Source organism: Cololabis saira, chromosome 21 (genome assembly GCF_033807715.1).
Source record: "Cololabis saira isolate AMF1-May2022 chromosome 21, fColSai1.1, whole genome shotgun sequence".
Taxonomy (NCBI): Eukaryota; Metazoa; Chordata; class Actinopteri; order Beloniformes; family Belonidae; genus Cololabis; species Cololabis saira.
The window spans coordinates 8,938,439-9,007,706 of NC_084607.1; the positions used below are offsets into that span (position 1 = coordinate 8,938,439).

Genomic DNA, 69,268 nt, shown 5'->3' on the forward strand with positions numbered 1-69,268 from the left:
TTATGTTTTTTTGATACATTTCTCTTTGGTTTACCCTGTACTTTGTTTTTCTCACCTTCCTTTTGTGTCACCAATGTATAAAATACACACAAAAAATAATTGCAAGGACATAAAAATATTTCTGAAAAATGTCTCTTTTAATATGAGAGCAACATTTTTTAACATTTTTCCTTTAACAACCTGTCGGAGTAGTAGTATGATTAAATGTTGAATAATGATATAATAATACATTTTTAAGTTTTTATCCTGATAAATAACTTAGTATTTTAAAATGACCAAAATATATTTCTAAGTGGGTTTATACAGACTTGGATTACAGTATTCCATTAGGTGTGTTATTATGATTTTTTTTTTAACATGTTTCTTTATTGGGTAATCCATGTAAATTATATTACACAGTAAACATTTCTTTTAAAGGGTTCGACAGAATACCCCGTTTTATATTTTACCATACACACTCAAAAAAATAAATAAATAACTAAATAACTAAATAGAATTAAAAATAAATAAATAAATAAATAAGGACACAAGACTTAACATAACAAACACCCCAAAACACACACACTGCAAAATACGTAATTATAAACAGGTCCCAAAGTAAGTACCGATTACCAATCAGACTCTGACTGAAGACAATAATAATAGGACAAATAAAGTAATAAACTAAAATACACGACCCACGCAAAACAGCAGCAACAAAAAAAAATTAAAAAATAAAAATAAATTAAAAAAACAAAATAAGATAAATAAATAAAAATTTAAATAAACTGACGTAAGAGGAACCTTAAAAAAAAAAAAAAGAGACATGGTTAGCAATATCATACTTCTCTGTAATTAAGTTAAATCAGATTAAATTAATCTTCAAAGGATGCCAAAGAATTAACAAAAGAAAGAATAGGTTCCCAAATATAAGAGAACTTATCATGATTTTTTATTTATTTAACATGTGTAAATATAATTTTTACAACTGCATATCCTGAAAGCAGACAAAGTTTTGCGCCCCCCCCAGAGATCTCTGGCGCCCCCCCAGGGGGGGGCCGGACCCCAGGTTGGGAGACACTGTGCTAAATGACAGTAGTAGTAGTAGTAATAGTACAAGTAGTAGGAATAGTAGTGGCAGTAATAGTCGTAGTAGTAGTAATAGTAGTAGTAGTAGTAGGAGTAATAGTAAAAGTAGTAGGAATAGTAGTAGCAGTAGTAGTAGGAGTAATAGTAAAAGTAGTAGGAATAGTAGTAGCAGTAATAGTCGTAGTAGTAGTAATAGTAGTAGTAGTCTAAAAAAAAATTGGGTATCTGAAATTGTATAAGTTTGCTTGCTTTTTTAAAAGGGAAACAGTTTTTTGAGTTCTTGAAGTTTGACATCAATCCAAAAAGTTAAATTTCTCTTTTCAACTGTTTGTATGTTGTTAGACAGCAGGCGGCTTCGGCGGGCAGAGACAGCCGCCCACGTTCTGTATGGCGTGCTTCTTTTGAAATTTCTGTTTCAGTTTTGTGATCCTCACAAGAGAGGTGAATCAAACGCTGCATGACGTGGAACCGGACACAGATGAAAAGTGGAAGCCCACTTAAGTGTGTTGTTATCTGCAGACGAGATGGCATATCTGAATGGCTCCCTGTTAACATTTCAGACATGCAAAAATATTATCTGAATCAAAAGAAAAGCTCATTTTTCACAATAAACCTCATTTAAGTTCTGACAGTATGTTTATAATCCCCGTTATCAAAAGTATCACAGCTTGGTTTGGACTCCAACTAAGACTTCTTGAGGGGATTTGCACAACAAACATCAGAGAAAAGGTTGCCATGACATTATAAACTCAATAAACACGTGAACCACAGTCAAGTGCCAAGGAATGAAGAGGGGCCTCCGCTTTACGAGGCAGCGACCGGACAGGACTTCTGAAGCTGGCACTGACAACCTTACACCCAGTCCAGCAACACGCACTCACAATCAACGGCTGTCTCTCTCTCCTGGCACGCCGGCGGCATGAAGGTGAGTGGGTGGGAAAGGATGTTGTGGAGGGTAAGAACTCAACTCAGTTGGCACACCTTTTTTATTTGCAAATCAGTTTACCCACACTGCAGGATGATTTCACTCCCTCGTTCTGAAGATGTCAGATGTGAACAAACGGAGTTTAACCTTACAAACGTCGTACCATCGGTGTATGTGATCTTCACTCACATTTTTAAGCATAAATTAAAAATATTAAAAATACAAACAACTACTGAATTGATTCATCTCTACACGGGTGTCAATCATCCTCCAACAATGAAACCTCTGTGATAAAAAAAAAAACATCACAGACCGTCGTGAGCAGAGCTGGTAGAGTAGCCAAAAATTGAACTCAAGTAAAAGTACTGTTACTTCAGAATAATATGACTCAAGTAGAAGTAAAAAGTAGTCATCCAAATAATTACTTGAGTAAAAGTAAAAAAGTACTTGGTGAAAAGACTACTCAAGTACTGAGTAACGTCGGATTAATTTTTTTAACACAACCATTCAAACAGACAAAAGTACAAAATAATCATCTTCAGGCAAATTAATTCAATAAAATAATAAAATAAAATAATTAAAATTAATAAAAAATAATCTTAATAATCTTAAAGTAAATTCAAGTACTTTAATAAATAATAAAATAAATAAAATAATAACAGAATAAAAAAATAAATTAAGCACAAGTAGCACAAAATTTCAAGCCTTTGTACTTTTCTTTTTTAACCAGGCAGAACTAGAACAGGCCCATGAACTCATATAAATATAATGTGTATGTTTGAGTCTGTGTATAGGTGACAAAACATGCAAAAACAAACATTTTTCCCAAAGAATCCCTCAGTGATGTCATGAGATTGACGCGTACGCGGATAAAAGGGATAAAAGAAAAGTAACAGCTCAACGTGGCCTAATGTAGCGGAGTAAGAGAAACAGTTTCTTCTTCACAAATCTACTCAAGTAAAAGTAAAAAGTATAGTGATTCAAAACTACTCCTAAAAGTACAACATTTCCCAAAACTTACTCAAGTAAATGTAACGGAGTAAATGTAACTCGTTACTACCCACCTCTGGTCGTGAGAAACACTGTATGTGAGACTCAATGGATTATTTTTCTTTCCTGCTTGAGTTTTAACTTGACCGTGACATTTAGAGGAAAAGTTAAGTAATCAAACGACTATAATGCATCTTATGAGGAACAAAAGGGCAAATCATGAAACAAAAGAAAATCAAACCAAGGAAACCGTCTCAATTGCTCTAGACAATAGGCTTCACCTTTTAGAGAATCTGAATTTATTCACTAAATTATATATATATTCATTTAAATGCTTGCTGAGAGAGGTAAGCCAGCTGAGGGCATTGGTATTCCTCTCTATTTGTCAGTGCATAAGTCTTCAAACTAAGATGAAGCGCCACCTCTGCCCACAAAAACACAAGTGCTTTTGTGGGCAGAGGTGCCCACAAACACAGACGGGCTGCTTGCATGACTGACTGACATCACCGCTGGCCCGCACTTCTGTTTGCACTGCTGTCTGAAGTCGTCCAGGCGAGACAACAAAGTCCTCTGTGAAAATGGACAAATTGAAACTCAAGAGAAGGGGAGAAGCCAGAGAAACCAAGTCAGAAATCATATTTTTTTTGAAGATCTTCTCTTATTTTCACATTTGAAAGTATATAGGACTATGTGCTCACGAACTCTGCCACAATCCAAACATATGGCATCACTTTTTAGACTTAGACTCAACTGTTGACCCCAAAGGGATCAATAAAGTGCTTTAGTCTTCGTCCTGTACTTGGGAAGGAGAAGTCTCACTGAACAGGCTCCTCTGGTTGCTGATGACGGTGGTAGTCGATAATATCCAACAGTTTTTTCAGAGTCACCAGAGGATCCCCTTCATGCCGATCACAGAGCCTGATCAGTTTATCCAGTCTGGATGTGTCTTTCTTGGATGTGTTATTTGTTACGAGTCCATAGCCTCCACCTCAGCTCCGTCTAGTCAGGGGCGCAGCTTGTGAACAGGCAAGGCAGGGGGGGCCCATGAGGCCCCCCCCCCAAAAAAAAAAAAAAAAAAAAAAATGTTTTTTTTTAATTATTACCATAAACAAAGGTGTTTCCTGTCAGGGGTATTGAGGACTAAAAAAGTATTTTGAAGGCTGTTTTTACTCCACAGATCTCAAAATGTGGTAACCGCAATGACCACACCTCCCTCCTTAAACAAACATAGGGCATTTATCAATGACATCTCAGTAGCCAGTAAGAAACCTCCCTCAAGGGCCCCCATGTCGTCATTCCCATGATCACGGATCATCCACCTGTACAGTGTCAAAAAAAAAAAAAACTACACACAGTGTCGTGTGCACAGAATTTAACGTTCATTCTGGAAGTTTTAAATGGAGCCGATTCAGCTCAGCCGAAGGTAAAGAAAAACATTTGGAATAAAAAACAAAATTTCATAAAGTTTTCGTTGGTGTCAGTTTATTATAACATAACGGTGATGAATGCTGGTTTGAGGGGCCCCCTAGAAATTTTTGCCTAGGGCCCCAACAGACCCTAGAATCGCCTCTGCGTCTAGTACAGGGGTCGGCAACCCGCGTCTCCAGAGCCGCATGCGGCTCCTTAGTGCCGCCCTAGTGGCTCCTGGAGCTTTTTAAAAAATGTTTGACCTTTTTTTTTCTTTTTCCTTTTTTTCTTCTTTTTTTTCTTTTTTTTCTACTTTTTTTCCTTTTTTCCTCTTTTCCTCTTTTTTCCTTTCCTTTTTAATCTCGATATTTTGACTTTTTTTTCTCGAAATTTTGACTTTTTTCTCAAAATTTTCTCGAAATTTTGACTTTTTTCTCAACATTTCGACTTTTTTCTCGAACTTTTGACTTTTTTCTCGAAATTTTGACTTTTTTCTCGAAATTTTCTCGAAATTTTGACTTTTTTCTCAACATTTTGACTTTTTTCTCAACATTTTGACTTTTTTCTCGAACTTTTGACTTTTTTCTCGACATTTCGACTTTTTTCTCGACATTTTGACTTTTGTCTCAAGATTGTACTTCAACATTAATCTTGACATTTCGACTTTTTTCTCGAAATTTCAACTTTTTCTGGACATTTTGACTTTTTTCGAAGTGCATAATGAAAAAAAAATCTTCCCCCTGTTATAACTAATACAAATACATGCAGCATGTGTTGTCTTCATTCTAAGGCTTATACAAGACTTTTCATGTTTTGCAGCTCCAGACATATTTGTTTTTTGTGTTTTCGGTCCAATATGGCTCTTTCAACATTTTGGGTTGCCGACCTCTGGTCTAGTAGGACTGAGCTTCGGTCTGGACCTCCAGGATTCTACGACCAGCTCCTTTGTCTTGAGGTGTTTTGAACGGCACCAAACAGCAAAATCCCCCACCAGACTCCGATACTTCCCCTCTCCGTTTTCCCTGGTGCATCCAGCGACGGCGGTGTCATCGGCGTACTTCTGTATGTGACCCAGATCTGAGTTGTAGCAGAAGTCTGAGATGTGCAGGGTGAAGAGAAGAGGGTCCAGCAATGTGCCCTGGGGGGCCCCAGTGCTGCTGATCTCAGAGCCATGACATGTAGCTGGAGATCTTTTGCTTAAATACAAACGGATGCTGCAGTAATACAAAAGACTTCATCTTGAAGGATGGAGCTGCTCAAATGAGCAGAAATTAAGCAGAAATAATCCAATACTGTACAACTCAATGGACAAAAACCAGGACTTATTTGAGTCCTATTTGAGAACGATCTTCATTATTGTGTCACTACCCCACCTGGTGGACAGTTTGTCTCCTTCCTCGAGCTTTCGAATATCACTGCTGCCACACAACTGTGGAAATTATTACCAGTCCTCATATTTTACAAGGTTTCTCTCCCTGTTTCTAAATGTATTTATTTTTCCACCAAAGCAGGAGATCCATTCAGAGATTGCTGCTCTGAGGCAGAAGTGGTTAAATGTTTTTTGATGGAGCCATGTTGCCGTAGTTACATTGGTCAAAGTATCACACATCATAAACAGAAATAGAGAGAGAGCGAGAGAGACTGGATATTGAGTTTGAACACCTAAACCTTCTCCTCATGAGAATTGAGAATACTATGTACTATAATTTCAGCATGTATGGTGAAAATTTTGCTTGGGTTGTCTTTGAATCGTTTCCTGTGTGAAAAAAAAGTTGCATTCTGAGTCATGCCTCTTTTTTTAAGCATTAAAAAAGAAAACAAAATAAAACTAGAGGGCCTTGATTCCTGCAATATTTGATTATTGAAATAATTACCAAAAAATAATTAATATTTTCTCAAAAATAAGTAGCTATTTATTTATCCACACACATTCTTCTATGAACTTACTGTGGGGAGGGGCATTTCACTTACCATAAACTTTTAAAACATTACATTCAATTCAATTAAACCTCTAGATCAGTATTCTTTCATTTTTACCTGATCCAACACACCTTGTTTAAATGAACAGCTCGCTATCAGTTTGTCATTAAGGTCTGCACGGCATGAAAACAGTTACAAATGTCCTGTCACTCAAACACATTGGAGGCGTTATGGAAACAAAGCAAAACACAGGAAGATAAGGGCCGCGCATGCGCTTTAGAGCACAGCCGTTGGCACAGGGATTTTGCTGCCATCTTGCGTTTGAAAAATGATATGATCACCTGTTGTATTGGATGAAATCCAATATTAAAAATAAAAATAAATCTTTAAAAAAAAAAAAAAAGTGAAAATATATCAAACATTTTGAAATATAGTTATAAAGAGTAGCAAATAATACATGAGTTTACACCTAAGTGTCACTGAGACACTGCAGGCCTCTGGTGCAGGCTGACCTTCCTGTGCACCTCCTCCCTCGTCCTCTCTATCAGCCCGCCTGTGCACTTGACCAAATATAAACTACATTTCTTGGCCGAGGTACAGATTTCCTTGGGGAGGAGTCTGACACAGAGAGTTCAACGTAGGACGGACTGAAGGACAAACAAGCAGAACTATCGTGATTACTAACCTTTGACTGCAGGAAAAGGTAAGTTTTATCAGATTTTCTGCTGTACTCTTAACAATAACATAACAACTCTACCCTGCAACAACCAAATCTATTATTCCAGTCTGGTTTGTTGAGGGGCAACTTGAAAAGAACCAACTGAAATCTCATTTAACATGAAACTACATCAAAAGAATGAACTCTAACCATTTTACATTTTATATTGGACATCTCATTCAACCGCAGTGAAACTTTCATATCAGAAATCTACATGTATAAGCTATATTTTGGATCCTGATTAAGCAGTCATTTCTTGCACACCTGTCTGCAGATGTCTTCCGCCACCTTGGCTGCTGGTCGGGTGCTTGCTGCTGCGTCACATGCAAGCCACGAGGGATCAAGTAAGTTTGTCTCAAACCAATACAACTATATTAAAGGATGATTCCTGGTCTAAAAAGGATACTTTGTCATCGTAAAGAGTGTGAATAAACATCCTAGTTTGCAAAAGCGATGGGATTTGAAGCAGTTTTGAGTGAATCTAACTATGGCAAAATAAATAAATGCAATTTTAAGCCTCTAAAAAGACTTAAACAAAGCATTACACTTAAGTGATGGATTAGGTGGATTCGTTCCCAAAAGATGAACTTGAGTCATTTTAACTTTGTGTGCAGAAAATGTACTTTCAAAAGGAAAGGAATGCTTGTGAGTGCATGTACTTCAAATCAGTGCTGGAGTTTTTACGAAAAAATAGGTAGTTGTTAAGGGCTGGAGCTGAGGCACAAGCTTCTGAAACAGCAGAAAAGTGGGAATAACAACTTTAAACATGTGACTACATGACAGGAAAGGTTCTGCCAGAACGCCACTAAAACTCAGAGCTTGAGTATACAGTTATACAGCTGCCGCAGTACTCGAGCTGTAAAAAAAAATCAGGGGGGATGGTGGATTTTATCATATGGGGACAGATAATTTGTGCTAATTACAAATAATATAATATATTACAAATAATAGCAGTGACCAAAACACCTGCAGAAATACTGCAGGAATGACATAGCAGCAGTTAAATGCAGCCTTCTGTAAGCTTTAAATATCCACTGGGCTTACATCAAATACATCAAAACACAACAATAAAAAACAGTTTTCTGAACTTATCAATATGACTCTGTCCTTCACAGGATAAGTAAAATGGATCACTGCAAAAACTCAAAATCTTAACAAGAATATTTGTCTTATTTCTAGTTAAAGTGTCTCATTTTAGTAAAAAAAAATCTCATTACACTTAAAACAAGACTCATCACTGGAAAAAACAACAATTTTCACCTGTTTCAAGTAGATTTTCACTAGAAAAATCTGCCAGTGGATCAAGATTTTTTTGCTTGTAATAAGAAGATAAATCCCACTGGCAAGTGAAAATTTACTTGAAACCGGTGAAAATTGTCAAATAAGTTATTTTTCTGGTGATGAGTCTAAATGTTGAAATAGCAGTAAAACCACATTCATTGATGAAATGACATAAGGGATGGAAAGGGGGGATGAGAGTTTTACAGGGGGGATGATTTGGACCGTTTTTATTTCAGGGGGGATGCCATCCCCCTTCATCCCCCCTCAACTCCAGTACTGAGCTGCCGTGTGAGCAGACCAGGGATTCCCGCCTGCATGCCCACAACCTGATGAATAATCCGGAAATGAGGGGGGATTTTTATTCAACCAGTACTTTGTCTTTCACAGCCAAAACCTGGAAGATTCTGACCTTCGTCCTAGCCCTCCCAGGTGTTGGCGTCTGTATTGCCAACGCCTACATGAAAGCGCAAGCCCATTCGCACGAGCAGCCTGACTTTGTGCCATACACTCACCTACGCATCCGCACCAAGGTGAGTCTCGGAGTAACTTCTTAACATTCATCCAGAAACTGTCTGAAAACAAAACTGTGTTGTGCATCTTTCCAGAAATTCCCCTGGGGTGATGGGAACCACTCACTGTTCCACAACGGTCACGTCAATGCTCTCCCCGACGGCTTCGAGCACTCTGGACACTGAGACGAGCATTCAGTCCTCACAAATACGTCCTGCTCGTTTCAGACGCCACTCTCCGGTGCACCTGCTTTACTAACAATCTCTGGAATAAAATCACTTATGCTGTATTACAGGGACAGCCATATTCTTGTGTGTCTGTGTGTGTGGTATCTTCTTTATATAGACCCACAGGGGTCACTAAAATGGAAAAATCCTGTATTTGTGATCTTTGAAACATTGACAGAAGGCTGGCATCATTCTCTAATTCAGAAGCTTCATCTGTAAAGGTAGACGAGTATCTCCCCATCAAAGCTGAGGCTCTTTGTAACTGAGGAAACTGTAAACATTCCCACTTTTGCAAATACCAGCGTGCAAGTTGGCCATGAATCCAGGAGGATCCGGCTGCAGACCAGGAAGAGAGAGGTGGTTCGTTTCCTCCACTCCCAAGGAAAGACCGGAGGTCAGGCGGTTCTCGTCTAGCACGAGACTTCTCCAGTCTGCAGACGCTTCTCCCTTTTACACATTTGGTGGTAATGAAAAGCTAATTTAGGTATAAGCAGTACTCGAGTTGTAAAAAAAAAATCAGGGGGGATGGTGGATTTTATCATATGGGGACAGATAATTTGTACTGATTACAAATAATATAATATATTACAAATAATAGCACTGACCAAAACAGCTGCAGAAATACTGCAGGAATGACATAGCAGCAGTTAAATGCAGCCTTCTGTAAGCTTCAAATATCCACTGGGCTTATATCTAATACATCAAAACACAACAATAAAAAACAGTTTTCTGAACTTATCAATATGACTCTGTCCTTCACAGGATAAGTAAAATGGAACACTGCAAAAACTCAAAATCTTAACAAGAATATTTGTCTTATTTCTAGTTAAAATGTCTCATTTTAGTAAAAAAATCTCATCACTGGAAAAAACAACAATTTTCACCTGTTTCAACTTGCAATAAGTAGAAAAATCTGCCAGTGGAACAAGATTTTTTTGCTTGTAATAAGAAGATAAATCTTGTCCCACTGGCAGATTTTCCTACTTATTTCAAGTGAAAATTTACTTGAAACAGGTGAAAATTGTCAAATAAGTTATTTTTCTGGTGATGACTCTAAATGTTGAAATAGCAGTAAAACCACATTCATTGATGAAATGACATAAGGGATGGAAAGGGGGGATGGCAGTTTTACAGGGGGGATGATTTTAACCGTTTTTATTTCAGGAGGGATGCCATCTCCCCTCATCCCCCCTCAACTCCAGTACTGAGTATAAGCCATTTTAAAGTATCTGGAAACTGGACTCAAGCCGGCAGATGCTCAGCAAAACGAATAAATCTCTTTGGTGTCATGAGTTTTTAAACTTCTATTAACTTAAATGTGACAAAACCACCAGGATAAAGTGTTACACGATAAGGAGTACCATGGAACAGGAAAATATCTATTTCCTCTGAAAGTAAATCTACAAAATAAAAGGTGACCACAGGTCGTTCCAAGCTTTTACACTGTTGTTTGAAGAAAAAAAATAATTATACGAGCAGATGGAAGCAACCAACATACAGGACTGTCTCAGAAAATTTGAATATTGTGATTTTCTGTAATGCAATTACAAAAACAAAAATGTCATACATTCTGGATTCATTACAAATCAACTGAAATATTGCAAGCCTTTTATTATTTTAATATTGCTGATCATGGCTTACAGCTTAAGAAAACTCAAATATCCTATCTCAAAAAATTATAATATTCTGGGAATCTTAATCTTAAACTGTAAACCATAATCAGCAACATTAAAATAATAAAAGGCTTGCAATATTTCAGTTGATTTGTAATAAATCCAGAATGTATGACATTTTAATTTTTTTAATTGCATTACAGAAAATAAAGAACTTTATCACAATATTCTAATTTTCTGACAGTCCTGTATAAACAAAGTAAAGCTTCACCAATTTCATCTTCTCACATTTAAAGTCTGATTCGAAGCGAATCGACTTCATACTTTTGTCACACACAGAGTCGTCCCTTCACACTAAAAAAAACAACAACCAAAAGCAAACTGATGCTCTTATTTTATATTTGGTGTCATAAATTTACATCAGGGCATTCAAACATATGATGCATATCCTCTATTCTATATCATAATCTACAAAATAAACAACTGGCTTCTATAACAGCCGTGGTAAGTCCATCTACGCGACAGTTATCAAATATACTGTTATCATTTGCTTTACCATTCCCCAAATAAAAAATAAGAATTACAATGCTGGTAGAAAACAATTAACCCAGACAATTTTACAGTAAGTCATGAAGTGAAAAGCTCCAACTACATCAAAACTTAACGGAAAATATTTGCTCAGAAATTAGGAAAAATTAAATCAACACTTCAGTTAGAGGAAACAAATTCAGGTGTTCTTTTCCGGACGTGCTGATGTAAACGCACGACGGAGACTCTGGAAGCCCGTTAAGTTGGCGACTGATCCGCTCTCTGAACTTGCAGCAGGAGTCGGCTCGGGTCAACCCGGGTCCATGTATTTCGCGGCCATCCGTTTTTTGTTTTCAAATGACAAAATAAAAATAGAGAAATAAACCAAAATAATCCGTTCCCCATCTTTTGTTTTGATAATAAAAAACGGAAAACGGATCATTATCCATTATCCATTATCCGTTATCCGTTATCCGATTTCATTGATGTGTTTGAAAATCGAAATTGGGAATTAAAACAGCGAGTGGAAAACTTTTTTCTCTATTTCCTATTTCGTTTCCAAGGATACTGAAAACAAGGATTGGACAAATGGGGGGATTGCACATGTGCAGTAATAAATGAAGAAAGTTGTTTCTGGTTCTTTTGTTGATCAGATTGAAAATTAACAGTTTTAGATTTTTTTAATGTTGAAACAGAAAATAATTCAAATATGAAACATGGCAGTGAAACATGAGTTCAATCTGTAATCTGTCTTCACTCCGTCATGATGTTGTGACAGTCCGTTCAGCTGCAGCGTCCAATCAATAACATGTACTGAACTCTAACATACTGCCCCCCCCTGTTGGAAACAAATAGGAAATAGAGAAAAGAGTTTTCCACTCGCTGTTTTAATTCCCAATTTCGATTTTCACGGATAATGGATCCGTTTTCCGTTTTTTTATTATCAAAACAAAAGATGGGAAACGGATTATTTTGGATTATATCTCTATTTTTATTTTGTCATTTGAAAACAAAAAAACGATGGCCGCGAAGTACACGGACCGACCCGGCCGCTGCCCTGGTCAGTTCAGGGCCAGCGAGGCCCGGCTCAGCAGGTCCTGCTTCAGAGTCTCCCTACACTCGGCCTCTCGGGCCAGCCGGCGAAGGCAGTCCCCGGCGCCGGCGGAGCAGAGGAACGGTCGGGGACAGTCCAGCAGCCAGGACAGGCAGGCCCGCCGCAGCGCCGCGTAGCAGAACCGCTGGGAGAACCGGTACACCTGCGGGAGCCAGGAAGCTAACGCCTTCACCGCAGCAACGGATTCTGAGGAAGACTGGGAGCTCTGGCCTTTTTCGTCCGCCAGATGCGTTGGAGCTTCTTTCAGGTTCTTTGGTCTCAATGTTAATTCCTCGAGGTCGAGAGATTGGTCCAGTGACACTGGGACTGATTTAGAATCAGGAGCGACTCGTCTGATGGCGTTAATGTCTAAAATGGTGTCAAGTCCCGTGTTAACTTTCTGCACCGTTCCGACAAAGTTTTTCTGTCTCTCCATTTCTTGAAGGATACTGTTCAGCTTCTTCATCTGTCCAGTCAGCTCGAGCTCCGACGCTTGAGAGAGAGTCTCCTCAGCGAGCTCGGCACAGTCTCGGTCCATTTTAGAGTCCGTCTTTCCGGGGTTTTCCCCCGCGGGTGCAGCGTTTGTGGAGCAGGACAGAAGCTGAGAGACGCAGAGATCCTCCAGCTCTCTCTGTAGCTCACTCACCAAAAATCTGCAAGCTGCGACCATCGCCTCGCCTAAAGGCGTCTTCTGGAAGGCCGAGTCTCCTGCTGAAAGATCTTTGGTCTGATTTTTGCAGACACTTAGCCCATCAGAGGCCAACGTGTCCAAAACGTGGCACTTGCTGCCGTCCCCATCCTCCTTTCTTGAGTTCTTGCTGAGACGACACCCGTGCAGGTAATGCACCACCGGTATTAACATACCTGCACTAACGTCTTTGATATGAATGGCTTCTCCTCCGTCTCCCTGAGCTTCTCCAAACCCGCCTCTCAGCAGAGCTCTGAAGTACTCGGAGCCGACGTCGTCCGCGCCCTCCACCCCGGCCACGGAGTCCCTGTTTACCGGGACTCGTGTCCCGTCGTCCAGCTGCAGCAGCACGTCGAACTTGGAGACGCCGTAAGGACATACGTCGGCTAAGCGGGGCTTTTTCAGGGGAGGGGGGGCGTCTCTGTCGACGTTGACTCCCACTGACGGTATTCTGACGGGATATGAACTTTTCTTGCCGCCGTCGGTTTTAACGGTTACCGCCAGAGCAGACAGGCATCCGATCAGGAGGGAGAAGTACGGCGAGTGGAACTGAGAGGTGGGACCTGAATGTGGGGCGCCAAAGTCAGAGAGGAGTCGTCCGGACTCAGCAGGGGGGTCTTTGTTCGCCTGGTCGTCAACGTCACAGCCGAGGGGCTGCAGAGCTAAGAGTAACCCACCTGTGTCCAGCAGGAGCTTCCTCAACACGGATCTGTTGCTGTTGGAGACAAAACATAGATTCAGGTGTCATCAAAAGGAAACACGCTGCTATTAAAACGATGTAAAAAATGTATTTATTACCCACCTTGTGATCAGCGGCAGAGAGAGGGCGCCGTTCACCTTGTCCGACTCGGAGCCTGACAGCATCACATGTGCAAGAACGCCAGAACCAAATCCAGACTCGCACTGGACCCGCAGATTGTTCAGAAGGGCGACGCCTACGAAGAAAGAACGCAAATATGATGATCAGGGAACAGACGGTAGAGATGGACGGTATGGACTAAAAAATGTATCACGATAATTTCTGGCATTTATCCCGATAACGATAAGACTGACGATAAAAAAAATACCAATTCAACTCCACCTTTGTAACTATAAATCTATCTCTCTCTCAGATCCGCCATGTTTGTTACACAAAAACTTTCTTTCTTTCTTTCTTTCTTTCTTTCTTTCTTTCTTTCTTGCTCATTTCTTTCTTTCTTTCTTTCTTTCTTTCTTTCTTTCTTTCTTTCTTGCTCATTTCTTTCTTTCTTTCTTTCTTTCTTTCTTTCTTTCTTTCTTTCTTTCTTTCTTTCCTTCTTTCTTTCTTTCTTTCTTTCTTTCTGGCTCATTTCTTTCTTTCTGGCTCATTTCTTTCTTTCTTTCTTTCTGGCTCATTTCTTTCTTTCTTTCTTTCTTTCTTTCTTTCTGGCTCATTTCTTTCTTTCTGGCTCATTTCTTTCTTTCTTTCTTTCTTTCTTTCTTTCTTTCTTTCTTTCTTTCTTTCTTTCTTTCTTTCTGGCTCATTTCTTTCTTTCTTTCTTTCTGGCTCATTTCTTTCTTTCTTTCTTTCTGGCTCATTTCTTTCTTTCTTTCTTTCTGGCTCATTTCTTTCTTTCTTTCTTTCTTTCTTTCTTTCTTTCTTTCTTTCTTTCTGGCTCATATCTATCTATCTTTCTTTCTTTCTGGCTCATTTCCTCCTTCCTGCTTCCTTCCTCCCTTCACGTACGTTGTGTGTGGATTTAACGCAGAACCATAAATCAGCTTTACACAAAAACGTCATCAACGGGAATTTATCGTTTTTACCGCAAGATGACAAATTCTTACCGTGGGGAATTTTTTTGACGGTAAATCGTGAACGGTAAAATATCGCCCATTCCTAACAGACGGGTCTTAATACTTGGTTTACAACATCAATCATCCCTGGCCTTGATTTGGCTTTCAATGTTTCTGTGTGGTATGACGAGAATCAACTCACAAATGTTTTCTTAAATGATTATTCAAATTATTCTTCCAAGATGGCCCTTCAGTCAGGGAAACAGTTCATGACAACTATAATAGTGTAATGTGTTGATACGTACAAATATCTTGCTACAGTTATTGACAGTAAAGTGACATTTGAGGCAAATTGTGAGGCTTTATTGCCTGAGAAAACTGACGTCTTTTTATAATCGACAAAACACTGTTGACCCTTTTTTTAATCGAGCTTTTATTGAATCGGTTTTATCCTTTTGCATTGTATTGGTTTGGAAATCTGTCTCATAGAAATAAGAATAATTTGAACCAGATTGTGAAGTTGTCCAGTAAGATGACTAGAGAGCAGCAGGTGAATCTGGACATGCTGTTTTCCAGACAGATACACAAAGGCTATCTGGATCTATTTTAAAAGACACCTCTCATCCACTACACGACCACTTCCAGCTACTTCAGTCAGATATAGAGTACCAAAATTCAAAACCAAACATTTAAAACATAGTTTTATACCTGCTGCTATAACCCTCCTGAATAAATAGATAAGGTTTTAGCCTTTTATGTTGTGATTAAAGTTTATGTTTATGTATATGTATGTACTGATGGACTCGCTACACCACCTTATTGCAAGGAGAATTTACCTTCGATACAATAAAGTTGAACTGAACTAATGAGTTATCCAATAATATAATAACAATAATGACAAGATCATTCATATCTTCTGCTGAAACGTGTCATAGTTCTTACACCTATTTGAGGCATTTCTTTTCTTTTTTGTGTCCACATTGAAGATTACAGGGTCTCTTTAGCTTCTACCTCAACCTCAACCTTCTACCTCCCGTGTGCAATAAACCTGTCTCATTGTAAGTGCAATAACAACTAAATACCTCACGTATTTTTGAAAATATTTGAAAATATTTTGTAAATATTATCCGTTTTTTTGGTGTTTACTATTTTTTTCTCTCTTTTGCAAACTAGGATGTTTATTCACACAAAGAAATACCAATTCAACTCCACCTTTGTAACTATAAATCTATCTCGCTCTCAGATCCACCATGTTTGTTACACAAAAACTTTCTTTCTTTCTTTCTTGCTCATTTCTTTCTTTCTTTCTTTCTTTCTTTCTTTCTTTCTTTCTTTCTTTCTTTCTTTCTTTCTTTCTTTCTTTCTTTCTTTCTTTCTTTCTTTCTTTCTTTCTTTCTTTCTTTCTTTCTGGCTCATTTCTTACACCTTTCTGGCTCATTTCTTACACCTATTTGAGGCATTTCTTTCTTTTTTGTGTCCACATTGAAGATTACAGGGTCTCTTTAGCTTCTACCTCAACCTCAACCTTCTACCTCCCGTGTGCAATAAACCTGTCTCTCTGTAAGTGCAATAACAACTACATACCTCACGTATTTTTGAAAATATTTGAAAATATTTTGTAAATATTATCCATTTTTTTGGTGTTTACTATTTTTTTCTCTCTTGTACATACTCTTTTTCTACTTTTTATATTGCTCTTTTTTATTATTTAACTATTTATTGGTTATTTCCATTTTAAATGTTTTGTATAAAGCGTGTGTGTGTTTTGGCTGCAGCACGGCTGAATTTCTCCTCTGGGAGATCAATAAACTCTTCTATTCTATTCTATTATAAAATAAGAATAAGAGGAAGATTCTGTCACAAAACTATAAAAGATTACATGAAACTAGTAAAAAAGTAATGTGTAAAGTTGGAAATAAAACCAAAGTAAAAGCTTGTAACTTTGCAGATTTTTTTTCTCCTGTGAATAAAATCAATCTCACAACTGTTAATCTTACCCAGCTGCTTTACTTTGGCTTTCACTCTGTCCGCCTGTCTGTCCTTCCCCTGTAACTCGTCTCCTCTTTGGCAGAGATGGTGCTGAATCAGGGCGACAGAACCCGTCCGGACCAGCGCTTGCAGACAGTTTGGGTTGCAGCTGAGCCGGCAGAGCAGACGGAAGCACCTGCTGCTGGGGTCCTGGTGCTGGGTGAGGTAGTAGAGCAGCCCGGACATGACGCCCGTGTTGACCAGCGCCACGCTCGGGTCGCTGGCGTGGGAGAAGCGCGACAGCAGCAGCAGGATGGGAGACTCGGGCGTCCAGGGCTCGGGGTGGTACGGGTGGTGGTAGGCTGGCTGGGACATGGAGGGAGGGTTGTCCAGAGTGACTTTACTCAGGCAAGATGCTGAGTGAGCCCTTCTTTTCCTCTGCGGGGATGAGAACTTTGATGGAGTGATGGGTGTTGTCTTGGTGGGAGACGAGACTGGGGAGGAACTCGTCTGGGGGAGGGTGGCGGGGACACTGGAAGGAAGCAGATCGGTGACTCTCGCTGAAGAGGACACGGGAGAAGGTTGGGATGCCTTTTTGGAAGTTGTGAGGACAGCAGAGGTAGACAAAGAGAGGTTTGGGGAAGAGGACTGGGGGGAGGAGGATGGAGGGATCTGAATACCCCCCCATTCCCCGTCAACAGTGGGGGAATCCAGCAGATCACCCTCCGAAGAAATCAACCCCTCAGACAACAACCAGGACCTGGAAAGAGGAAAGCACATTTGTAACGAGGGATATTATTGTACGTATTTGACAAAAATAAAAGTGCACGTTTAGGGCTGGGCGATATATCGAGATTTTAATATATATCGATATATTTTCAAACGTGATATGGTACGAGACAATATCATTTATATCGAAAAAAAACTATAATTTTTTTTTAATGATTTGGATATAGCTTATTTTGGGACAAATTGACTTGAATGTTTTATTTGAGATTTGCACAAATGTTTTGTTATTTGCACAACTGTCAACCTCAGTGGAAAAGTCTGCCTGTTACTGTCTACATTGTATTAATTGCACAGTGTATTTTAATTTAATTGGGAATAAGGGAAATAATGTGCAATATCTTTCACTCACTGCAACGTGCAATTATGTAAATATCCATCTGTAAATATCCGTCAGTTATCTTTTTATATACTAGTATTTCTTATTATTTATCTTTCTTATTATTATTATTATTATTGTATACCAGTTAACTGTTTATAGTGTGTTATTATTATTACTGTGTTATTACTTTTTCTATTGATGCCTCTTGTTTTTGCACTATCCCCTTTGCTGCTGTAAACTGCAAATTTCCCCTCTGTGGGACTATTAAAGGTTTATCTTATCTTATCTTATGCAGAAAAGGGATATTTGTTTTATTTTATTCAAGAAGCATTTTTATTCTATATATGCAGGCAGTTTATTTTTATTTCATTTGTTTTATACATTTTGATATTGTGCAGACCTCTGTTAATAAAGGAACCTGTGTGACATTTGGCACGAGGCTTTGACTTAAAACTGACTGTTTTTTTAAGGGTTTGCCTCAGAAAGAAATGAAGCTAACAGAGATGCTATGCTATAATGCTTTGGGGGAAACCCCAATTATGGCACAGAAAAAATATCGATATATATCGAGTATCGCCATTCAGCTAGAAAATATCGAGATATGACTTTTGGTCCATATCGCCCAGCCCTATGCACGTTTAAGGTTCTGTACCTGAGACTTAAAAAGCTTGACGAACATAGACCTGGCTCTCTACCAGCCTCCTCCCTCTTGGATCCCTCGGGAGCAGGATAATCAAAGGAATCCAAGTACGAGGAGGGCAAGATGTCCTTTGGAGAAACACTAGTGTCCATTTTCTCGGCTACATGTTCCTCTCCTTTGGTGAGCTTGACGAGTCGTGCGATTAGAAGAGGGACCAGCCCCAAATCTTGCAACTGTTCCATGGCAGATTCGTCAAAAACAAAGTCTACACAGGCCAGAATAGCCAGCCTGGAAAGTGGATGACTCTGGTGAGCAGACAAAAAGCTAATCAGCACCTCCAGCCCTCCGCTTTCTTTCACCTTGGCCCGATTCACCGCCTCTTTACAACACAAACACAGAGCCTTAAAGAAGACTCCCGACTTCACCGGGTCCCTTTTAACTTCCTCCGCGAATTTCTGAATGACCCCCAGGGACCCCACGAGAGGGCGCAGGCAACCTTGGGAGCACATGTTGGCCAAAGTTTTCAGAGCAAGCTCTTCAAATGGTTTACCAGAATCCCCTGATGCCATGACTCCCAGCTGAGCCAGGACCCCAGAACGGGACACTTCTCTGGCGCATTCCACCCCACAACCCTTGGTCAGTTCATGGAGAGTCCTGAGTGCCGAACGCCTCAACTCCTGTGGATATTCTGGGGCGATGAGAGGGGCGAGGGCGGACAACGTCCGCTGGGTGAGCAGGGAGAGCCGATTGGAGGGCGTATCCGAGAGGTAGAGAAGGGCCCGGGCAGCGGACTGAGCACACTCCAGTTTGGGACAGGAATCTGGGGATGGAGCAGTCGTGGGAGAGGATGGAGCTGAGGACAGGGACACACAGAGGAGGAGAAGTGGAACTCCACCTGCATAGGAAAAAAAGATAAATATTACAGATAATAATGATGTCAGAGATCAAAATAATAAAGATCAAAATAATGCTCTCTTTCGGCAGGTTTGTTGAAAATGGCGGATATAGTTGAACTTCAAACTTTAAAAATAATGTTTAAAGCAAAACATAGATCGTTACCGGAACAGTTACAAAATGTGTTCAGATTGGAGGATGAGGACAACAGACTTAAACTTGATTTCAAAACATATTTCTGCAAGGCTAAACATAAAACAAATGTGTATTTCTGTTACAGGTGTAAAATTATGGCATGGACAAAGCAAGGAACTGAAAAGTTGCACAAGTTTGTATCAGCTTAAGAAAATGTTAAAAAAAGAAAAGATAAGTGCCTACAAAAAAGGAGAAGGAGAAAGAGAAAAAAATAGATAGAAGAGCAGTTTTTTTGTTTGTTTTCATGTTATAAATATGTGTATAGATAGATTGGTGTTCAGTAAGTGAACGTAATTGTATTAACAGAGAGGGGCAGGTATCATAAGTTTTCTTCTTCCTGCTCCTTTTCTTTCATGGTGATAATGTGTACTTCATGGAATTTTGTACAACAATGAAATGAAATAAAAGTTCAAGCATTGGGACCCCGGATAGCTCAGTGGGTTAAGCGGCCGCCATCCACAGAGGCCATTGCCCTCTTGCAGACAGCGCAGGTTCAAGTCCCGGCCGGCCGCTCTTTGCTGCGTGTCTTTCCCCCTCTTTTCTGTCCATTTACTTTCAATAAAAGCCAATAGCACCACTTTTTTTAATTCAAATATTCATAAATTTTGCTTTATTCTAGTTTAGGCTCATGTTGCTTTTTTTTAAATCTATTGTTCACAAATATGAATCACAATAAATTGCATTTCCTTCATAAAAATGCCTCATTAGATTTATCAGTGCATTGAATATTAAAATGTCAACATAGCAACATTTCATAATTACCAGCAGTATGAATGAGTGCAGAACTCTCTGGATCCATGGCCAAGTTCGCCAAAGCCCGAGCTGCACGGTTCTGGACCGTTTCCAGGGCCACGTTTCTCTTCATGATATCCACTGACACAAGTCGAGAAAAGGTTTTTACATATATTGCATTCTATTCATTGTAATAATAGCAATGTTTGCAAAACATATTAATTGATTAATAAAGCAAGCCAAGTTCAGATTATTCATATAAAAGTAATCACAACATACCTATAATATTTATCCCGTCCAGTTTATGAACCTATGGAAGAGATTCATTAAGGCTCAGGTAATTTTAAAGGACAGTTCAACAGACATGGTTTTATAATCAGTACTCGAGTTGTAAAAAGAAATCGGGGGGGATGGTGGATTTTATCATATGGGGACAGATAATTTGTGCTGATTACAAATAATATAATATATTACAAATAATAGCACTGACCAAAACACCTGCAGAAATACTGCAGGAATGACATAGCAGCAGTTAAATGCAGCCTTCTGTAAGCTTTAAATATCCACTGGGCTTACATCAAATACATCAAAACACAACAATAAAAAACAGTTTTCTGAACTTATCAATATGACTCTGTCCTTCACAGGATAAGTAAAATGGATCACTGCAAAAACTCAAAATCTTAACAAGAATATTTGTCTTATTTCTAGTTAAAATGTCTCACTTTAGTAAAAAAATCTCATCACTGGAAAAAACAACAATTTTCACCTGTTTCAAGTAGATTTTCACTTGCAATAAGTAGAAAAATCTGCCAATGGAACAAGATTTTTTTGCTTGTAATAAGAAGATAAATCTTGTCCCACTGGCAGATTTTCCTACTTATTTCAAGTGAAAATGTACTTGAAACAGGTGAAAATCGTCAAATAAGTTATTTTTCTGGTGTTATTTTTCTGGTGATGACTTTAAATGTTGAAATAGCAGTAAAACCACATTCATTGATGAAATGACATAAGGGATGGAAAGGGTGGATGGCAGTTTTACAGGGGGGATGATTTTGACCGTTTTTATTTCAGAGGGGGATGCCATCCCCCCCTCAACTCCAGTACTGCTTATAAAGCATTTCATCTCACCTCTATACGCGTCTCTTGCTCAGTGCAGCAGTTGGCCAAGATGCTGAGAGCAAGGTCCAGCGTTTTCCTCGAGCACTCGGGGTGTTTGAGTAGATTCATCAGAAGTCGGAGGCCACCTTGACCTCTGAACTTGGCAATCCCAGCCTTTCCACCCTTAATATGCTGAGTCCGGATAGCAACAAGGGCCCGCCACTGAGATGCTTTCGATCTGTTGTCCATTTCTCTGCTGCCACCCGAATCTTCTTGATGGCCAGTTTTTGACCCGGGTTTGTGCAGGTGAGCCAAGCACCAGCTCAAGGAGGACTCTGGTACTGATGCGTGCCCCTCTTTGGAAAGTGCTCTCAAGTGCTTCAACTCACCCTTCATGGGTGACGCAGCCATGATTCCTCAGACAGCCAGGCAACGGGATCACTTATCTTGATTTGACTTGTCAGCTCCTTTAAATCAGGGTTAAAAACATTACCGTTTACTGAAGTGTACTCTTAAATTAAACCTGCTGTACTCTACTGCCCTTATTTTTTAACAGCTTGTGCTTTTTATTATTTATTTCTTTTCTTATTCTTACCTATTTGTTATTATGTCTTGCCGCTTTTAATGTCAAATTAAAGCACTTTGAATTACCTTGTGTTGAATTGTGCTATATAAATAAATTTGCCTTGCCTTGATTTTTCACTCTGATAGATATTACATTCAACCTGGCACATCACTGGATAATTCCAGTGAAACACAGAAAAAATAAAATAGTGCAATTTCAATTTTAAATTAGTTTTTTTAAGTCTTTACAGATTTGCTTTGACAAAAATAAAATTACTTTTTTTTAAGTATTAAAATAAATATATAAATATATTAAAAAAAGTATATTTTTTTTCAAAACTTTTGTAAAATTACATGGGCTCAGAAACTTTACATACTGGTATGAGAAATGAACGTGGTACCACCTGACGCCGCGGTCGCTGATGGGAAATGGAGTTCACATCTTCGGTCCACTCCCGAAAAAAACTGGCCTACATCGTGACAAGGCTGAGCAAGCATGATTCTACGTAATGCACGTGGAATTGTTAAATGTAAAATATTTTTAACATAAAATGACAGAGTTACGCTCCATTTCATCAATGTTTTGTTGCCACTGGCCGAATATTTTTTTTTCAACAAAATTCAATCGTCTGTGTTAGCCGCTAACGCCATCTTTAGCCAAACAACGAAACGGGGGCGGTTGCGGGAGGAGCAAGCAATAAAGAGGTGGTTCGTTCGCAAGTGTTCTGGGGTTTGTAGTTTATTACCCGATTAACGTCCGTCTCACATATAGCAATTGTCGCCCTGTAGAAACTACATTCCCCTTTGCGACAGTAAAAATACGTTTACGTCAAACGCGCGATAAGTTGAGGAATTGTAGTTCATGCGAGGTTCAGCGAGGCACAAAAGCGCAGCGTGATCTGCTAAAACGGACTACAATTCCCGAAATTAATCGGCTCTGTGGTAAAAATCGTCGTGTGTTTTCGACGCAAGAAAATACATCGCTGCCTCTGAAAGGTTGTTAAATGCCTCGATACACGCATCGCTAATACATAAAGAAGTTCAATCTTATTAGTCGTGGTTTTAAAACATGGAAGTAAACGACACAATTGTGATACCAAATTCTGAAGTGGAAGAAAAGGAGACGATCATGTCCAATTTGGACTCTGATAAAACAAAAGCAGGTTGGTGATCAGTTGTGCAGTTCAACAGTTCTCATCGATGAGTGCATCAGATTCTTGTCAAACATTTATTAACTTGATGTAATTTATATGAACCATACATATTAATATTCTCAGTTTCAAATTGGTATTTCACTAGATTATCTAATAAAATGTTTAAACTTGTGGGGAGGGAAAGATGTTTTAAGCAGGGCCGGTTGTAGAAAATGATGACTAGGGGTGCATTTTAGATCAGAGGGGGTGCACATGCCTGGCACGTCATTTAACACTAAATTATGCATTTTCCAAAATTATAAGCGGAATAATAATAGCAAAACTAAATATTTGAAGTGTATTTCAAGTGCACTTTTGCAGCAATATCGCTGCAGGACAAAGAAAATGCTACATTTAGTCTGGACTACCTCACCCATCAGACAATCTAGCAACAGAAAATAAAACATAGCAACAAAAATAAATTTAACCATACATTTACAAGACTGTCTCAGAAAATTAGAATATTGTGATAAAGTCCTTTATTTTCGGTAATGCAAAAATGTCATACATTCTGGGTTCATTACAAATCAACTGAAATATTGCAAGCCTTTTATTATTTGAATATTGCTGATCATGGCTTACAGCTTAAGAAAACTAAAATATCCTATCTCAAAAAATTAGAATATTCTGGGAATCTTAATCTTAAAATGGAAGCCATAATCAGCAATATTAAAATAATAAAAGGCTTGCAATATTTCAGTTGATTTGTAATGAATCCAGAATGTATGACATTTTTTTTTTTTTATTGCATTACAGAAAAATAAAGGACTTTATCACAATATTCTAATTTTCTGAGACAGTCCTGTAAACTTGCTGGCGTGGTTGTGCTTGAACCACTTCCGAATATCCATCGTTACTTTGTGTTAACGGAGCAGCAGAGAGAGCAGAGTCTTGCTGGTGCAGGAAACTGCACGGAGTGACGGACACTGGCTGATTTATGGTTCCGCGTGGCACCAACGCAGAGCTTACGGCGTAGGATACGCGGTGACGCGAACGTATGGTGCGCGTCGCCGCGTATCCTACGCCTTCGATTTAACGCGGAATCATAAATCAGGCTGACGCGCGCGCATTTGTCAGTTTTCTTTTCGTCTTTTCAACTGAGCATGCAAACACATAAACTGAGGGTGCAATGCATGCTTTTGCACCCTCGTAGACCCGGGCCTGGTTTTAAGGGTCAATATCGCTGAAGGGTGCCTTTTGGTGTCCTGTACATACATAATTCATTTGTCATGTTAACTTTTTTTTTCATATTTTGCCATGCTTTGTGTGTTCTGCTTTATGTGTCCACCCTGTCATCTTGATATTTTTGAATAATAATTAAATTATACTGTGAAATATCTGTATATATAATCTAGTGTGTTCAATAGCTAAGTGGGGGGCAATAATATGCAAATAAAAAAATTCCATCCAAATATCACAGTTTTCTCCAAATTAAATAAAATATATGTGCAAATTGTGTGTGTTTCTTTAAAAACAGATGGTTTGCATAAAATATTTTATTTATTTATAACTTGAAAGCAAAGAAATAACCCTTTCTATGAAAGGGACATCATACCTTCCAGAAAATTAAATTTTTATATTTAATATTGCAATGAAAACATATTTAACAGTATTTTTTTAAATTTTTTTATTTAACCTTTATTTCACCAGGAAACAAAAACTCGTTGAGATTAAAAATCTCTTTTACAAGAGGGTCCTGGCCAAGACAGGCAGCAACACAGTAACATGACATATAACACGACACATAACAAAATGCATTTGTCCATGACAGGGTGGACATGTCTTATGGTTTATTCTCCCAATATTGTCCCATAATTATCTGAAAATATGTGTGGGAACTCAGCTAATATATATTTCTACAACTTGAGTGTGTACTATTCATGATAGGACATAAAGGGAATCAGAAATTAAGACCAAAATGTGTGAGTATTGTGAGGGCTGAAAGGCACTCTACGGTGATATTGACCCTTAATTAAGATCATACATTTATCAATTGCCTATGTTCTCATCTCTAGAATTTATTTGGACTCTCCAAGCTACGTGGCACCTTGTGAATACCCGACTGGAAATGGATCAGGCCTTCGACCAACCGGTGTGCAAGAAAAAGAAACTATGGGAATTGGTGGCAGAGAAGGTGAACGCCAAACTGAGCGAGTCAGAGGACGCCGGTGCAGCCGTGAAGGCGTACGAGTGTGATCTCAAGTGGAGAAACATGCTGGCCACTTACAGAAAGAACACAGAGAGGGCCAAGCGGCTGGGGTCAGCGAGTGTTCACTGGGAGTTCTTCAAAGCAATGCACGATGTCCTAGGCAAGAGCCGGGAAGAGATTGAAGCCCAGCGCAAGGCCAAGCTCAGCGGTACCAGAATTGGCAGGGCGATGGCCAGCAAGAAGTTTACCCGGATCCTCCCGACACCCCCTGCCATCGCTGCCCCGTGTCCCGCCAGGCCTCCCCAGGACGTCCTGCAGCTGTATATGGAGCTGCAGGAGAGGAAGATGAACATGTGGGCACAGCAGAAAGCGCTGGAGGAGAGGAAAATAGAGGCCATCAACAACCTGGCCCAGGCCATCTCCAGCCTGGCTCAGAAGAACAACGAACAAGTGTCCAAGGACGGACATTAAGCTGGAAGTGTTGTTTCCTTCTGCCAAAGACTTTCACAAGCATTACAGATTGAAAAATTTAGTTTTAAAAAATTGATCAAATGGTCTATAGAAGGATTACTATGTGTATAATAAGGTTGTACTTTTTTACTCATTTGCCAAAAGATATAACAAAATATTTTTTTTTAACCAAAAAAAAAAGAATAGTAGTCAATAATGATATGAAGAGAAAAATAAGAGACTGCTATGACATTCTAACAAGAATAAATAGAGGATGCAATGTATTTTTTTAGGATCCCATAGGGCTGGGCGATTTTGGACAAAAATAAAATCCCGATTTTTTTTTCTCTGAAAACCCGATTTTCGATTTTGATTTTTTTGGTAAAACTACAAAAGACAATGGAATAAATTGTTTCAAATATTTTATCTTTAAAGAAAAATAGCAAACAAATGTCCCTATTGGGAATGAAGTGCAATTGAAAGATACTGTAAATCCTCCTTGAGTTTAGTAAAGTGACAACATTTACAATTTTCTTGACCAAACAAAGATGACTAGACGAGCTCTGTCTGTAATGCAGCCAGCTGCAAAAAAGGAAAATCGATTTTCCGATTTTCCTTTTTTTAACATCGATTGTGATTAATAAATCCAATTTAGATTTAAAATCGATTAATCGCACAGCCCTAGGATCCCAACAAGAATACACGTCTCAAGTCAGATGTAGCATACATATTTATTTTGATTGGTCAGTAAGCTAATTTATATTCATCTTTACTCAAAAGGAGGAAAAATAAAGTACAAAATAAAACACTGACATTTTTTGAGGTCATGTTTAGCTTTGATTAATGCATGCGGTTACCTTGGCTTTGGTTCATGCAGTATCTCAGCATTTATTTTTCTAACAAAAACTCAGAATAAATGTTTGTTTTGCTAAGATCTAACGTTGATTGTAGATGTGACCACTACAGCCTTCTCCAGCATTTCCTGCAGATCCTCAGTGGTGGCCAGTCCACATATGAACATCACATGTCACTCTGAACAAATTCTTCAACGATATGACTGCATTTTTAATATAATTGGTTGTACTTTTTAACGCACAACTCATGTAGTGTTTTTATTATAATAATCACCCATAGCAATTTTACGACTGAGTTATTGCTTTAGCAACAGTTTTTTGAACTTTTTTTAAGTGATGAACACACAATCCACACATTCAATGTAGATTAAAGCAAAATTATTACAATCCATAAGCATCTGCAGTATGCAAAGTACTTTGAATAACTTTTATAGTCTTCTTGTTTCATCAAAGTGTAAATAAACAAATTTATTTTTGCACAGTACTGTTTATCCATCAGATATTCAACACACAAGGTCAAACTGGTTTCAGCTGTGGAGTTTGTTGTAAGCAAACGTCACCAAAATAATCGACTCAGACGGAGAAATTCTGTTAAAATAATCCACAACTATTAGATATAAAATCAAGAGTTACAAGACTCAACATTTGCAAACATCAAATTTGCAATGACGTCTCGTCTGTGCATACTCTCGTCATCCACCTCTCCTTCTTGGGTAAAAGCTTCCTCTTTTTCACAGTCTCCTTGAATTACTTGTCCAATGTCGACAAACACATTGTGTAACACACAAGCCGTCAGCACAACGGCTCGGGCTCGCTCGTAGTTTCCAATATCCAGATACCTGAGCCTTTGAAATCTGGCTTTCAGGTTGCCGACAGCCTGATCGAGGATCTGACAATGCTCCTCCAGGGTTTTGTTGAAGAGTTCCTGTTTTGGTTCGTCACTTGTTAAGTACGGGGTCAAAACCTGTGCAGTTAGACGGTAGCCGGCCCTGGCCACGAGGCAGGAACCTGAAGGCATCACTTCAGGGTGCTGTTTAAGTCTGTCTTGCAGAGCTCTGCCTCTTTCCAGATCTGTGTCTTGACTGATCCTGCAGTGTATGAACTTGCCACTCCGAGTGCATACAAGCTCGAGGTTTAACCAGGAGTCGGGGCGGGTCTCCTTCAGTCTCTTCGTCTCCGGTACGGCACTCTCCACGTCATGCTTGCCTTGATGAAGACGGATAGGGATCCGTGTGTGTCCCAACACTCCCAGGACTCGAGGGATGCCTTGCTCCTCTTTCTGATCATCTTTTCCAAGCAGAGTGGAAAATGGGAAGAGAGCGTCTTCAGCCTCTCTGCCTGGAGATTAGAGAGAAAACTGACAGTTATCATCTACATCAGGGGTCGGCGAGCCGCAGCTCTAGAGCCGCATGCGGCTCTTTAGCGCCGCCCTAGTGGCTCCCTGGAGCTTCTTTAAAAATGTTTGACCTTTTTTTCCTTTTCTTCTTCTTTTTTTTATTTTTTCCTTTTTTTCCCTTCTTTTTTTCTTCTTTTTTCCTCTTTTTTCTTCCTTTTTCCTTTCCTTTTTAATCTCGACATTTCGACTTTTTTCAAGAAATTTTGACTTTTTTTCGACATTTCAACTTTTTTCTCGCCATTTCGACTTCTTTCACCAAATTTCGACTTTTTTCTCGACATTTCAACTTTTTTCTCGACATTGACGTTTTTCTCGAAGTGCAGAATGAAAAAAAAATCTTCCCCCAGCTATAACTAATATAGATATATGCAGCATGTGTTGTCTTCATTCTAAGGCTTATACAAGACTTTTCATTTTTTGCGGCTCCAGACATATTTGTTTTTGGTCCAATATGGCTCTTTCAACATGTTGGGTTGCCGACCGCTGATCTACATTTTCAAAAGAAAGAAACCAGCACAATTGACTCACCGACTGGCCATCCGATTTGCGTCTCCTTCAGCGTGCCGATGCGTTCACAGAAAGAAAAGAAGATCCTGTGGATGTTTCCTTTCTCCAGCTGGAAGCGGCGGGACACGGAGCGGTAGCTGACCCGCTCAGAGAGCAGGGAGAGGGACAGGAGGACGGTCTGGGACAGAGACAAGCGAGCGCGGCCAGCCATCCGAGCCCTGGATTTGGAGCTTTGAAGAAGGTCTGAGATGTACTGGGGACAAATGATATTACAAGACTGGTGATGAAGGGTATTATTATTAAGAGGAAAGAAAAATCCAAACCTACATAGCCCTGTGTGAAAAAGTGATTGCGTGTTAAAACATAAATTAACTGTGGTTTATCAAATCTTTAGAAAGCTGAGTTCAATTTCTCTATCCACACCCAGGCATGATTACTGCCACACCAAAACTTGCATGAATAAAACAGCTGGTCAGTTCATCTAGACACCAAAGCATTAGTTTATGAATGAATTAATGAATTAATTTATTTCGAACATGTATATAAAAAATAAAAATAAACAGTAACATCTTCATATGCACATATGTTCGAAATAGGAGTAGGAAGAAGTGTACACTTTTTCCTAGTTCCTACCCCTTTATAACTCTATGAATTTACATTATTGCTATTATTATATCTACACAATATCCATATAAATAGTCTATATAAATACTACGTAGACATGCCTATTACTACATAATTATCCATATAAGTATATAGAAAATATAAATATTACATATTATATCAATATATAGAAAATACAAATATTATATAAATATATACTATATAAACTACATACATATCCCTATAAATATATATATGCTACATACATAATAAATATACAACATATATTACATAATTATAACTATCCCTCTCAACATATAATATAGGACTGTTTCAGAAAATTTTAATATTGTGATAAAGTCTTTATTTTCTGTAATGCAATTAAAAAAACAAAAATGTCATACATTCTGGATTCATTAAAAATCAACTGAAATATTGCAAGCCTTTTATTATTTTAATATTGCTGATTATGGCTTACCGTTTAAGATTAAGATTCCCAGAATATTGTAATTTTTTGAGATAGGATATTTGAGTTTTCATAAGCTGTAAGGCAAGCCATGATCAGCAATATTAAAATAATAAAAGGCTTGCAATATTTCAGTTGATTTGTAATGAATCCAGAATGTATGACATTTTTGCATTACAGAAAATAAAAGGACTTTATCATAATATTCTAATTTTCTGAGACAGTCCTGTATACTACATAAATATCCACATAAATATCTAAACATATCTTAAGCAAGTATAATATACAATTTTTCCCTATTTTATTTGTTTATCACACTCCTCGTTAACCCATTTCCTCTCCCATATACCGGTACCTGTTTATAAATATTTTTTTGTATCTTTTAAGTTTATCTTAAAAAAAACACTAACAAATATTACAATTTCTCATATCCTAGTAGTGTTTTAATGCAAGTATTTAAAATAGTTCCTACAGGACTGTCTCAGAAAATTTGAATATTGTGATTTTCTGTAATGCAATTACAAAAACTAAAATGCCATACATTCTGGATTCATTACAAATCAACTGAAATATTGCAAGCCTTTTATTATTTTAATATTGCTGACCATGGCTTACAGTTTAAAAAAACTCAAATATCTTATCTAAAAAAAAATAGAATATTCTGGGAATCTTAATCTTAAACTGTAAGCCATAATCAGCAATATTAAAATAATAATAATAATCTGCTTGATAGTTAACATCGATTAGATATTTCCTAGCAGACGTGAACTCACCTTGACAGCAGCTGAACTCAGCTGCCCCTGGTGCCCCTGGTACCCCGCCGCCTCCTCCACGCAGGGGCCAGTTGTTCCTGCATGGGACTCCGCTTTGGCCTGGCTCTGCAGCAGCTGCACGTAAACCGTGGTGGGTGCAGGGTGCGTGTCGAGCTTTGCGGTGAGATCCGCCTCCAGGATGTCCTCCACCGCCTGGTCCAGCCGCTGCTCCAGCTCGCTGGCCGACAGAGGCTGCCACTCCCGCTCCACCAGCTCCAGCACGGCTCTGCCCGCCGACAGCACGGACTCCCCGACGTCCATCTGCGGGGATAGGTGGCCGGGACCGGGATCCGTTCATGCACAAACAGGTGTCAAAAGTGGCGAACTCATCCCACTGTCTGCAACGTGGAAAATGCTAACCAGTGAGCTGAAGTTTGATGCCTTCACGGACTCACGTAAAGTTAGCAGAGCCGCTGAGACGTTCGAGAGCCCCGGGAAATTTAGAATAGAATACTTTATTGTCAGTGTACCTGGGTACAGTGAGATTGATAATACTCAAACGGTTGGGGGCGAAATACTGTGATTAGTCCATGGGCCAGAGCCCAAAATTTCACTGATCAGTACCACTCAAGGTGACAAAACTTACCTATAATTTTTGAAAAGATCCATGTCTATAGATGATATTTTGGTATGATAACCCAGTGGCTGTATCATAGTTACCCACCCCCTTCAGAAAATTACATTTTAGATGCTGGTGCATATCCTGGTTTAGACTCATATACAGGACTGTCTCAGAAAATTTGAATATTGTGATAAAGTTCTTTATTTTCTGTAATGCAATTAAAAAAACAAAAATGTCCTACATTCTGGATTCATTACAAATCAACTGAAATATTGCAAGCCTTTTATATTGCTGATTAAGGTTTAAGATTAAGATTCCCAGAATATTCTAATTTTTTTAGATAGGATATTTGAGTTTTCTTAAGCTGTAAGCCATGATCAGCAATATTAAAATAATGAAAGGCTTGCAATATTTCAGTTGATTTGTAATGAATCCAGAATGTATGATATTTTTGTTTCTGTAATTGCATTACAGAAAATCAAAATATTCAAATTTTCTGAGACAGTCCTGTACAGGATATCTGTCAATGTCTCACAATATTGTCTTTGGTATCATTTTAAAGGGGACCTTTTGAAGCATTCATTCAAGTTAAGATGTGATACTTTTCCTGAATCCTGGTCCTGTGAGTATTCCAGTTTTTGTATTTTGTGTCTCTGTTGTTCCTAGATGACACAGGGCTAAAAGATAGTATATCATTTAGGCGAAAATTGTGTTGTTTATAGTTTAAAGAGCTACAGTGACCTCTATGTTGGTCAGAAAGATGCACATCTTAGCTTGAATATATGATATACTATGATACAGCTGCCACTCAGGAAGGGTTATCATACCAAAATATCATCTACAGATTTTCAAAAAAGTTTTGTCACCTTGAGTGGTACTGATATCTGGTCTGGCCCATGGACTAGATTATTCAACAGGTGGCGTCACCTTCGTAAAGACAATTTGTTTCACGATTAATCAACAGATACTTGTCAGAAATTATAATAAAATATAATTTGATCAACAGATACATTTTAAATCCATATGGATACATGTCAAACCATTAGATTCACTCTTACATTTATTAACAGCAGTTTTTGTCGCTATTGTATAAAAAAATTAAATACATATTTGGACTTTGGACTGCAACTTGAAAAAGTTTTTTTTCTGTTTTATTTTTCCTTTTCTTTCCTGACACAACAGGTAAATAGTTTACACATTATTGTACAAATCTTGGTTAAAATTATAGTTTCCCCAATATAATACTGGAAAAAGAGATGAGCTTGTTTCACATTTAGCAGACTTCTAAATCCATACTGATCAGCCTTTTGAGAAATGTCTAAGTTGTTTACACTAACAACCATATAATAAAAATAAAGTGAATAGCCACTATTCGTTATTAAACCATGCAAAAAAAAAAAATCCACAGTGCACAGGGGTGAAAAACAATTGTTTTAATGTTAAATCAACAAGTGCAACTCTGTTCATGTCCCACTGTTTTAACAGCATTAATTACCAAACATGTTTTTAATGCAACAATAAACCCTTTCATTCAACACTTCAGGGTGACTGTTTTCAAATACAGGATTTTCCTAATGTTGGTTCTTAAATCATAAGACCCACCTTAATTTGAAGTTTCAATGTTTAGAAGACGTGTTCATTTCTAATTCACGTTTAAATTTACGGGGGAAAAAAAGAAAATGAATGGTGTAAACGACAACAGGAACAGACATGAGATAAACCCCTCCCCACAAAGAAAAAGTATAGCTCACTGTTGGCAGGTATAAATCTTTACTCATCACGACTGTGCGTGGTGCCTCAAAACTCTTTAATGCTTACTTTAAGCAATTTGGGCCGGTAATTAAAGCCAACATCTCCCAAGATTTCAAAGGCTACAATCCAAAAGTCCAGTCATGGCCACCAAGTGTGTCCAGTCTCAGTAACTACTAGGAGCGACTAAATAATTTTAATTGTGTGTCGGTCAAAAATACCAAAAACTGTTTCTCTCAATAGCAGATTATGTGGAAAAAAAACTGAATGGATTGATTTGTTTTTTTTTATTATTCTTTTCAAAAAGTTCTTGAAATGCACATAACTTAGAAATTTACTACCGTAACTTCTTGTTATTGTTGCAACACATATCCAGGCCAAAGAAGAAGAAGAAAAAAAAACAAAACAGAACATGTTAATCTTATAGTTTAATAAAGAAACACACAAACAAAAAAGCCTAAAAATGACACATCTTGTCAACTTCGACTTTGAAGCCAGCAAAATAAAGACCATAAAGTAAGGCAGCTTTAACCTTACTCCAAAAACAGACTAGAATTCATTAAATAAGAGGTACAAGTCTCAAGTTCAGCCGTTACCAATCCATGGATGACTGACAGTGTTGTGACAAGTCCGTCGGGTATCTCTGAAGGGTGTGAAGTTATTACTTTATCATGCTTTCAACAATTTGAGGACAAATTAGCCACTTTGAAGCACCCTCAAATTTACAAAGGGAATCTGTGTTTGTGTTTGTCCATGCCCCGCTGAACATCTGTCGTTGGCATGGGATAACTTCACTGAGACATCACTTCCCAAAATGCACCCCTGCCCTCCCCCGTGTCCTCCCTCTGACCTCCCTCGTGTCCCTCTCATGTCCCTGTCTCTTCCCTCACTGTATAGCCTGCTCGTTGGCTGTGCTGCCTGAATCCTGGGGTTTCATGACGTCGGGAAGCTCTGGAGGAGTGGAGAAGGGCTCGATCCTCAGCTGCTCAAATGATTCATCTGGGAAGATAAAAAAAAAAATGGCAGAAAGTAAACTCGCGTGATTCAGACGGCTTTCAGAACAAGCCAGCAGATTTGTGCTGAAAGTGAAAATGTATCAAATACGAGTTTGATCGAAAGCCAAACTACTGACCGCTGAGACGAAAAGCTAATCCCACGGTGGCCGGGGCCTGAGGTCGGGCTGTCTGATTTGTGAAGCCACAGTTTCCAAGAGTTTGACTGTCGTTAAGAAGAACATCATCCTGAAGAAACAGACAGGGCAAAGTACTGTAGAGACAGCTGGTTTTTCTTCTTTATTTTTTTTAAAAACACTGTTTTATTAAGCCAGTCAGAATTTATTTTAAAAGACACCTCAATTCATTTTAAGGGATCAAGCTCTCAGGGAGCCAATCTTTGTTTAGAGAGGGGAAAAAAGGCCAAATGGGTGTTTTTTCTTGTGAACATGATGAATGGTCCATTGTGCCTGCAAGTTGGAAAGCTGAGGTAGAAAAATAGAATAAAAAAAATGGACCAAAGTTTAAAAAAAAAAAGAAAAACAAACATCTGATGTTAAGTAAATGCTACATGAAAGTATGTCTTTGTTAGTAATATGAATAAAATCATGTATTCTGAACAAGAAAGACGCAAACAATTTCATATGAAATACTGTGATGACAAATCAAGGAAAATTAACCAAGATGTTTATAACGAATGACGGAGACATTCATTTTTGAAGAATCTGTTGAACCTGAGAAATCAGTGTACTTCAGACAATGAAGAATGAATGAATATTTTGAAATACTACATAACTACACTGTAGTCCTGTTAATTGACATTATGAAGCCAACTTGCTCAGGCTAAATTAGGGCCACAACTTATTTATTTATTTTCCATTTAATTAATTATTTAATTGACAAACTGTTATTGGACAAACCTAAAACTGTCAAATGATTGCTTCAATCTCCAAGTGATGTCCTCATGATGTTCATTCTTCCTACAGCTAAGGTTTTTGATATTTACCCACTCGATACTAAATATAGTGTATGTTAGACACTTGTCACCACAGAAATCCTCAAATCGTGTGTAATGATTGCTGAAAGAGTCTTTTACCTGTGCTTTAATCTGACTTTGGGACCCTGGTATATCAGTTTCTATAAAGTGCAGTTTGTCATGGGAGCTAATGCTGCAGCTCAAAGGTCTTCACCGCTGGTGAAACCTCAGGTTCTGCGAGTCCACAGATCCTCATCTATGAAAGCTACCACAGATTTGTTTCTGCTCCCTCAGAGATGGAGGGAATAGCTGACGGTGCTTCTTTAACTCTTGGTTAATTCAGACTCACTGTGTTGGTGGTAGAAGAACAGAGTACAAACGGCAAACATGCATTACAGTGTCCTCCACCATATCACATATCATATTCAGCTTAACACTGAAACTACAACACATAGCGTCTTCTTACCCGACTACATAAGTGTGCTATTTTTGTGTTCCGCCACCAATGAAAACCATACTTAAATCTAATGCAGACTGAGGACTTAATCATGTCACTGCAGCTGTCCACATCCCCATTTGCACCTCAGAACTGAAGGATTTCTACTCATCTAATAAGTTATTTAAGAAGCCGAACAATATTTAGGCTGACCTGTGTGTTGCCTTCTGTCACCAAAAAAAGAGAGAAAAAAGGTGTAGTGCTGATATTGACACAAAAACAGCATTAAGTTGTTTTATGTTACTTAGAAAATTCATCGACTACTCTTTTTGCAATTTCAACAACTGATTGCTTGCTGTCCTAAAAATTAAAAGTGTCACCTTAATACCTGCACATTTTTCAGAATTTCTCTTAAGCTTAGGTTTAAAAATAGTGGGTTATGTTTGACAAAATTCTTATAATCTTAGAAATTTAAATTAATAGTTTGCATTTTACTCATTTATAATAATGGCTTGAAAAACTACAAAGACTATGTCTGCTGAAGAATAATTTTTTTGCTTTAAACATTAATTGACACTCCAAATCCTCCACGAGCATGCATCACTTTACATCAACAGATGGGTGTAATCAAACCAAATAGGAATCTAACAAACGATCTGAGAAAAGTCCAACCTGCAAGATGTTATTTCACCTTATAAAGCCTCTGATCTTCAGGTGACCTCTTTAAAATGCCTTCCACGATGCGCTTCAGTTCATAGACGGTGGTGGATTCCTTGGCATCCGTGAAAATGGTCGCCTTATGACGTCGGATCATTAAAAACACGTCCTAAAGTCAGAACAAGTGGGGGGAAAGTAAACAGGAGTGAAACATGGAAATAATAAATAACATTAAAATGCAGTTATTGTAAATGTGGCTTCCCCACCAAATCAGGGTACAACACATTCATCAGAATCAGAATCAGGTTTATTGGCCAAGTATGAACATGTCAGACAGGGAATTTGACTATGGTTATTTCGCTCACTGTACAGTAAATAGGCAAATGATCTTATTAACATATATACACATTTTTTTTAAAGTGAAAGGTGCAGCAGTATGAGGTAGACATGGTTAATGAAAGGTGCATTGTTACAGCATATGATTGAGGTTATTATTATTATTGCACAGTGATTGATTACTCTGAGACTCTGAGTGTTGAGAGTTGATCAGAGCCATGAACTCTCAACACTCAGTCATCTTCAGGACACTTAATTGAGTTGTAGCAAATGTTTCCTAAGCTATAAGACCGGATGATACTTTAGGATCTGAAGCAAATACATTTTAGTGACAAGTTTAAACCTATTTCCTAAGTTTCCTACCATCCTTAATGTTGTTACAAGTATATGTGCGTTTAAAAAAATAATGTAGCTTCCCCTACCAAACCAGTGTACAACACATTCATCTTCAGGACAATTAATTGAGTTGTGGCAGATTTTTCCTAAGCTATATACCAGGATGATACCCTAGGATCTCAAGCAAATACATTTTAGTGACAAGTTTAAACCCATGCACTTGTTTAAGGAGTTAAATTAATTAACCACAGTAATAAGAAGTCCTAAGAAAGTGACATGAGAGAAAACTATCAATCTGAGTCAATCCAAGTCAAACCCCCAAAGATCAAGATCTATGATACTCATTACAGGTATTTGACGAAAATTACGAGTAGATTCTCAAATTGAAATTAAGTTTTCTACCATCCTTAATGTTGTTACTGTAGTGGCCACTCACGAGCAGGACACTGTTTAACTGTTTAGGTTAGAATTCACAAGAATCTAGCCGTTATTAATGATGACGATGTGTTTTCTGTTGGTGTTCTGTTACCGTACAAGTTTTTTCTTCTTCCACAAAAAGCGTTTCTCTGCTCTTTTGTTCCCAAACTCTTACATTACAAGCATTTGTGCGTTTAAAAAAATAATGTAGCTTCCCCTACCAAACCAGTGTACAACACATTCATCTTCAGGACACTTAATTGAGTTGTGGCAAATTTTTTCTAAGCTATAAAACAGGCTGATACTTTAGGATCTCAAGCAAATACATTTTAGTGACAAGTTTAAACCTCTGCACTTGTTTAAGGAGTTAAATTAATTAACAACAAGTGTTCCAAACTAGCCAGGACAATAGGGATACTGGGTAAAGCCAGACATGTACTCGATAAGAAGCCATTGCACACTCTGTACTATGCACTTATTGAACCTTATTTATCATATTGTGTAGAAGTGTGGGGTAATAATTATAAAAGCACTTTAAAAAAGATTTGCACTTTACAAAAACGAGCAGTGAGGTTAATAAACGGAGCGGGATACCTAGATCATACGAATAATTTGATTTTAAATTCTTATTTGCTCAAGTTTCCAGATTTGGTGAAATTCAAAACGGCACAGACCATGTTTAAAGCCTGGAATAATAGTTTACCTGGAAACATCCAAACGTTATTTAGGAAAAGAGATGGTATTCATGATTTACGGAATAAACACACTTTTAAACAGACAATGTCTCATACAACATTGAAAAAGATGTGCATTTCAGTGTATGGTATAACACTCTGGAACAATTTTGATGAAAGTGTGAAGGTCTGCAAGAACATCAGGCTATTCAAACGCTGCTGTAAGCAGATTCTCATACTGAACTACCAACATTTGATGTTATAATGACCATGATTTTTTATTTTATTTTTTTTCATTGTCTTTTTTTCTTCTGTGCATGATGCTTTTCTTTCTTTTTTAGCTACTTTTATTATGGTGATTGTTTTTGTTTTTTCATTGACTTTTTTTTTTCTTCTCTACTGTGCTTGATGCCTTTAGCTACTTTTATTGACTCACTTGTCTTTTAATTACTTTTATATTGATATACTTTTATATGTCAAGAAGAAGGGTATATACTGTATATATGTATTATTGTTGTTGTTATTATTATTATTGCTATTATTATTCTTTTATATATCGGATATTCTTATATTGCAAGAAGGGGCCGGACTAGATAAGCATTTGCTTCTTCCTGTCCCTTCTTGAACAAAACTGGTTGTGCTTTATTATTGTTGTTGATGCATGGTGTGTTTTTTTTTATTGTTTTGTTCAAGATGAATAAAGATCAAATCAAATCAAATCAAACCAAACAACAGTAATAATAAGTCCTACGAAAGTGACATGAGAGAAAACTATCAATCTGAGTCAATCCAAGTCAAACCCCCAAAGATCAAGATCTATGATACTCATTACAGGTATTTCATGAAAATTACAAGTAGATTCTCAAATTCAAATTAAGTTTTGTACCATAATTAATGTTTTTACACGTTTATTTGCGTTTAAAACAATCATGACACATTCAGCTGTTCTTGAGCGTCGTAACTAAATAGCTCAGCTCAAAGCTGATGGTTAAATTATACCTTTAAAATACAGAAGCCTTATTAAAAACTAAAAACACACTGGTAGTTGTCATATATTAGTGTTCCTTATTTTAGACCTTAAACTCTGTAACATTAGCCTAGCCGTTTAGCTCACACGTGACAAGGTTTCTATCCCGTTAATTTAACTTTTCTGCTTTAGATTCCTCCCATCTGTGATAAAGTTTATAAAACCGGTGTAATAACTCGTACCAGAATCTAGTAATGTTGCTGTCACGTAAAGTTAAGCGTCATGTAGCTTAGCGGAAGCTAGCCCCGTTAGCTCGGGGTTAGCTGCACAAAAGACTCCAGTTTTCTCCTGGTTTAGTTACAAACTGATGAAGTTACTGGTATCGGAGCGTTTTGGACATATAAAGAAGGGTTTAATGGGTAACTAAAGTAAGGTTTGACTGGTTTAAAGGGCTTGGCACCGTGAGATGTGTACGTTTTTCCCCACTCACCATTGCTCGCGGTCGGTGCAGCGAAAACAAACCTCCACCACTGCAGCAGCAGACGGGCCCAGCAGTTCCGCCGCCGGCCGGCTGGGGGCGCAGCGCTCAAGTGGACAAACCGGAGAATACCAGCGGAGGAAGAGACGGAGATGTGAATAATAATAAGAAGAATGATGATGATGATGATGATGATGATGATGATGATGATGATGATGATGATGATATAATAATAATATAATAATAATAATAGTAATAACGAAAACAATAATAATAATAATAATAATCAACAATACTACTAATAATAATGATAATAACAATAATAACAATAGTAACAACAATAATAATAATAATAACGGTAATAATAACAATAATAACAATAGTAATAACAACAACAATGATAATAATAATAATAATAATAATAATAATAATGATGATAATAATAATAATAATAATATTCAACAATACTAATAATAATGATAATAACAATATTAATAACAACAACAATAATAACAATAGTAACAACAATAATAATAGTAACAATAATAAGAATAATGATAATAATAATAATCAACAATACTACTAATAATAATCAACAATACTACTAATAATGATGATAATAATAACAATAGTAATTACAACAAAAACAATAATAATAATAATAATAATAATTCCTTTATTAATCCCAAAATGGGGAAATGTATTCTCTGCATTTAACCCATCTCTAGTCTACGGAAGAATATTAGGGCCAGGCAGGAGAAAAATAAAAATAATATTTTAGAGGAGGAAGATTTTTTTTTTATTATGCACTCGAAAAAAAAGTCGAATTGCCGAGAAAAAAGTCCAAATGTTGAGATTAATGTTGAAATACAATTTCAAGGATAAAGTCAAAATTTTGTTAATAAAGTTGAAATTTCGTGAATAAAGTCGACATTTCTAGAATAAAGTTGAAATACATTTCGACTTTATTCTCAATATTGTACTTCGACATTAATCTCGACATTTCAACTTTTTTCTGGACATTTTGACTTTTTTCTCGAAGTGCATAATGAAAAAAAAATCTTCCTCCTCTAAATTATTATTTTTATTTTTCTCCTGCCTGGCCCTAATATTCTTCCGTACTAGTCAAACTAGGAGCAGTGGGCTGCCATTTTTGCACAGCGCCCAGGGAGCAGTAAGGGTTATGGGCCTTGCTCAGGGGCCCAAGGTGGTTGACCTCGGTTGCAATCCAGGGGCTTGAACCTGGATCCTCCGGACCCCAAATTGTATAAGAGTCATTTGTCTATGACTGTTTGTAACTATTTAAATCTGGGTTCAGTGAGCGAAAAAAAAACTAAAACAAATTCCCTGTCTGGCATATTCATACTTGGCCAATAAAGCTTATTCTGTTCTATATTTCTGCTACCATCCCACCCAAAACAGAGCCGGCAAGGTGAGCTTCAGGACTGCTGCTGCAGAACTTATTCTTGACCGAGTATTTGGTTCTGCTGGGGGTGGATGCCAGGACCTTCAGCATGTAAAGCAAACGTGATGAACACTACACCACAGAACCTCTCGTGAAGGTGGAGACAGTGGTGCCAATAGTAGTTTGAGCACTTGGAGTGGCTACAGCAGATTCCAGCAACATCAGATATCTTGGTCATGATGTGTACAGTCCTAGAAGCTGCAAACATACTGCTCCTTAGAGGATCCAAGCTTTCATAGGGCAACTGCCCACAAAGGAATAGACGAGGATGAGGTTGTTGTTGTTTTGTTTAGTTTTTTTTTAAATCAATGCTGAATTAATGTTGAAAGTGTAAAATTCTAAAATTCTGATAGTTGATCTCTCAGCCTATGGAAAATAAATGACAGAAAACAGGTATTATGAGACCGTCACAGAAAATTACAATTTACCAGAAGTGTCTATTTATGAGGCACTTTGTTAAAAACTTTTACTTTGACCCCTAAAGATGTTTGTGAAACCCTGCTGCTGTCCTGTAACTCAGATAAGTTACCTGATGTTTTTAAATAGACACTTTGTGCATTTACCAATTATATTTCTAAGTCATCAATCGCTGCACTCTCCACTACTAAATGCTTAACTGTTAATTGTGATCTCTCTGCATATTACAAATTAGCTGATATACTGTACGTCAGATGAGTAGAACAAATGGCACTTTGTTTTAAATTTTGAGAAGTGACATGACACAAGAATATTATGTCTTTCACTGTACACTGAATTGAAAAGCAAAAGTAATTAAAAAAGGTTTATTGGCATGTTTTACATTTTAAAGACACAAAGTAACCAGACATTCCTTCAAACATTAGCTGTCATTAATACTTTACAAACTCTGAAAACTGAATGAGTGATTTTTAAATGCATTCTTGTTTAAATGCTGTTACAAAAATGAAATATGAAGTTCATGAGATAATATAATATGACATTAACAAAAGGAAAAATATTGTACATTCAAGAACTCATCCTGATGACTGAAAATGTCCTTTGCAAGAACGAGCAGAGAAATCCAAAGAATCGTTGAGCGGGGTGAGGATCCTTAAGTTTGCCGTTTCTGTCCAATAAATAAACTCCTCGGGACTGTGGTACCAAGATGGAAAGAAAGTCTGTTTCCCTGGTAACAAGGAATAAACAGTACAATTTTAATCATTTATACAAGTATTACAATATTATGAAACTACCTGAAAAATATCTAAACATGCTAAAAAAAATAATTACAAATTAAACAAATCAAAACTGTATTAAACTCACCAAATTAATATCTACCTAACCACAATTAGACTCTCTTGGATCTTGGAGTAAGTATACTGTGGAACAAGTAGAGAAAACACAACAGTCATTGTACCATATTTAGAATTAAGAAAAATATCTATTTAAATTAAAATGAGTTTAAAACGTACATCCACTTCTCTGGGGGATTGAATATGCTCGACTCCATTACAACAGAGCACTGAAAAAGGCCTCTCCTTGGTCTTTGGGTGCTCTTTGAAGCACAGACTGAAAACTTTAGCGGGGAGATAAACGTCCCAGTCGGTCGCATGCTCCTCTGCGAGATCGCTCACCATCCTGTTGGGAAGTTGCAGTGTTAAGAAGTCAGCATGATGAGAAATTCTCAATCATAAAACTTGAAATCCCTCACCAATTCTTCCCATATGGTTACATAAGAACTGAATGGATGTGAACGTTTGACAAAATGGATGTAAACCCCAGAGAGTAACGAGACGGACAGAAAAAGCACTCTGAATTCAGACCTGTCGAGAAGCTGCGGTGTGATCAAATCTGCAGCCCCCGTCTGCTGGTGGTAAACCACAAGAGAGACGCTAACCTTCAGCAGATCTTCAAGTTCTCGGTTGATCTAGAATAAAAACATGTTCACAAAGTAAATCTGCGTTAGACAGCTGATCAAAAGGGTACAATATTATATTTGAGGCACTGCAACTCAATGTTGCTGAGATTTTCACCTTAAACAGAACAAAGTTAACAGATTCTGCTCATTTTAACTGAGTCAGTTATAAACATCCAGCCTGTAGATCTCATGTACAATCTCATATATTCATATACGAATGGATAAAAAGGAGAGGTGATTGCTGATCTTGAACAGCCCATTCCAATTTATTGCCTGTATCCAATTTATTTTTATTATGGACAAATGAATTACATAATCTTTTGTGAAATCTACATTTATACTGGTTAAATACTGGAGAAACAACCTTGTTGAGTTTGGCTACTTAGCTGGAGAACGTTAGGCAGAAAGGTACTGAGAGATATTTTCCATGAACGCAGGTGAAACAGAAAACGTAGTAGATGGACGTATTTAGGGTGGGGCATTGACACGCCTGCTCAAAGTTCCAGCGTATGTGTCCATTAATACAACTATGTTATTAGTTGAATGAATAAAAAGTTAAATGCAACACCAGAAAACCAGAGTCTGGCTCATTATTGTGAAATATGCAAAGCGCTGCTCTCTGAACCATTGTTAGCTCAGCAAAGCATTAGGCCTGCTTTAAAGTGGAGAAAGAAAACAGCAGAGCCTGTCCCCGTGTGTTAATATCACTTGGTATTATAGCAATTTTATATGCATGAAAATCAGTTCAGTCCACTTTGATGTCCAGGTGAAATGTGAAATGATCCACATCAGATTCATTTCTACCAGTGGATGAACCCTGAAACTGATGTGAAAGTATCAGAATCCATCAGTTTCACTTTTTGAAAGTGAAAATAAGTTATAGATAAGCCCTGAATACAGGCATTGTAGGATTAGAATTGGTAGAATTGTCAAATTGGTTTGATTCACCGCACAAATCGGCACAGATTACTTTCTAATACTGTATTTGACCCGGTCTTTGAACGTTTTGACCGTATAGAAACGTAATTCTCGTCAGTTGTGTGAAATAAGACCTGGAAACAGGCATTGTGGCATAGAATTGTCAAATTGGTTTAATTCACCGTTCGAATTGTTACAGATTACTTTTGTAATACTGTATTTGACCCGGTCTTTGTACGTTTTGACCATGTAGAAACGTAATTCTTGCCATTTTAAGAATGTGATGTGTACCTGCTGTACTCTACTGCCCTTACTTTTTAACAACTTGTGCCTTCTATTATTTTACCTCTTTTCTTATCATTTTATTTCATTTTATTTGTTATTTATGTTTTAATTGTGTCTTGCCGCTTTTAATGTTGATGTAAAGCACTCTGAATTACCTTTTTTTGAATTGTGCTAACAAATAAACCTACGAGTTTAAACAGCTCGGTTACCAACACACTCACTTTGTGGACTATGTCATGAGGTAGTCTGGAGAGGATTCGGACTGGGTATCCGAAGTGGCCGATGACGTCCCCGATGTTCTTCGCCACATGTTGAGGGAGGCACGACTGCATCGGCACAGCCTCCACCCATTTGGAGAAATAGTCTGTAACCGTTAAAATGTATTTGTGTCCGTTGAGTGTTTGAGGCAGAGGCCCTCTGACATCCAAACCGAGCCACTGCCACGGCTCTTTCACCTGCAACCACAAGTTTACACTGTGAAGCCAAAACGACGACTCTGATTCAGGTTTGGTTGAATTCGGTTGGATACCTACCTGTATGACATTTTCAGAGTCTTTGCACTCTGCCTGTGAAACAGTAGAGGAGCATTTGATCAGATACATGTAATTTATGCTAAGACAAAATATCAGTCTGACTACTTACACTGAGATCATCATCTGGAGCCCACTGAATATTCTGTTGATGCACAGCAAAACAGATTAATGAACAATTTTGATATACAAATATAATAAGCTGGATTAGAGAAAGTAAGAATGGGACAAAAACTTAATTTACCCACTATCGAAGCAAAAGCACCTTTAAAATAAGCTTTAAAATAAACATTTAAAAGGACAAGATTGCTTAAATATTAGATGGATATGAATAAAGCTGTGGATCATATATTACTCAATTTACCTGTGGTACGCAGTAATCTCCATGAAAGAAATGTGGAAATGACTCGATCTTCATCAGCTGTTCATCAACTATGATTCTCCATTTCTCAGACTTTTTTTCCTCTTTGTCCCTGATCATAAAAACAGAAAATGTGAACATATTAGAGAAGCGACAATCCAAGTGTTTTCCAAATGAATTAAAAAAAAAAACAGCGCAGAAAACTAAAGTTGTTAAATTCCTGAGATTTTTGTCCGATACTCAAATAAGAGCACAAACTAATTAAACACTATTATAACCTATGAAGACGACATTCAAAATGAGCTATAACTATACACCAATTGTCATTTTTTTAAGTTTCTGATACATATTTTGTCCAATTTCAATGTTCTCCCTTAGAATTGTAATCAACGGCATATATCACTCCATCAATCATCAATCAAAGATATCAGAGGCTGCAGACTGTGTGCTCAGCTGGCTTTGTTTTCTGCATTTTTATGTTTGTTAGTTTCATAACATTGAGCTCTGCAGGGTGATATTTTAAGTGTTGGTTTTACGTTTGTTTGATTTTACTAATTTTTTCTTGCCAATAACGTTTTTGCTATTCTTTGCTCCCAGTGGAAGATTTCCGCAACATCCACAACTTCGCCATGATGATGGGTTTATTGACATGAAAAACATGCACATTTTTCAGTATTCTACACTTTTAAAATGAGTAACAACTGTGAAAAATAAATAAATAAAGCATTTCAAACAAATATGATGCATGTACTGAAATTTGTATTGGCCAGTTTCAGCTGATAAGACAAATAAAAAGAGCCAATAAGACAAAAACTGTCCTATCCTGATCACCAGTCGGTTAATTGCCACATCCTTCATTTTAAGACTAGTCTTAGATAAAACATAAAGTATTAAAAAAAAAATAAAAAAAAATTTAAAAACATAATTCTTAATTGATGGTCTAAAGGTAAAGTTTCCCAGCAGAAATTTCAACTTTTATGTTACTTCACAGTTAACATAACATTTCTTTTCCTGTTTTGAGAAAATATCCTGGATGTTTACAATTTATGGAAAAAAGTCAGAATATCAGTAGGCTTTAGATGGTTGAAAAAGTTCTGAATATAAATAAATTATTTGTTTGACTAATGAATTATGATAAAACAACTTAAAGCAGTACAAAGCCTCCACTCTGTTGTTACGTACCCTTGTGGTTCTTCCTCTGCCTGGTTCGTCTGTGTTTCTTCCTCTTTGCTCTGGACGCTGCTCTTCGCCGTGACAGAAGGGGAGACTTTAGCACCAAGAGGCTGAATTCACAAGACAGGAAACAAATGTTTTAATCAGATACCGATGGTGCTTGTTAAGAATTAGTATGAAGACCAGGAAGAACAACGCAAACTCAATGAGTATCCATTTAAGCCAAACAGAGAATACCATTACTGAAGTATTTGAAAAATGAGGCAACACAGGATGGCTCACCTTTTTTCTCTTACGTCTTTGGTTGACAGAACCCTGTATCAGAGACAGATAATCAGACAGATAATCTTTCAAGGAAGTTTAGGGTTTAATTGTCAAATACAGTTCAACTGGGAATATTCTTCATCTAGATGAAAGTTAAAATCTAACCCTAACCTTTTTTTGTGGATTGTCAGTGGAAGAAAATATGGTGGGAATTGCATCTTCTCGAAGCGTCACACTTTTTCCCGTCCTGTCAATGTAACGTTCCTCAAAATGATTGATGCACAGCACAGAAAAGCGATTTGGAGTCCAGTCCATCCACTTCATGTTCGTAAGCCATTTTTTAAGTTTTCTGGGATTGTACAGGGGGAACCTGTGAAAACACAGAGCTTGGTAAAACAGTCTCAACCAGGAAATTCTGCAAAAAATATAAAACACTGAATAAAATTCCAGTAAGATTTTTTTTTATAGGTATGTCTCATGGTATGTTATCCATGCATACATGACAAAGCATTAAACACCATTTGATAGCTGAATTGCTGTCTTGCATGTGATAATGTGCCATGTCTACCAGAGCTGTGTTAATTCTGATTTAATACAATTTCACAAATACTTGTTTTAAGTACACCTGCTTCAAACTCTTAAAGGATGCTATGCTTAAATTTACTGCACTGGCCACTATTTCCCAATCTATTATAACCCTTTATCATGTTTATTTTGTTGTTGTTCCATTAAATGGAGGGGAATCTCCCAGGTAAACTGATGCACTTTATTAGTAAATATTATTTTGTGTGTCTAAATTCAACAAATGCACTCCATAAAAGTTAATGTTGTATAGCTTTACAATTCTGCTATTAAGCTGTTTTTTGTTTGAAAGGAAAAATGCTTAAATTTGGCTCTTACTTAAAAAATTTGACATCTGGATCGCTGGAGTTCTCGCAGTTGTAGGCACATTTATATCTTCCCATTTATAACCTGGTTTTGTTAAACTTTTGTCAGACAAAGTGATTTTCTCGCTAATGCTAAATTGTGTAAAGAACAAGTCGTTTCTTCTGGCAATAACAATCTATATCCGGTTTGTTTTCAAAATAAAAGCCACACTTTGAGCGCCTTAATAAAAAATCCTAAATATTTATATACATTTCGGCTGTATATATACATACTTTCCAGTAAGTATTAAATAACTTATATTTCATAAAGTTGAAATGACTCATTCAATATAATAAGCTGCAAACACACATGCTTGTTTTCCACTTTTGCCACGCATGATGCTTTAACTTGACAACCACTTTATTAACGGATGTTTACATTTCTTCTTCATGGCGTTTTCCTTAGATTTAAACAACACTGCCCTCTTGAGGAGAAAAGTTGACACTTCATTTGTATGATACCTTTGATCAACAGCACAAAGAAAAACAAAAAACTCAGTAAACTAATATTCCGTCACTGATCCTTTTGTTCTTCCTTCCTCTCATTTAACTCTCTATTATAGTTTAATCTTCCCTCATCTTAATTACTGCAACATTGTTTGGGCTACATATATTAATAAATTATTGATAATTGAAAAAAGGTTTCTCAGAATGATATCACACGCAAACAGATATGAGCCATCTGCTCCCCTTTTCATTAATTATTCATTATTATCAGTCAATAAAATTAATATTTTTAAAACATGTTTATTTATGTTCAAATTTAAAAATTATTTACAAGATGTTCCTTCCTCTTTTCATCATTTCCTTTGTGTTAATTCCGATATTCATTCTTATGCCATAAGGCACAAAGATGATTTTAATTTACCGTTTTGTAGAACATGGAAACATCAATCTTTCATCACTTACAGAGGCCCCCACTTGTGGAATTCACTCAATAAATCTCTTAAATCATCACCATCCTTGCCAATATTCAAAAAACATTTAAAGAACTTTCTTATTGTTTCATCTTTGTAATGAGCTTTGTTTTGTTTTGTATTCATATATGGAAAGGATAAGCCACCAGGCTTCTTCCTTTCCTTGCATGTTATTTCATTGTTTTTCATTTTTTGTATTATATCATATTTGTCTTATATTATTAAATAAATAAACTAAACTAAAATAAACTGAAAATCATCCAGTTTTTAATTTTAATTACAAATATCTCAAATTATTACTTTTAAAATAAAAAAACCTCAGTCAGTGCTATAGGCATTGAACTTTGAAATGCTCATTATCAACATCCATTTCAAATAAAGACACACCAGTATTGAAAAATACAATTATTTAATAAACACTGATTCATGTGAATATCATGGAGCAGCTCAGGTGCTTTTCGTTTTCCACCCGACTCTCCACTCATCCCAGTCCAGCAGAGTTCGTTTTACATCCCATCCAGCAGCTTCAACACCTGCAAATTATATTATATCTTTCAAAAAGAATCATAGCAAAAAAGTGCAATAACATTGGAGGCTTGAACTGTTTTGCATGATCTCACCTTGGAGGAATGGATAGAAGTTTGCATCCATCAGCTTGTGACTTTCACACACCATGTCCCAGGGGCCTTTCATTAAAACAGTATGCCATATTTAATTGGCTTTTATTTGAATAATAACTGTTATGCAAACAGGGAAATGCTCACTTTGCTGCTTTGGTGTAGAACATGAATGTTCCCTGGATGTCAATGTGCAGCTGAGCCACACAGCCTGGCACATGGCCCTGATTTCATCAGATACTGACGCCTCTGGTCCCAAACAAACACTCACACAGCCTAGGAGGAAGAAAGAAAGTTATAATATGCATGCATGCTTGTCATATTTTAAAACCAAATGCCAGCCAATCTCTCTTAAACACAGTTATTCTATTCGAGAAGGTTGGTTACCATTTCTGATCCCTAAGAGGTAAGGCATGTTGTTATCCTTCAAAGCCATATTTAGTTCATCTGGGCTGCAGAATAAGCAGAGATATTACTTTAAAAAAGTGTTGAACTGTAAATGTGCATAGTCAAAAATGTTATATGCATTTACCTCTGTACGACCTCCTGCAGCCTAACTCCGAGTCTGATTGGGGCACTTTTCACAAACTCTGAAAAACAGGTAATTTTAACAAAATGAAAAGACCAAACAACAATTTTTCAGTGCTATTACAACAGCCCGCCTGGAAATCAAATAAAAACTCATACCAAAGAAAACTGGTTCTCTTTGATTGGCCTCCAGAGGACTAAGGATTCTCTTGTCCTTTAGGTACTGCTGCAGCACAATAAAAAGCCGGGCTTCGTTGAAGGTGTCCATGACAACGGAACGTACGGCCTTGTAGTTGGCGAAGAGATGAAGGATGGTGAAGAAGAAGAAGAGGCCGAGAGTGAGTCTGTGGGGCAGATGGAGGGAAGAGTATGGCGGTGCGTGATGTTAAACTCTTACTTCCAAGAAAAAAAAAGAAAAGCTTCCTTGTGCAGTTACTTGTTGAAGTTGGTTATAAACACTTACCCTGGATTATCAGTGACGAGGGGAATGAGGATCAAACTGACGAGCAGTCCCGCCAAATTCACTAAAGTCTCCTGCAGGAAATAAAAAACAAATTACAGTAATTTCTGGTTATTTTGCACATTTAGGTTATGCCTAAGGGTTTTTTTTGGGGGGGGGGCATTTAGATTTGTTTCTGGCGTGTATATAATAACATTATCAAACAAATATCTGTCTTGCCACAGGAAAACACTGCATATGTGAAGCATAGTTATGTTTACCATCATACTGGGCTCTACCACTCTTTCCCCCAGGGACATTTAAAACAGGAAACATATGAATCAACAAAGATTCAAGGATTCTTTATTGTCTTACTTATGAGATAGCAAGAAATTTAAAACAAATGGACCTTTGTACTAGGGCTGGGGATCGATTCAAATATCAAGAATCGATTCGATTCCGATTCTTAAGATTCAGAATCAATTATCACGATCCGATTCGATCCGATATTGATTTGGGTTACTGTTAATAAAACTGTCTTTCTGCTGTTCTGCTGTTGCATGAATTATATGACTGTCTAGTTATGCAACATATTAATACTAGTATTATATTGAGATTTAACAGCAAGTATTGGCAGCTAATGATGCTGTAAGGACCAATCAGCTCCCAGAATGCTGAACTGCTTTCAGAAACATCATGTGGGTCAGAATTATCAAACAGATCCAGGGAGGAAACAGAGGACAAAAGAAATCGCTTTTATTTTTTCTCCAATTTATGAGAATTTGGTTTTTAACATTTATGCAAATGTAACCCCAAGACAGTATATAAAGCAAAGAAATATAGACAATTTATGCAATTATAACTGAAAACTTCCTTTAAACATATTTAAAGGCAAAAACATGGCACCAGTTATTCTCGTGTCCAACAAAATATTCCTTTTTTGGGCATAAACACCAAGTACCAAAAGTTGTAATGTAATGATGGGGGGGAAAAAAAAAAAAAAAAAAAAAATTTAAATCGATCTTTAGACATATTAATATGAGAATCGATTTAAAATCGGAGAATCAATCTTTTCAACACAGGCCTACTTTGTACTAGATCTAAACAGAATGCAGTCTAAAAGACAATGTCATGATTTTACAATGAACTCTGTCGTGTTACCTGACTGCCGTCTTTGGCAGAGATGTCAGCCATGTTGTCCCTGCGAGCCTGATGAACCGTCAGAGCAGCTCTGGTCGCACCACCCGCCACTCCAACAATAGACTACAGAAGACAAGCAGGATGAGATATCACTACGCAACCAGCATCAAAGCTTGTTTTATCAGTCAGCAGGTTTAACTTTTATTTCCATTATCATAAATTACAAATTCTCATTTCCAATTTTTCTTCGAATTCAAATTCTTTGTCCCCAGAACTAGTCCACACCTTTGCCTGACTCCCAGGTGTAAAAAGCATTCAGTCACACTCATGTCCCTGCAGGTGGTGAATCCACAATGCAGCAGCTCAGTTTTATAAAATGTGACTATGTGGGTGAAGGCTGATGACAGGAGACGCTGGGTTAATGGGCAAGGCAGCAGGGATTCTCCTGAGCTGACTGAATGGGCCAGTTGTTCAAAGGTAATCTGATCGGATTTTGGTTATCGGATTGGGTCAAAGTTTGAAAATGGGTTGTTCAAAAGGGAAAGAAGGATTCTGAAATCAGATTAGATCACGTAATCCAATCCTAGTTTTAATCTGGATCAAACCTTCAGTTTGTGTTGTTCAAAATTTTCCAGTAGGATTTGGATAACTTTGATCCAAAAAAACAGGATTATCCTGATCCCAACAGGGGGTGGGATTTAAAGGTGGATTATAAATCTGGCCTATAAATACTATGCTCACTACAACATGTGAGCATACAAGATGAGGTGGAACCATGGACTCAAAAGGACCAAATTTCACAGTTGCAGAAACCCATGCACTGCTGGAGGGTGTTAAGTGCCATTATGCCTCAATAGTAGGAAGTTCTGTGGTGACTAACAAAAGGAAGAAAGACATTTGGGTTGAAATCACCCAGAATGTGAATGCAATGGGGTCTGGCCAGAAGAGGATCTTGGAACAAGTTAAATTTAGATGGAAGAATCTGAGGGCCAGAGCAACGAAGGACCTTGCTGAAGCAAAAAACACCCAAACTGGCAACAAACCTTTCAAGAAAGGTGAATACACAGATGTGGTTCTGGACATTATTGGAGGTGAGAACTCTAAAGCTTTGCACGGGATTCAAGGTGTTGTAGGGGACGGTGAGCCTACAATTGTAGAGGACAGTGAGCCAGTTCCTCCTAATGCAGAGGAAACATTTATTCTGGATCTCAGCCCTATTATTGAAGAACAACCTGGACCCTCACTAGTAGAGCCAGCAGTCACAAGAGCTCAGAAAAGAGGCTTGAAGCGTCCTTTGCCAAATAATAATGATGATGCCTCTGAAACTCTACTTAAACGAGAAACTGAAAGAGCAGAAGCACAGATACTCCTGGCAGAGGAACAAATCAAGCTGACCAAACTCCTGCAAATCAAAGCCAAACTTCAGATCCGCCTTCTAAAAGCAGAGCTTCAAAATGCTGGTCTCTCCTCCTCAGATGAAGAAGAACCCTGAACATTCTTTATTTTGTTAACTATTGGACATTTAGCCTCTTTTTTTTATATTTAAGACGTTTTCAAAATATCCACAATGTATTTGTTAATGTATATTTGTTTTTTATTTGTTGTGGCTCAGATGAGGGGTCATAAAAGAAGTGGATGTTTCTGTTATTTTTGTGTTTTGTCTCAAAATAAAAAACACTTCAAGTGACCCCATGTTGGCTCTTCTACCTGTTTTTCTTTACATAGCTGGTAGGCCACATTGTGATATGTTGTCCCATTTAGAGCACTGGTAATCCGGATTTGGTAATCTTGAAAACTGTGTATCTGGATCAGGGTGATCCAATCCAAATCTGGATCACTTTGATCCAGATTAAATTCTTTGAACAACTGGCCCAATGTGATAGATGAATCTCCCTGTTGGGCTCAGTCTTGCAGGTAAGATGAGGAGTTCATATAACTAAAAGGAGTCACTGCTTCTTTGTTTTGAAACAGCTGATGCAACTCAAGCTTTTAATTACAATGTTTTTTTACTTGGCACTTTGAGATGCACCCAGAACTTGGAGGAACAACAATATCATACCGGGCAGAGGAATTCCTCTAAGAAGAGCTGAGACTAGAATGCCTTTTTTCTCCTTTTGGTGCAAAATTACTTAACAATTTCTGATCGCTTTTTTTGAGGAAAAGCCCCTAAATAAAAAAGACCATTCTGCATTATTTATTTTCTGCATTCAAATAATTCAATTAGAAAAAATATATATTCTATTACCTTAAATACCCCTGCTGTGCACACAATCAAGGTGAAGCAGGCAGGAAAGTAAGGTGCACAGATTTCCATGAACATGGCAATGTCATTGAGAACGTCAGCAAAAAGTCTGGTGGTGGAATTGGGAAAAAAAAAAATCAAAAAAAAAATCAATCAATACAGAGTAACTTCAACAAACATACAGAGAAAAGTCTTGCAAAAAGTCTTAAAGCACATACCTCCATTTTTTGGCCTCAGAGTCCAACTTACTCCTGGAACAGAGACAAAAAAACTCATCATCAACAGAAATGTCATAGACAGGAAAAATCCCAAACTTCTGTTGGATTTAGAAAGCACAAATATGAGCCCAGAGCCCACCCCTTCCGCCAAGCAAACAGGATTCTTCCCAGCATGCCAGTTCCATCTGCACGTTAGAAAGAAAAATAAAGCTTAGTAATTACCATTAAGGTCATTACAAATCATGGATGATCAATTGAAAGTTTGCAGTATTGTTTATATTGAAGTCCACCTCTTAATAACCAGGTGACTGTGGCGGCAGCGACAGTTGCTTCTTGATTTCCAACACCAACACCTTTGAGGGAAGCCTGAGTGGCCAGAGTCCCTGACAGGGAGCTGGCAAACGCCTGAGGGACAAGAGCAGGATTAAACCAAGACTTTTAGTCTCATAAACCGTCATAATCTGCGGTTTTGACACATCAGTCATCTACATATACATTGATTTTTATGACTTTTTTACATTTTAGTGATGATACTGCTGCTTTTTTTCTTTTTTTTATAGATTTCCTTGTCTTGAATACTGTAGCACTTTGAGCAGAGGTGGGTAGTAACGACTTACATTTACTCCGTTACATTTACTTGAGTAAGTTTTGGGAGATTTTGTACTTTTAGGAGTAGTTTTGAATCACTATACTTTTTACTTTTACTTGAGTAGATTTGTGAAGAAGAAACTGTTTCTCTTACTCCGCTACATTAGGCTACGTTGAGCTGTTACTTTTCTTTTATCCCTTTTATCCGCGTACGCGTCAATCTCATGACATCACTGGGTGATTCTTTGGGAAAAATGTTTGTTTTTGCATGTTTTGTCACATTTACACAGACTCAAACACACACAGAGTTTCTATGAGTTCATGGGCTTGTTCTAGTTCTGCCTGGTTAAAAAAGAAAAGTACAGAGGCTTGAAATTTTGTGCTACTAGTGCTTAATTTATTTTTTTATTCTTTTATTATTGTATTTATTTTATTATTTATTAAAGTACTTGAATTTACTTTAAGATTATTTTACTTTTTGTTATTTCGTATTAATTTTAATTTATTTTATTGATTTAATTTGCCTGAAGATGATTATTTTGTACTTTTGTCTGTTTGAATGGTTGTGTTAAAAAATAAATCAGACGTTACTCAACAGTTACTCAATACTTGAGTAGTTTTTTCACCAAGTACTTTTTTACTTTTACTCAACTTGAGTTACTCAAGTAATTATTTGGATGACTACTTTTTACTTCTACATATTATTCTGAAGTAACAATACTTTTACTTGAGTACAATTTTTGGCTACTCTACCCACCTCTGACTTTGAGATTCATCGAATCTAAAGTGCATTATAAATTAAATTCATTATTATTACTGCACCTGCATAGTATCCCAGAACTGGTACTGCAAATAGTCCCCACTGACACTGTCTGGGTAGCCTTGAGGAAGGAAAATACTCTGAAAATAAAATGTTAGAAAGTCAAAACTCAGAGCTAAAGAACAATCAGTGCAGCCACAAAGGGATTTCATTGGATCCTTACTTTAAAAACGTCAACAACCGAGTTTGATCGTGATCCACCTTGGCTAGAATCTCTCCTCCTCTCCACCACTCCATTCTTTACTCTGTAGCTCCAGGACTGTCCGCTTCCATATCTCTCTGTGGCCAAAAGCAAACCCGCAGGTTTCTCCATTTCAGGCTCTTCGGAGGGACAGTAGAACTGATGGAGTTATTAACAACGAATCTGCTTTCAAATATCAAATTTAATGTGTTTTGTTGAAGCTTATTTCAGAGGAAATTGTGGTTTTGCATCTCACAGTCGACGTGTCGTCCTCCCATGTTTTCATTTGTGAAGTTTCCGGGTTTGTGTTCTAAGCCCCGCCCCCTCTCGGCCCTTCTCGGCTCCTCATTGGTGGACGGAGTTTGGAGAATATTATTATAGTGGTCTTTTAGTCTCTAATTTTTCATCGTTAGGATTACAATTTTAAGAAGATATATATATATATATTGGTATATATATATACACACACAGGACTGTCAGAAAATTAGAATATTGTGATTTTCTGTAATGCAATTACAAAAACAAAAATGTCATACATTCTGGATTCATTACAAATCAACTGAAATATTGCAAGCCTTTTATTATTTTAATATTGCTGATCATGGTTTACAGCTTAAGAAAACTCAAATATCCTATCTCAAAAAATTAGAATATTCTGGGAATGTTAATCTTAAACTGTAAGCCATAATCAGCAATATTAAAATAATAAAAGGCTTGCAATATTTCAGTTGATTTGTAATAAATCCAGAATGTATGACATTTTTGTTTTTTTAATTGCATTACAGAAAATAAAGAACTTTATCACAATATTCTAATTTTCTGAGACAGTCCTGTATATATATATAGATATATATAAGGGCTGTCCAACGATTAATTTTTTAAATCGCAATTAATCGCATGTTGTCCATAGTTAACTTGCGATTAATCGCACATTTATTCACACATTTTTTTGCTGTTCTAAATTACCTTCAGGTATTTTTTAAAATGTTTTAAAAAATTTAATACTGTTAACAACATGAGAAAGTTCAAATATGCTTTCTTTATGCCAATGTTTATTCAATTTTCCACAAAAAAAGCTTTTCACCTGAATGTAACATTCCTTCATAAATACAAACACAATGTAGTCCCCAACTTTACACTTGTAAAGACTCACTTAAGATTCCTTGTTTTTTTAAGCAGCTCAATGTAAAACAATGAACTATATGCATCACAAACATTGTACAAGAAGTGCATTGGTCAGTTAAATTCTCCATGTGATTATGTCTAACCTCATATGGAGGAAAATAAAAGGCTCAAAAAATATCCCCTTGTCCTAAGCGGGTGATACAAAAAAAATATATTGCAAACAAATAAAGTGCACATGTAACAGCAGGGAGTGTAACTCAACCTATAAAGTGCAGTTGGGTATAATTAGCAAATACTTCAGATTCTTTGCTCATCTAATTATTATATTCAGGTGAGGAACCAGCCTCCTTCCCTCACGTCTATCCAGCGTTAGAAGATATTGCACAAATATCCAACCCTCTGTGACAACAGTTCAGCAGAGTAGCGGCAAGTACAGCATGAAGACGAGTGGTGAGAGTACAGTCAGATTCAGATTCAGATTACTTTATTAGCCATTTGTGAGAACACATAGGAATTTGTTACGGTGGTCACAATATATTTTCACAAATAAATAAATAACAGGCATATAACACAAAAGTCAGGGAGAAAACAAAAAATAAAGTGCAGGCATATGTAACAAGTTATACATTATATTGATTGGCAGACTTTTGTTGGCGGAGAAGATAAAAACATATCGTTTTAGACTTTGTGGATGCTGTTTTTTATCGGCATATTGTTTTCTGCACAATCCGAATGTATTTCACTTTCAGTTCAAAGTTGAACAACAGCAGAATAATTGATGAGTGTTACAGTTAAGTATACATCCTGGTCTCAAATATGATCTCAAAATAAACCAGTGTTGACAAAGAACGGGAAATGAGATCACATTAATCTAATGTAGGACATTGGCCTCTTCCATGATGGCTTACAGGAAACTGCTGTTCCTAAATGTAGACGTACAAATAAGGACACTCTTACATCTGATTACTGCTGGGATGACTCAGAGAAAACATGATGGAGTTGTACCTGTCCTCAGAATTAACCACAGGTATGTTTATGAGGGTGAAAAGTTCCCCTGCAAGTTAATAAATGTATACATTCCTGAAGCTTTGTTTTATATATATTTCCCCCCCGTCTTATACGTGTAGATTTTTAATCAATGTTTTACACATTTTGTCAAAATTATGTGGCATTTAACATCTGACCAATTTCTGACAAGTACCTTGTTTTAAAGTGTCCTTATGTGGATTAAAGTGTTGACCTTTCTTACCGATTGACCAACAGAAGCTGTTACGGTAATTAGTTTTACTGTAAAACAGTAGCCACTACATTTTTGAGTCCAAAGGGGTTAAATCTGACAAAGTAAACAACCCAAATGATATTCAGCTTCATCTTTCCCCCAGATTAGTTGTTTCTTCACTTCAGAATCACTTCCTTGTAACTCAAGTTTTATCACAGCCAGGAAGATAGAAGCTGCAAAAAACATGTTTCAATTTTAGTACCCCTGTCATATACATTGTATTTTTGATTTCTGTGGCTTTATCTTCAATTATTATTCATTATTATCTTGTGTATTTTATTGAACCCCGAGAGACAACGTCTGCCAGATGAGATTTCTCGTTTGTTTGCACAAACCTGGCAAATAAAGGAGATTCTGATTCTGGTTGTTGGTTTGTTTGCTTTGACTGCTGCACTCAAAGATGTCCTTTCTTTACAAACTAGTTATTAGGGGTCACCACAGCAGATCACGGTGATCTGGTTATTGATTTGCGATACAGTTTTACATTGGATGCCCTTCAGAAACCTTCCATTAATCTGGGAGGACTTGAGGACATGGTGAATATGTAGTTACTCTTTAAGACATTTGTTCGAATTAGAAATTCCCTCAGACTGGTGACTGATTTTTCAGACCTTCAGAAAAAGCCCCGTTCTGAGGCATCTGAAGTTCTGCAGATGAAATATATTTCCTATTTCCTATAACATTCCCCATCATAGGGACTTTCTTAAATTCCCATAACATCAACCGTTTTGTTTCGCCAGCAGAATATGGAAACAACACTCACTGGACTCGGGTCGGCCGTTCCAAGCAAAGAGATAAAACTCTGTTGGAGGCCACGGCAGGAAACGAAAAAACAAAACATCTTTTGAATATTTTATATAATCTCACTGGAGAAAATTGAGACACTTTGACCTTCATGATTTTCTATTTACTACGTTAAGGGAATTCATTCATGTTAATATTTCTATCGATCAGGTTACTTATTAATTTACATTGTACTCTGTACATTACATTCTACTCTGTAATTTATATTAATTTCCATTGTATTATTCAATGTTCATATTATTATTATTAGTAGTATTATTATTTAATGTTCATATGCACTGAGAAATTCATGTTAATATTTTCAGGTTAATTGATCCATGTAATTCTTTGTATAAATGCTGTATTGTTGATTAATTGTTTGATTTAATGTGGACCCCAGGAAGAATAGTCTTCATATTTATGAGGACTAATGGGGATCCAATAAATAATAAACAATAAACATGATTTACAGAAATGTGACTAAGCCTAATATTTTACACACATCTTCGACTACAGTTGGATGACTGAAATAAAACGACTAATTCTTGTGATATGTTGCAAAAGCAAGATATAGTATTTGTAAAATGAGGCTTAATAGACAGAAGCGTATGCAAAACAGATCAGTGAGGTTTGAGCTCATCTGGTGGGACATGTTTCAATATGAAAAGTTAAAGTGTCTTCTGCTGAGGATGAAATTAGACAGTTAACTTAACAATCCTCAAGCATTGCCACACACTTTCTTCTCTGGTGCATCTAGATATATTTTTGGGACTTTCCGCATGGCTAATAAATTGATGACAGGTTTGAGATAAGCCTAAATGAATGAGCGAGGAGCGGCAGGAAGACGTGGCTGACAACAGGACAGTCGCTCAATCTGCAACCAAAAGTATTCCAGAGGGAACAACAAAACTTAAGGTTGTGAAAATGGAGAAGGCGTCTTTCCCCCTTTCAATTACACCAAGACTTCTGGGAAATTCTGGGTACTTTACCAGACAAAACAAAGGATGACAAATCAGTCATCTTGCCGACTCCATGAAGGCAAGATGGGACTGACTGAGGAGTCAGCTTATTTAGTCAGAGGTGTCAAGTAACGAAGTACAAATACTTTGTTACCTTACTTAAGTAGAAATTTTGGTTATCTATACTTCACTGGAGTAATTATATACGACTTTTTACTTCTACTCATTACATTTTCACGCAACTATCTGTACTTTTTCTCTCTTTTTCGTTTCGTTTCGGCCTTCTAAAACTATCCAGTTAAATTGCTCCATCCGGATAGAGTGAATTTGGTTGTGGTTGTTTCAGATGTTCTTGTCCAGTTTTGTTCTTACATCCGTTCCCTCAGATTCCTGCAACTAAACTTGGATGTACATTCCAATAAAGGTTAGGATAAATGATAACATGCCTCTGAAGTTTGACTTTTTGCACCATTACAATACTTATAGGCAACTAGTCGTCATATCTCCTGCTCTCTGAAACACATGTTAATGCTCAATAGTACACATATATGCTTCTTTAATATATTTGCATTATACTAAGATGCATTCATTTTCAATGGCTTTTGTCCTTAATGGATTTTTTTCTCCCTTACATTACTTTTACTTTTATACTTTAAGTAGTTTTGAAACCAGTACTTTTATACTTTTACTTGAGTAAAAAACTTGAGTTGATACTTCAACTTCTACAGGAGTATTTTTAAACTCTAGTATCTATACTTCTACCTGAGTAATGAATGTGAATACTTTTGACACCTCTGTATTTAGTAATAGTTAAAAAAGAAAAAGGCAGATGCAGAAACTGCTCTGCTGAGCCACAACAGCTGGATACGGAGTGTGATCAGGTTCCCACACATGTTCATTTTCACCGAGAGGGTAGAGATATTTATGGTTATAGTCTGCAGTCATCTCTGGGGAAGAATGCGTTAGTGATATCATCAATAACTGATCTTATCTCCCGGTCAGAGAGCAAAAGGGCCGCAGGACGACAGAAAATCTTAGTAACATGCGTCCACATAAAAGATAAAGAATGCCCCAGTTGATTGTGACGTGGTGAGCAAAATGTCAATGAACCCTAAAAATGTGTTAATGTGGATTTTAGATCCAGTGAAGCCAACTGGAATTTGATTGTTTCACCTGAAGGCCGAGACAAGTGCAGACACACCTCTGGCAGCCAGCGCCTCAGGAATGCAGATTGGGTAAGAGGAGAGTTACAACAGTTGTACCGTTGTTGTCATGTCACTATGACTAACTGGGGGGTGAGAAAGGGCTTCCTCAGTAGATACAATGACAATGACGAGAACGTGGGAGTCGCTGTAGCAGAGAAAGAGAGAGAGACCGAGAAAGAAAGAGAGAGAGAGAGAGAGTGACATTTCTAGAAAAGGAGCAACATCCTGCCCCGTAAATGGGCGTGGAGGTTTCACACTGAGTTTCACTCTCCTTCCTGTCATTCACCAGGTTACATGGCACTGGGGCTTTGGACAGGGACGGGTCTCCGTCAGAGCTGCTGAGGGGTGTTTGGATGAATACTTCTGGAAATCTTCACTGAAAACTTCTACATTTTATTGGAGACGTCTGAAGTGTTTAAGTGGAACATTGATAAAGAAATCATCCATCTGAGAAAGACTGAGGAGCAGATTCAACAAAGTGCCCTTTGAATTTGAACAGGTTTGTACTTTAATTGAACTTTTTAAAGGAGTAAAGTGTATTATTGTTAACTGTTAACTGTTTAATGTGGCCAAACTGAAAGTATTAACATCCCACTTAGAGAAGCACCGTCTGAGATTGAGGTTTACATTTCCTGTAAACAAAAGATAAATCAGAAACTTCATCAATCAGTTGAGCTGTGTCTGCATTACTGGAGAGACCAGACCAGAACGACCCTACCGGTTCCCACAAATGATTCACAGTACTGTCAAATGTTGAGTGGTGTTTTCATAGCAACACTCGGGCTGCTACAGTTGATCTCAGGACCAGGAATGAAAACACGCCGGTGTGGTGTGTGCGACTCTCTGATGATCTGAGATTAGACAAGTTGTGGATCATGTTTTCACTGTTATGACAATCCTTTCAGCCAAGCAGGAAGTTTTGGATAGTTTTAAGGTGCTATGTTACAAGTTCTTCAGCTTTAATTTTCCCCATTCCTAAGAGACTTTGTGTTTCATGTAGGAAAACCCCACGTCTGAAAAAAATGAACTGAAGGTGTTTTGTTTTGATAAATCAGATCACTGCACTAACTATCAAGGGACAGGAGCATCAACTCTGTTATTTAAGGTCACTGTTGTCTTATAAAACAATTCTCATGGGTGGTTTGGCAACATTAAACTGCCGTGACATCATTATTAGTCATATTTACAGTGGAAATAAATGAATAAATCAATCAACCAGGGTATATTAAGGCGTGACTTATCACACCTCTGGGGCAAGAAGCATCCCTCTGTAAATCAATGATTTAAATCATATCTAATCGGACAAACAAAACTGTCAAATTTTAAACTTCTTTGCTTTTCTCCACACGTCCTCATTTCTAAGCCAGACTGTTCTCATGAAATTCACTTGAACTTCTCGTATTTTGCAGCGATGTCAAAATCCCCAGAGACGCATGTTACAATAGCTGAAGCAGTTCCACTGACCACCGTAGCGGGGTCAGGTGACCGGCAGGATGACCACACTTCAAACCAAGTGACCGGCTTGCCGGGAAGAATAACTAAATGGTGCTGCAACGACAGGAACCACAGGAGGCTGGCCGTCTGCAGCATCATCTGCGGGATCTCCTGCATCGGCATCAAAGCGTTGATACACTCAGTTAAGGTAACTCACTCCAGTCAGAGGAAGTGAAAACTTGATGGAAGGTTTTTACACAGCATGATTGTGATCAGAGGTGTCAAAAGTATTCACATTCATTACTCAGGTAGAAGTATAGATACTAGAGTTTAAAAATACTCCTGTAGAAGTTGAAGTATCAACTCAAGTTTTTTACTCAAGTAAAGGTATAAAAGTACTGGTTTCAAAACTACTTAAAGTGTAAAAGTAATGTAAGGGGGAAAAAAGCCATTAAGGACAAAAGCCATTGAAAATGAATGCATCTTAGTATAATGCAAATATATTAAAGAAGCATATATGTGTACTATTGAGCATTAACATGTGTTTCAGAGAGCAGGAGATATGATGACTAGTTGCCTATAAGTATTGTAATGGTGCAAAAAGTCAAACTTCAGAGGCATGTTATCATTTATCCTAACCTTTATTGGAATGTACATCCAAGTTTAGTTGCAGGAATCTGAGGGAACGGATGTAAGAACAAAACTGGACAAGAACATCTGAAACAACCACAACCAAATTCACTCTATCCGGATGGAGCAATTTAACTGGATAGTTTTTTTTTTAAAGGCCGAAATGAAATAGAGTAACGAGGCTGTTTTTAAAATGTAAGGAGTAAAAAGTACAGATAATTGCGTGAAAATGTAAGGAGTAAAAGTAAAAAGTCGTCTGAAAAATAATGACTCCAGTGAAGTATAGAAAACCAAAATTTCTACTTAAGTAAGGTAATGAAGTATTTGTACTTCGTTACTTGACACCTCTGATTGTGATTACTTGCAAGAGTTTCAATGCAGATGAAAATCTGATTTTATCCCTAACTCAATACTTTCTTCATCAGGCTGAGAAGGAGCTGGACCCCGAAGAGGCTGCAAACTCTTTACAGAAGGCGAAGAAATTCGGCATCATCTCCATTGTGACCTGGGTTGCCATCTTGGTTTCAATTCCCATCCTAATGGCACTGTTCTCATATCTTGTCACTTTACAAGACTAATTTACGTCACAGGAAAATTCTCCAGGGCACGGTGGATGCCTGATGACGTAGAAAGCTGATGGACTGGACAAAGCTTTGCAAAATTTGCAAAAAAAAAAACTGGAAATTACATGAAACCCAGACTTCACATCTTTGGGGCTGAAATGGGACCAAAAAGAAAAGAAAAAAAGGCCCTTATGCTAGTTTTTAACTACCCTGGGGAGAAAAAAAAAACCCAGCAAGTTTTGAATGTTTTATACTACGTAATATTTATTCAGCAATATATGAACACAGACAAGTAAAAATCTAAATGTATGTATAAAATCCAGCATTGCCTGTTGTTGAAACAAGACACTACAGGACATTCAGGTTGCGTTTGGAGTTTCCAGCCCGTTTTAAAGTCTTTAAAACTCAACTTTTTGTGGCGAGGTGGGTAATTTAATCAATTTTAAGACCATTCTAAAAGAGAAAAGGCAAATAAACAGGCTGAAAACTTTCCAAACTGGCTGTAAAGTACATTTTACATATGTGAACAGTTATGCTCCAGTAATGACCCAGTCCTTGATACTTGCTATCAAAACCAATGATACCTACTGTTACTCAATAAACGGGGCGTATACAACTCTACGAGTTCAGAGTAACAACACACATATTTAATGATGAATGGGTCGTTACTGGGAGCACGATGGCATGACGGTGATCATGGCAGTGCTTCACTAGGACATCATCACATTCCCCAACATCCTAGCATTATTGCATTGTTACTATATTTTTTATTGTCAAACATATGTGGTGCTTTTATACAAACATATACGCAAAGTATTTTATAATAAAATGAGAAATATTATTGTGCTTTGAGTGGCTTGATGCATTTTGAGACACCCTCATACAAAAAAGGTTACAAATATACCTTCAAAATATCTAAAACACATTTTACAGTCAAGGCAACTTCATATTTTTTTTTATTTTTGAAAAAAAAAACAAAACAAAAAAAACAAAAACAAGGAGTACAGTAGTGACAAGTATAAACACCACAAAACAAATGCTGAAAACCACCAATATGAAGAAAAATGTTCCCCAAAAGTGCCTTTTTGTCTTCATGCTGCTTTATAAAATTATGACCTCCACAGCGATGAAATCAAACACAAGGAACTAATTCACCGAGCTCTGCGCTGAGCCAACCCAGATCACCAACGCAGTTTTAGTTCTTTGTATTTGGCTGAGAAACTGGTTGTAGCAAATGCAAATCTCTTGCTGGTACATTTACTAGTAAAATTCAGCCTTAAATAATAATAATAATAATAATAATAATAATAAAATAAAAATAATAGCTGCCTTTATGAAAAACTTGCATTGACGCTGTGAGGTGACAACACAAGTGACATGCTGTTTTTGGAAACATATCAAATGTAATCTGCCTTTTCATCCTCACAGCGAAGCAGAGTTTGAATCCAAAACGCACCAACTTTACATCAAAACTGTTAAAAATGTTTAAACCAAACCAAATTGGTTTTGATTCACCAATCATTGATGGAAAGTGGTCGAGGCAACAACTGGACGGCAGTCTGAAAATGAAAAATGATTGAAAGACTGACGGTTTACATGCAATAACATTTTACCACCACATGTGTAACCATCATCTAAGAGACAACACAGTTACTGTACTAAAGATGTATTGTTCTTCACTTTGCAGTACACAAATGCTATACAATAACTACCCAATTTAGAGCTTGCCATTACAACATCTATTCACCTGACATCCGAAGAACCGGCACAGACTTGTATAAATAGTATAATCTGTTAATTTAATTGCTCTCAAATGACTGACACTGAAAAAAACAACAAAAAAAACACAAGCTTCCATCATCTGTCTTGCTGATCATGTGCCAACCACAATTTCAGCTGATCGAGCTTTGAGCAGAGCAGCGAGTCCACGTCCTGAGCGCTGAGGGACGGTCCGTCTTTAGAGAAGCTTCCTCGTCTCGTCCTAGAACCGGAAATACCTACTTTTCCAACGCCGACCAGAGGTTTCTTTGGTTTTCTGGCTTCACCGCCCTCCGAGAACTCCAAAAAACGCTTGACACGCCTCTGGCCAAACCAAGCCTCGGAGCCATCCCTTCGCGTGAGAGGCATCTCGAATATGCTTTCCAGCCGACTGAAACAGGAGTGACAGTCAGTCAGTCATTGAATCAGGTCAGTTGTTAAGTCATAAAAAAAACAAAAACCAACAAAAAAAAAACTGGATTGTCAAACAACTTTTATCAATTATCTATGGACAATAGCTTCTCCTCTGGTTTAAAGTCTGCAGACAATGAAAGGAGCCACTTCAAATATTCACAAAACATTTCAGTACAGTGTGGTCACCCTGATATTTCAGACATTATGGAACGCATCAAATACAAAAAGGAGAAGCTGATGCTGACAGGTCAAAGTTTTTTGATGGTTTAAAAACTAACAGTCCCTCAGGAAGTAAAATAACATTTTACTTTTCATAGAGAAACACAACTTAACTTTATAGTATGTAGCACTACTGTTAATTGTACTCTTGCTTTGCAACAACCCCTTACTTCAGGGGTGTCAAGACTCATTTTGCTTGGCGGGCCGGATTTGACCAATTTTTTTCTCGCAGGCCGCACGCTCAAAATAACAAAAACGGTGCACATTTTTTTTTCTATTGTTATCTAATCCAATATCAGTTTAGTTAATTTTAAAGGAAATATGCACTTTGTTTACACTCTAATTATGTAAAATATATTTCTTCATGATCTTTTCTTGAAATTTCTCGTTTTTTTTCAAATTATGTAAGATACTTAATATAATTTTACAAAGATAAACAGAAACAAGTATGTTTTTTTATATTTCGCTTTTTTATAGGAAATTTAATTAAAAGCAAAATCTTTCTTATTACATCCAAGAGTGTTTCTTTGTGATTTAGAGATTTTTTCCAGTACAATTTATTGACTGCATTTATTTTTAAAAATTGGCGCGGATATTTACGCCAGTGTGCCGAAAAAAGTCAGCACTTCTCTTTTAACTGTTTAACTTTGTCACTATCCTCGTATTCAAAACTGAAATTCTCCGAACAAATATCTTCTATCATCTTTTTAGCAGTGATATTTTTCCTGCGAAAATATATAATAGTAGTCAGTTAATAAAAATAAAATGACTGTCTACAAAGAAATAAAATCGGCAAATGCATTCTAGAAAACTAAAAAAAATGTTGAAAACTGCTCTGTTTGTGGAATAATGATGGATTTGTAGAAGAAATATATTATCGGATATGCTGCGATTCGTGGCAATTATTTATGCCTTCCTTTTTAGTAAATTAACATTTTGTTTTTTTGCATTGGAATCTTCTTGCGGGCCGCATGAAAACCTCTCTCGGGCCGCATGCGGCCCACAGGCCGCACATTTGACACCCCTGCCTTACTTAGTGGATGTATTGCTGCAGAGGAGAGGTAGTGGTGGCAGGCTGCTCTACGCTGGCCATTTCTCTCAGTGGTTAGAATTCATTACCTTTTAAATTAGCCAGAGTTTGTCATGTGGGTTTGTTACCCGCCCACTGAGACCGATGTCGGCCATTTCTCTTATTAAAGCAACATGCCACATGCCTGTAAGCAGTCAGCAAAGACGCGTGCACAGTGGGCAGCGGGGTAGTTCATTTAAAATAATAAGTGGCCGAGGCCTGGATCTGGGCCAACGCCGTCAATAAAGCTATAAAGCTATAAATATTTCAATTCCGAAGTTTAATGGAAAACTGGGATGGAAGTGTGGCTTAATCTGTCCTCGCTCAACTTCTTCAGCATGCATGAACACTATGTAAATATTTATTTCATCCGTCTGGAGCTTACCTCTCTGGGGGTTTGCTGTAGTTCTTATTGGTGTAAATTTCTTCCAAGGTAAATTCCTTCTTTTTCACCCTGCAGCGTAACAGAGGAAAGTAATGGAGCATTCAATCAGAATAGTAAATAAAAAGTAATGAAAAGACAGTCTGTACACACTGAAATGCAATTCCACAAATTATCTTGTGAACCAGCAGAGTTTTTGTCGAGACATGAGGCACAACAGTGATTTATTTTTACATTTCCAACTGTGCTGCATAAGTCTGAATCCAATTTTTGTGTTTTTTCCCCACTTTTTCCATCAGATAGACTTCATTAACCTCCATTAACTTTTCTTGTGACCACAAATTAAACCAATTTCTTCAAACTTGCCATAAGTTGCAGCTAAAACTAAACCAAAGAAAAGGTCAGATTTAGGTCAAAATGTATGTCATTTGATTATCAGATGTATTTGAGACAGTATGTCAATGTTTCGTTTCAGAATAAACTAATGAAATCTTCCCGTTTGATTTTGTAAACTCACTCAACTAAAAAGAATTAGGACTGTTGCAGAAAGTAATGCAATCTGAAGAACAGAGCTCAAACTTGTCAAAATAAAACCCTCAAGAGAGCTTGTTCCAAAAAATAAAAGCATCTTATTAAAAGCTCACAGCATGTATCTGCAATAAAGTGCCTACTGAGATGGCTGCGAACACGTTTACTAGCATTTGGCAATATGCAAATACATTTTTTTTTTTTTAAAACAACAAAAAAACAACTTTTGTTAGACTTTTCCGTACTTAACTGGGTCTCAACCGCCTTGGTCTTTATCCTCTCGCTTCATCTGGGTCTTACTAACGACAAATGTGTGTATGTGACCTATATAGGTGTTGGCAGTTGGCAGGTGTTGACAATCATGTTTGCCAAGTACGTACCTGATGGGTTTGGGCAGACCCATGGGTGTCAGGTTGGTCTGAGGTTTGGGGAGTGTTCTCCGAATTCTGATAGATGACACCTTTCTTTGTTCCTCATGCTTCTGCACAACCTGCGATGAATAACAAGGACAATTGAAGTTAATTGAAATATTACAGAGGTAACATGAAATGAGCTTATATATACTATGAGCTGATAAATGCATCTAGAGTATGAAAGGCGTTAAGAGTCTGATTTAGAAAGAGTTTTTGTATTTAGTGGACTTCTACTCTAAATAATTTTAACAAGCCTCCTTATGATCAGTAGGATGAATCAACATGTCCTCGAGAGTTTTATTGATATAGTTTAACAGTAGGGGTGTAACGATACACTAATCTCACAATACAGTACGATACACGACATTGAGGTCACAATAACGATACGATATTATAGCAGTATTTTTTTAACAACCTTGAATAAGGAACATATGTCTGGAAAAAATGTTCTTTTATTTGAAAGACACAAAATACAAAACAATACTGTGCATTTGCCCTATTGTTACAGTTTGTAATGCTTTATAACTGTTTAAGTTTTAAAGAGAAAGCCAGGCCAACCATTTTCCACAAACTGAACTAAAAGTAAATGTCAGGTTTGCATTATGATCTTCAGTTTCATACAAGTACAAATATTTTGCCACAAACTGAATAGTTTCTGTCATGTATGATTTGACTTTTTTCTTTTCCAGAAATTTAACAACTAAAATTGAATAAAAGTAAATAAATACATACAATTTTACATCATAAAAAAGATTGTTTCATGCTCACCTTATAAGTGCAAGAGGAGATTTGTTTTTGTTAAAGTTATTTTGGTAATTCAGGGTTCATTATTTTATAAATATATTCTTTATATTCTGATGTAAATCAGGGACTATAATGACACTAGTCAGTTTATCTGTAGTGATTAGTCTGTTTTAGATTGGGCGGAGTGATACGCCACAGTACGGCACTAGGTGCTGTGTTGATGTTCTAAAATCCTACACTGTTGAGGGACATTAAAGTACACTGGAACTCAGCAGAAGTTGTCCCCGTGTTTATCCTACTCACGACCCCGAAAAAGGTGTAATTTAATAAGGTAAGACTTAACTCTACACCAGACTTACATAAGTAAAAGTTCAGAGCTCAAAACGGGACTAGTTTCTTCTAAGCAGAGTTAGATTTTGGTCCGCGGGTAGGATGCGTGGTCGGATGCGCGTTACTAGTCAACACAATAAATTAATATTAATAACCCAATATCCCAATACAGTTTGTCACCTCCACGACACGTATTGTGACGTTTTTGTATCGCGAAATTTCGTGGCACGATATGTTGTTACACCCCTATTTAACAGACATTAATGAAGGCAAGTTCTTTTGTATAAGTGTGCCTGATGAAATATCTACTCCGACAATGCTGCAAGGAAGTTTTAAATATAACTGTGAGAAATGCAAAAGCGAAGCCTTCAAAGTGACTATTCAGCTGTAATTCATATACTATTTCAAGCGCTAATAACAGTTAATTACAATAACGTGTACCTTAATTTCAGAGTCGGACAAAGCCTTTTCCTCCGTCAACCCGACATCTTCAAACTCGTGACTGGAGGAGCTCGTGTCCTCGCCATCCTCCTCCTCGCTCGGTTGTCTTCTCTCCCCGTTACACGGCAAGGGCTCCCTGCTTTGAGAGGCAAAGTTCAAAATAATCACTGATTTGACTAGAGCTGGGGATCGATTCATATGTCAAGAATCGATTAGATTCCGATTCTTAAGATTCAGAATCGATTATCACCATTTGATTCGATCCGATTCGATATTGATTTGGGTTAGTGTTGCCTGGATTATATGACTGTAAAATAACTTGAAATAATAATTTCACAATAATTATTGTGAAATAACTAAGAAATAAATAACTCAAATAGGCATTTCAATATCCATTTAAAGTGCAAATAAAGAAAGAAATTGCAACAGCTCAAGCAGTAAACAAATTATTTTAGCTTGTCTGATTTATTCTGTCACCAGACACACAGCTTGCCATGAAGCACCGGCATTTTTCAGGTATTTCATGACAAACCGTGTCCGATAACAGAGAAACCAAACAAGCTATAGTAAAT

At 37.3% G+C, this 69,268-nt stretch overlaps 8 protein-coding genes across 9 annotated transcripts in view; 2 read left to right on the forward strand and 6 right to left on the reverse strand.

Moving 5' to 3' along the window:
* Positions 1–6,863: 6,863 nt before the first annotated feature.
* LOC133421907 (cytochrome c oxidase subunit 6A, mitochondrial) lies at positions 6,864–9,088 on the forward strand. The gene is made up of 4 exons (XM_061711703.1): positions 6,864–7,013; positions 7,303–7,372; positions 8,697–8,839; positions 8,915–9,088. Exons 2-4 carry the CDS (start codon positions 7,303–7,305, stop codon positions 9,002–9,004), a joined length of 303 nt encoding a protein of 100 aa, XP_061567687.1. The 5' UTR covers positions 6,864–7,013; the 3' UTR covers positions 9,005–9,088.
* Positions 9,089–12,112: 3,024 nt separating this feature from the next.
* armc5 (armadillo repeat containing 5) lies at positions 12,113–22,568 on the reverse strand. Its single transcript, XM_061712018.1, has 8 exons — positions 22,327–22,568; positions 21,389–21,825; positions 20,537–20,567; positions 20,288–20,398; positions 18,449–19,331; positions 16,718–17,448; positions 13,771–13,903; positions 12,113–13,683 (listed from the first exon to the last, which is right to left on the reverse strand). The coding sequence occupies exons 2-8, from the start codon at positions 21,767–21,769 to the stop codon at positions 12,249–12,251; spliced, it is 3,705 nt and encodes a 1,234-aa protein (XP_061568002.1). The 5' UTR covers positions 21,770–21,825; positions 22,327–22,568; the 3' UTR covers positions 12,113–12,248.
* Positions 22,569–22,898: 330 nt separating this feature from the next.
* On the forward strand, positions 22,899–26,863 carry si:dkey-66i24.7 (uncharacterized). The gene is made up of 2 exons (XM_061711405.1): positions 22,899–23,085; positions 25,131–26,863. The coding sequence occupies exons 1-2, from the start codon at positions 22,992–22,994 to the stop codon at positions 25,733–25,735; spliced, it is 699 nt and encodes a 232-aa protein (XP_061567389.1). The 5' UTR covers positions 22,899–22,991; the 3' UTR covers positions 25,736–26,863.
* LOC133421687 (uncharacterized) lies at positions 26,071–30,701 on the reverse strand. The gene is made up of 3 exons (XM_061711406.1): positions 30,314–30,701; positions 28,493–28,724; positions 26,071–27,906 (listed from the first exon to the last, which is right to left on the reverse strand). The coding sequence occupies exons 1-3, from the start codon at positions 30,611–30,613 to the stop codon at positions 27,191–27,193; spliced, it is 1,248 nt and encodes a 415-aa protein (XP_061567390.1). The 5' UTR covers positions 30,614–30,701; the 3' UTR covers positions 26,071–27,190.
* A 2,377-nt stretch (positions 30,702–33,078) lies between these two features.
* On the reverse strand, positions 33,079–39,030 carry elob (elongin B). The gene is made up of 4 exons (XM_061712013.1): positions 38,945–39,030; positions 35,759–35,893; positions 33,796–33,904; positions 33,079–33,662 (listed from the first exon to the last, which is right to left on the reverse strand). Exons 1-4 carry the CDS (start codon positions 38,945–38,947, stop codon positions 33,550–33,552), a joined length of 360 nt encoding a protein of 119 aa, XP_061567997.1. The 5' UTR covers positions 38,948–39,030; the 3' UTR covers positions 33,079–33,549.
* Positions 39,031–41,186: 2,156 nt separating this feature from the next.
* zgc:153292 (uncharacterized protein LOC100003014 homolog) lies at positions 41,187–46,882 on the reverse strand. Its single transcript, XM_061711741.1, has 12 exons — positions 46,705–46,882; positions 45,976–46,174; positions 45,823–45,855; positions 45,550–45,650; positions 44,371–44,479; positions 44,119–44,151; positions 44,010–44,042; positions 43,698–43,931; positions 42,179–42,282; positions 41,828–41,993; positions 41,679–41,734; positions 41,187–41,541 (listed from the first exon to the last, which is right to left on the reverse strand). Exons 1-11 carry the CDS (start codon positions 46,767–46,769, stop codon positions 41,690–41,692), a joined length of 1,122 nt encoding a protein of 373 aa, XP_061567725.1. The 5' UTR covers positions 46,770–46,882; the 3' UTR covers positions 41,187–41,541; positions 41,679–41,689.
* A 1,148-nt stretch (positions 46,883–48,030) lies between these two features.
* Positions 48,031–54,714, reverse strand: rusf1 (RUS family member 1). Its single transcript, XM_061711668.1, has 15 exons — positions 54,677–54,714; positions 54,403–54,560; positions 54,242–54,319; positions 53,122–53,236; positions 52,971–53,016; positions 52,832–52,864; positions 52,617–52,722; positions 50,393–50,494; positions 49,256–49,326; positions 48,952–49,136; positions 48,797–48,854; positions 48,652–48,716; positions 48,412–48,540; positions 48,268–48,333; positions 48,031–48,180 (listed from the first exon to the last, which is right to left on the reverse strand). Exons 2-15 carry the CDS (start codon positions 54,550–54,552, stop codon positions 48,095–48,097), a joined length of 1,290 nt encoding a protein of 429 aa, XP_061567652.1. The 5' UTR covers positions 54,553–54,560; positions 54,677–54,714; the 3' UTR covers positions 48,031–48,094.
* An 8,652-nt stretch (positions 54,715–63,366) lies between these two features.
* LOC133421375 (uncharacterized) overlaps positions 63,367–69,268 on the reverse strand; it is a 7,300-nt gene continuing 1,398 nt past the window's right edge. Inside the window, exons 2-5 of one of the 2 annotated variants that reach the window (XM_061710921.1) lie at positions 68,697–68,832; positions 67,149–67,258; positions 66,244–66,312; positions 63,367–64,547 (exon numbers count right to left, since the gene is read on the reverse strand). In XM_061710921.1, coding sequence (XP_061566905.1) covers positions 64,256–64,547; positions 66,244–66,312; positions 67,149–67,258; positions 68,697–68,832 — 607 coding nt within the window. In that variant the 3' untranslated portion in view covers positions 63,367–64,255. Of the gene's footprint in view, positions 64,548–66,243; positions 66,313–67,148; positions 67,259–68,696; positions 68,836–69,268 lie in introns of both variants that reach the window. The other variant, XM_061710920.1, reaches the window with a different exon arrangement.

What these genes read in the sequence shown, in the direction of transcription:
- LOC133421907 (XM_061711703.1), top strand. Translation starts at nt 7,303, where the DNA reads ATGTCTTCCGCCACCTTGGCTGCTGGTCGGGTGCTTGCTGCTGCGTCA. An exon ending in TGCAAGCCACGAGGGATCAA is followed by an intron (nt 7,373 to 8,696) that starts GTAAGTTTGTCT and finishes TGTCTTTCACAG; the next exon opens with CCAAAACCTGGAAGATTCTG. An exon ending in ACCTACGCATCCGCACCAAG is followed by an intron (nt 8,840 to 8,914) that starts GTGAGTCTCGGA and finishes GCATCTTTCCAG; the next exon opens with AAATTCCCCTGGGGTGATGG.
- armc5 (XM_061712018.1), bottom strand. Translation starts at nt 21,769, where the DNA reads ATGGCTGCGTCACCCATGAAGGGTGAGTTGAAGCACTTGAGAGCACTT. An exon ending in GGACGGGATAAATATTATAG is followed by an intron (nt 20,399 to 20,536) that starts GTATGTTGTGAT and finishes GACTTGTGTCAG; the next exon opens with TGGATATCATGAAGAGAAAC. An exon ending in TCTCTGCCGCTGATCACAAG is followed by an intron (nt 13,684 to 13,770) that starts GTGGGTAATAAA and finishes TGTCTCCAACAG; the next exon opens with CAACAGATCCGTGTTGAGGA.
- si:dkey-66i24.7 (XM_061711405.1), top strand. Translation starts at nt 22,992, where the DNA reads ATGGAAGTAAACGACACAATTGTGATACCAAATTCTGAAGTGGAAGAA. An exon ending in CTCTGATAAAACAAAAGCAG is followed by an intron (nt 23,086 to 25,130) that starts GTTGGTGATCAG and finishes TCTCATCTCTAG; the next exon opens with AATTTATTTGGACTCTCCAA.
- LOC133421687 (XM_061711406.1), bottom strand. Translation starts at nt 30,613, where the DNA reads ATGGACGTCGGGGAGTCCGTGCTGTCGGCGGGCAGAGCCGTGCTGGAG. An exon ending in TGAGTTCAGCTGCTGTCAAG is followed by an intron (nt 28,725 to 30,313) that starts GTGAGTTCACGT and finishes ATTTGTCCCCAG; the next exon opens with TACATCTCAGACCTTCTTCA. An exon ending in GCAAATCGGATGGCCAGTCG is followed by an intron (nt 27,907 to 28,492) that starts GTGAGTCAATTG and finishes TCTAATCTCCAG; the next exon opens with GCAGAGAGGCTGAAGACGCT.
- elob (XM_061712013.1), bottom strand. An exon ending in AAGATCAGAGGCTTTATAAG is followed by an intron (nt 33,905 to 35,758) that starts GTGAAATAACAT and finishes CTGTTTCTTCAG; the next exon opens with GATGATGTTCTTCTTAACGA. An exon ending in ATTAGCTTTTCGTCTCAGCG is followed by an intron (nt 33,663 to 33,795) that starts GTCAGTAGTTTG and finishes TTATCTTCCCAG; the next exon opens with ATGAATCATTTGAGCAGCTG.
- zgc:153292 (XM_061711741.1), bottom strand. Translation starts at nt 46,769, where the DNA reads ATGGGAAGATATAAATGTGCCTACAACTGCGAGAACTCCAGCGATCCA. An exon ending in CTGACAATCCACAAAAAAAG is followed by an intron (nt 45,856 to 45,975) that starts GTTAGGGTTAGA and finishes TCTCTGATACAG; the next exon opens with GGTTCTGTCAACCAAAGACG. An exon ending in AAAGACGTAAGAGAAAAAAG is followed by an intron (nt 45,651 to 45,822) that starts GTGAGCCATCCT and finishes TTGTGAATTCAG; the next exon opens with CCTCTTGGTGCTAAAGTCTC.
- rusf1 (XM_061711668.1), bottom strand. Translation starts at nt 54,552, where the DNA reads ATGGAGAAACCTGCGGGTTTGCTTTTGGCCACAGAGAGATATGGAAGC. An exon ending in AGTCACCTGGTTATTAAGAG is followed by an intron (nt 53,017 to 53,121) that starts GTGGACTTCAAT and finishes TCTAACGTGCAG; the next exon opens with ATGGAACTGGCATGCTGGGA. An exon ending in CTGCAGGAGGTCGTACAGAG is followed by an intron (nt 48,717 to 48,796) that starts GTAAATGCATAT and finishes CTTATTCTGCAG; the next exon opens with CCCAGATGAACTAAATATGG.